The 72,089-nt window shown below is 37.2% G+C and overlaps 1 long non-coding RNA gene across 2 annotated transcripts; it reads left to right on the plus strand.

Moving 5' to 3' along the window:
* Positions 1–24,356: 24,356 nt before the first annotated feature.
* LOC129058046 (uncharacterized) lies at positions 24,357–44,565 on the plus strand. 2 transcript variants are annotated; one of them, XR_008522868.1, is made up of 8 exons: positions 24,357–24,858; positions 37,249–37,996; positions 38,753–38,942; positions 41,067–41,146; positions 42,022–42,138; positions 42,593–42,689; positions 43,228–43,393; positions 44,369–44,565. It is a non-coding gene; the product is annotated as an uncharacterized LOC129058046 (long non-coding RNA). The 2 variants fall into 2 exon arrangements; XR_008522869.1 differs by lacking the exons at positions 37,249–37,996; positions 38,753–38,942 and having other exon boundaries at positions 44,369–44,532.
* Positions 44,566–72,089: the final 27,524 nt, after the last annotated feature.

Genomic DNA, 72,089 nt, shown 5'->3' on the forward strand with positions numbered 1-72,089 from the left:
TCTCTTTTTTTGTTGTGTCTCTGCCAGGCTTTGGTATCAGGATGATGCTGGCCTCATAAAATGAGTTAGGGAGGATTCCCTCTTTTTCTATTGATTGGAATACTTTCAGAAGGAATGGTACCAGCTCCTCCTTGTACCTCTGGTAGAATTCGGCTGTGAATCCATCTGGACCTGGACTTTTTTTGGTTGGTAAGCTATTGATTATTGCCACAATTTCAGCTCCTGTTATTGGTCTATTCAGAGATTCAACTTCTTCCTGGTTTAGTCTTGGGAGGGTGTATGTGTTGAGGAATTTATCCATTTCTTCTAGATTTTCTAGTTTATTTGCATAGAGGTGTTTGTAATATTCTCTGATGGTAGTTTGTATTTCTGTGGGATCGGTGGTGATTTCCCCTTTATCATTTTTTATTGCATCTATTTGATTCTTCTCTCTTTTTTTCTTTATTAATCTTGCTAGCGGTCTATCAATTTTGTTGATCCTTTCAAAAAACCAGCTCCTGGATTCATTTATTTTTTGAAGGGTTTTTTGTGTCTCTATTTCCTTCAGTTCTGCTCTGATTTTAGTTATTTCTTGCCTTCTGCTAGCTTTTGAATGTGTTTGCTCTTGCTTTTCTAGTTCTTTTAATTGTGATGTTAGGGTGTCAATTTTGGATCTTTCCTGCTTTCTCTTGTGGGCATTTAGTGCTATAAATTTCCCTCTACACACTGCTTTGAATGCATCCCAGAGATTCTGGTATGTTGTGTCTTGGTTCTCGTTGGTTTCAAAGAACATCTTTATTTCTGCCTTCATTTCGTTATGTACCCAGTAGTCGTTCAGCAGCAGGTTGTTCAGTTTCCACGTAGTTGAGCGGTTTTGAGTGAGATTCTTAATCCTGAGTTCTAGCTTGATTGCACTGTGATCTGAGAGACAGTTTGTTACAATTTCTGTTCTTTTACATTTATTGAGGAGAGCTTTACTTCCAAGTATATGGTCAATTTTGGAATAGGTGTGGTGTGGTGCTGAAAAAAATGTATATTCTGTTGATTTGGGGTGGAGAGTTCTGTAGATGTCTACTAGGTCCGCTTGGTGCAGAGCTAAGTTCAATTCCTGGGTATCCTTGTTGACTTTCTGTCTCGTTGATCTGTCTAATGTTGATAGTGGGGTGTTAAAGTCTCCCATTATTAATGTGTGGGAGTCTAAGTCTCTTTGTAGGTCACTCAGGACTTGCTTTATGAATCTGGGTGCTCCTGTATTGGGTGCATATATATTTAGGATAGTTAGCTCTTCTTGTTGAATTAATCCCTTTACCATTATGTAATGGCCTTCTTTGTCTCTTTTGATCTTTGTTGGTTTAAAGTCTGTTTTATCAGAGACTAGGATTGCAACCCCTGCCTTTTTGTGTTTTCCATTTGCTTGGTAGATCTTCCTCCATCCTTTTATTTTGAGCCTATGTGTGTCTCTGCACGTGAGATGGGTTTCCTGAATACAGCACACTGATGGGTCTTGAGTCTTAATCCAGTTTGCCAGTCTGTGTCTTTTAATTGGAGCATTTAGTCCATTTACATTTAAAGTTAATATTGTTATGTGTGAATTTGATCCTGTCATTATGATGTTAGCTGGATATTTTGCTCGTTAGTTGATGCAGTCTCTTCCTAGTCTCGATGTTCTTTACATTTCGGTATGATTTTGCAGTGGCTGGTACCGGTTGTGCCTTTCCATGTTTAGCGCTTCCTTCAGGAGCTCTTTTAGGGCAGGCCTGGTGGTGACAAAATCTCTCAGCATTTGCTTGTCTGTAAAGTATTTTATTTCTCCTTCACTTATGAAGCTTAGTTTGGCAGGATATGAAATTCTGGGTTGAAAATTCTTTTCTTTAAGAATGTTGAATATTGGCCCCCACTCTCTTCTGGCTTGTAGGGTTTCTGCCGAGAGATCCGCTGTGAGTCTGATGGGCTTCCCTTTGATGGTAACCCGACCTTTCTCTCTGGCTGCCCTTAACATTTTTTCCTTCATTTCAACTTTGGTGAATCTGACAATTATGTGTCTTGGAGTTGCTCTTCTCGAGGAGTATCTTTGTGGCGTTCTCTGTATTTCCTGAATCTGAATGTTGGCCTGCCTTGCTAGATTGGGGAAGTTCTCCTGGATAATATCCTGCAGAGTGTTTTCCAACTTGGTTCCATTCTCCCCGTCACTTTCAGGTACACCAATCAGACGTAGATTTGGTCTTTTCACATAGTCCCACATTTCTTGGAGGCTTTGCTCGTTTCTTTTTATTCTTTTTTCTCTAAACTTCCCTTCTCGCTTCATTTCATTCATTTCATCTTCCAGGGCTGATACCCTTTCTTCCATTTGATCGCATCGGCTCCTGAGGCTTCTGCATTCTTCACGTAGTTCTCGAGCCTTGGTTTTCAGCTCCATCAGCTCCTTTAAGCACTTCTCTGTATTGGTTATTCTAGTTATACATTCTTCTAAATTTTTTTCAAAGTTTTCAACTTCTTTGCCTTTGGTTTGAATATCCTCCCGTAGCTCGGAGTAATTTGATCGTCTGAAGCCTTCTTCTCTCAGCTCGTCAAAGTCATTCTCCGTCCAGCTTTGTTCCGTTGCTGGTGAGGAACTGCGTTCCTTTGGAGGAGGAGAGGTACTCTGGTTTTTAGAGTTTCCAGTTTTTCTGCTCTGTTTTTTCCCCATCTTTGTGGTTTTATCTACTTTTGGTCTTTGATGATGGTGATGTACAGATGGGTTTTTGGTGTGGATGTCCTTTCTGTTAGTTTTCTTTCTAACAGACAGAACCCTCAGCTGCAGGTCTGTTGGAGTACCTGGCCGGCCGTGTGAGGTGTCAGTCTGCCCCTGCTGTGGGGTGCCTCCCAGTTAGGCTGCTCGGGGGTCAGGGGTCAGGGACCCACTAGAGGAGGCAGTCAGCCCGTTCTCAGATCTCCAGCTGCGTGCTGGGAGAACCACTGCTCTCCTCACAGCTGTCAGACAGGGACATTTAAGTCTGCAGAGGTTACTGCTGTCTTTTTGTTTGTCTGTGTCCTGCCCCCAGAGGTGGAGCCTACAGAGGCAGGCAGGCCTCCTTGAGCTGTGGTGGGCTCCACCCAGTTCAAGCTTCCAGGCTGCTTTGTTTACCTAAGCGAGCCTGTGCAATGGCGGGCGCCCCTCCCCCAGCCTCGCTGCCGACTTGCTGTTTGATCTCAGACTGCTGTGCTAGCAATCAGCGAGACTCCGTGGGCGTAGGACCCTCTGAGCCAGGTGCGGGCTATACTCTCCTGGGGCACCGTTTCCTAAGCCCGTCGGAAAAGCACAGTATTCGGGTGGGAGTGGCCCGATTTTCCAGGTGCCGTCTGTCACCCCTGGAAGGGGAACTCCCTGACCCCTTGTGCTTCCCGAGTGAGGCAATGCCTCGCCCCTGCTTCGGCTGGTGCACGGTGCACTCACCCACTGACCTGCGCCCACTGTCTGGCACTCCCTAGTGAGATGAACACGGTACCTCAGATGGAAATGCAGAAATCACCCGTCTTCTGCGTCGCTCGCGCTGGGAGCTGTAGACCGGAGCTGTTCCTATTCGGCCATCTTGGCTCCTCCCCCAAATCAACAACTATTAGTGATTTTCAAAAGGGGAGGGAGTGTATGAATAGAGTGTGGGTCACAGAGATCACGTGCTTCACAAGGTAATAGCATATCACAAGGCAAATGGAGGCAGGGCGAGATCACAGGACCACAGGACTGGGGCAAAAGTAAAATTGCTAATGAAGTTTCAGGTACGCATTGTCATTGATAACATCTTATCAGGAGACAGGGTTTGAGAGCAGACAACTGGTCTGACCAAAATTTATTAGGCTGGAATTTCCTCATCGTAATAAGCCTGGGAGCGCTACGGGAGACTGGGGCTTATTTCATCCCTACAGCTGCGACCGTAAAAGACAGCCACCCCTGAAGTGGCCATTTCAGAGGCCTACCCTCAGGGATGCGTTCTCTTTCTCAGGGATGTTCCTTGCTGAGAAAAAGAATTCAGCGATATTTCTCCCATTTGCTTTTGAAAGAAGAGAAATATGGCTCTGTCCCTCCCGGCTCACCGGCAGTCAGGGTTTAAGGTTCTCTCTTGTTCCCTGAACATTGCTGTTATCCTGTTCTTTTTTCAAGGTGCCCAGATTTCATATTGTTCAAACACACATGCTCTACAAACTGTTTGTGCAGTTAACACAATCATCACAGGGTCCTGAGGCGACGTACATCCTCCTCAATTTACGAAGATGATGGGATTAAGAGATTAAAGTAAAGACAGGCATAGGAAATCACAAAGGTATTGATTAGGAAGTGATAAGTGTCCATGAAATCTTCACAATTTATGTTCAGAGATTGTAGTAAAGACAGACGTAAGAAATTATAAAAGTATTAATTTCAGGAACTAATAAATATCCATGAAAGCTTCACAATCTATGTTCTTCTGCCATGGCTTCAGCCGGTCCCTCCATTTGGGGTCCTTGACTTCCTGCAACATCTGTGCAGAAGCTTTTTGGTTTAATTAAGTCCCATCTATTTATCTTTGTTTTTGTTGTATTTACTTTTGGGTTCTTGACTTTGGGGACTTGGGGGAAAGGGTGGGGGGTGGAGAGGGATAAAAGACTGCACATTGGGTACAGTGTACATTGCTCAGGTGATGGGTGCACCAAAATCTCAGAATGACCACTAAGGAACTTACTCATGTAACCAAACACCACCTGTTCCCCAAAAATCTATTGAAATAAAAAAATTTAAAAAATGAACCAATCAAAAATAACTGCAACAACTTTTCAAGACATAGACAACACAATAAGATAGATAAATTTAAAAAATTAAGTATTGAACGTCATACCACCTTTTCTGCATCTTCTCCAGAATGCACAAACCTGGGTGAGAACTCATATATAGGCTATATAGTGATGAGTTATCCCTAAATATTTTACATTTTTGATGCTATTATAGATAGGTGGTGTTACAAATTTCAATTTCCATTTGTTTGTTTCTAGTATATAGAAATATAACTTATATGTTGCTCTCGTATCCTGCCCTCTTGGTAAACTTACTTATTCTAGTATTACTAGACCAGTTATAGTATAACTATAGCTTTTTTGTAGATTCAATCAAATTTTCTACCTACATGATAATGTCTGCAAACAAAAAATTTTACTTGTTTCTTTTCAATTTGACTGATTTTATTTATTTGTTTTTCCCCTAGAACCTCTAGTACAACATCAACAGAACTGGTGAGAGGGTACATCCTTGCCTTGTTACTAATCTTATGGGGGAAACATTCACCCTTTCTACTTTTGTAATATAGACATTTAATGCTGTAAGTAATTTTCTGTAAGTACAGCTTTAGCAAATATCCCACAAATTTTCGTATATTGTGTTTCAGTTTGGTATATTGTGTTTCAGGTATATTTCATTAAGTTCAAAATACTTTCTAATTTCACTTTTGATTTCTTCTTTGAACCCCATGTTATTCAGGAGTGTATTATTTAGTTTCCAAATATTTGGAGATTTTTCTGTCTTTTTTTTTTTTTGCTGTTGAGTTGCTTTGATTTCCTCGTATATTCTGGATATTAGTCTCTTGGTGGATGAACAGTTTGCAAATATTTTTTTTCCAATCTACAGGTTGTCTCTTCATTCTCTTGATTGTTTCTTTTGCTGAAGGGAAAGTAAACTGATTGTTACTGATTTGTAATTTAATTTCATTGTCAAAGAATAGTCTTAGTATAACATGAATAGTTTTACACTTGAGACTTTTTTTGTGGCCCAGAATATGGTCAATCTTATTAAATGTTCCATGTGCAATAGAAAAGAAAGTTTATTTTGCTGTTGTTGCATGGAATATTCTATCAATATCAATTAGTGAAAGTGTTGGATGATATCAAGTTGGTTGATAATGTAGCTGATTTTTCTGCCTACATGTTCTGTCAAGTATTGACACAGGGATATTAAAATGTCTGACTATACTGGTGGGTTTGTCTGTTTCTCCTTGCTGTTCTATCAGTTTTTGCTTCATGTATTTTGAAGCTCTCATATTAGGAGCATAGATATTTAGGATTGTTCTTTCCTCTTGATTAGCTGACCTCTTTATCATTATGAAAAGACATTTTTTTCCATAAAAGTCTTTGTTCTGAAATGTACTTTAATAGCATAAATCCTCTAGCTTTCTTTGAATTAGTAGTAGTGTGATATATCTTTGTCCATTCTTTTACATGTAACCTATTTGCATCTTTATATTTCACAGTGAGTTTCTTAGAAGCAGCAAGTAGTTGAGTCTTTATATACAATCTGACAATGTCTGCCTTTTAATTGGAGTGTTTAGACCATTTACACCTAATGTGATTATTGATATAATGAAATTTGAATATACTTTCTTGCTCTGTTTTCTGTTTGCCCCATCTGTTTCTGTTTCCTTTTCTGTTTTTCTGCCTGCTTTTGTTTTAAATGTTTATTTTTTATCTTAACATTTCTGTTGGTTCACTACCTATAACTCTTCATTTTGTTATTTAGTGATTGTTTTAGGACAAGCTTGTCTAACCCATTGTCTGTGGGCCGCATATGGCCCAGGATGGCTTTGAATGTGGCCCAACATAAATTTGTAAACTTTCTTAAAACATTATGATTTTTTTTGCAACTTTTTTTTTTTTGTTTAGCTCATTAGCTATAGTTAGTGTATTTTATGTGTGGCCCACAACATTTCTTCTTCCAATGTGGCACAGGAAAGCCAAAAGATTGCACACCCCTGTTTTAGGGTTTCTAGTATATATCTATAACTTATAATGGCCTACCGTCAAGTGATACTATACCATTTCACATAATAAGAAGTTTACAGAAGTATATTTTTATTTCTCTCCTTTCAGTTTTTGTGCTATTATTTTACTCCTACTTATGTTATATCCTCTACAATACATTGCTATTTTTGTTTAAATGGTCAATTATTTTGTAAAGATATCCTTTATTTCTTTGTATAGATACATATTTACATCTGGTAAAATTTTTCTTCGGTCGGAAGGACTTTCTTAATCATTTTTTTGTAGTATGGGTTTACCGGTGATGAATACTTTTGTATATTTGAAAAAGTATTTCACTTTCACTTTTGAAAGATATTTAAGTATCAAATTCTAGGTTGACAGTTTTTTTTTTCCCCCTTTCAGCAGTTTAAGCCATCTGCTCTACTGCCTTTTCTCTTCCATTACTTCTGATGAGAAAACATCATCCTTATCTTGGTTTCTCTGTATGTAACATTTTTTCCTCTCTAGATGCTTTTACAATTTTTTCTGTATCCCTGGATTTGAGCAATATGATTGTGATGTAGTTTAGTGAATTTTTTCTCATGTGATTAGGGTTTGTTGATCTTGGACTTCTGGATTTACACTGTTCACTAATTTTGGAAAAATTTCAGCCAGTATTTCTTTAAATATTTTTTTCTGATCTCCTCTCCCCTCCTTCAGAGACTCACATTAGACATGTATTAAACCATTTGGAATTGCCTCACAGTTCATTGATAATGTATTTTTGTTGTTACTGTTTTCCTCCTCCTCCTTCTAGTCCTTTTTCCCTTTTGTGTTTTAGTTTGGATAATTTCTATTGCTATGTCACTAAGTTCACCTTTCTTTTCTTCTGCAGTGTCTCATCTGTTATTAACCTCATTTTGTATATTCTTCATCTCAGACATTGTATCTAGAAATTTTTCGAGAACTTTTGTATCTCTAAAATGTTCTTTCCTCTCACGTTTTAAACATTTGGATATAGTTGTAACAACAGTTTTATTGTCCTTGTGTGCTTATTCTAACATTTGTGTTGGTTCTGGATTGGTTTCTATTGATTGATTTTTCTCCTTATTACAAGTTTTCCCTGCTTATTTACATGCCTGATAATTTTTTATTTTATGCCAGATATTGTGATTTTTTTTTCTTCTTGTGGGGGCTGTATATTTTTCTATTCCTACAAATATTGTTTAACTTTGTGTTGAAATGCAGTTAAGTTTCTAGAAAACACTTTAATCCTTTTGGGTCTTTTAAAATATGTTAGGAGCCGAACAATATTTAGTCTAGAGCTAATTATTTTCTCTTTTGAGACAAGACCCTTTTAAACACAGATGCTCCTTGATGTAGTTATTGGCATGTAACCCTGTCCTAAATTGAGGAATATAGCGAATGAGTATCACTTTTATACCATCCTAAAGTTGAAAAATCTTAAATTGAACCATACTAAAATGGGGACCTTCTGTATTCTATTTAACACCTTGTGAATTAAGAAATTTCTCAATCTCACTAGTGCAAACAAGTACCATTCTTGGCCTTGTGTGATCTCTCAGTATTGCTCCCTTTAATCCTTTTAGGTGTCCTTTTCCTGGCCTCAGATAGTTTTCTCATATTCATGCAGTGATAGTCCTGATTCCCAGGGGGCACCAACTGACGATCTATGGAGTTCATCCTCACTACTCTGCCCTGCAAACTCTAGCTGACTTTGTCTTGCTGGACTTTCCCCTCTACTTCTTCAACTTAGAGGGAGTCTACCAGGCCCTACTTGGGTTCCCTTCCCCTATGCCCTGTCCTGGTGTGATGTTAGTTAACTTTTTGTGTCAATTTGAGTGGGTTAAGGGATACTACATAGCCGATAAGACATTATTTCTGGGTGTGTCTGTGACAGCATGACCAGAAGATATTTGTATTGGATTCAGTAACAAAGAAGATCCACCCTCACCCATGTAGGTGGGCATCATCCAACCTACCTAGGGCCTGGATAGAACAAAAAGTAGGGACAAAGTAAATTAAGTCTCCCTTCTGGAGCTGATGCATCCGTTTTCTCCTGCCCTTAGACATCAGAGTTCCAGGTTCTCAGGCCTTTGGACTGGGTCACTTAACTAGTCCCTATCCAAAACTACCCAAACTAATACACAAAAAGGAAAGAAAGACTAGAAGAAAGGGAGGAGAACACCACTACCAACAATAAATCTTCAGTGTCGACGAACTGTGAGACAATCTCAACCCTCTAGGCCTTCAGACTCAGGCTGAGTTGCAATACTGACTTTCCTGGTTATCTAGTTTGCAGGTAGCATATCATGGGACTTTCCAGCCTCCATTTCTTGAAACCATTGTTCCATGTATTTTGTCTGGATTTTTAAGTATTTCAGGTGGGCTAGAATCAAATACTAATAGAATACTAATATCTAGTCACCTGAAATACCTAAAAATACCCAGTCCCTACGACTCTGTCTTAGCTGAAACTGAAATTCCAATAACATTTTAAGTTTCCAAGATTTCTATTTATTTTCTGTTTCATGTGTACAGGACACCCAGGAATCTCTGAAGATATTATTTAAATTTATTTTTGGTTGTATAATTGACTCTATTTTTGATGATAATTTGTTGAGTTTGGGGTCTTTCTCTCATGGGCTTGATTTTCTTTACATGTTGGACAGTTCTTAGTTGTCTGCTTATGTTTCTTTGCATTTGAGAATTAGTGTACATTTCTCTGGGGATACTAGTTACATTACTTACTCTGCTTCTTCTCATTGTCTATGATGAGCATCTAAATAGAGTTTGGTGGCAGTCTGTCTTCTGGGTGTGATGTTCCTTGTCCTTCTAGAGGTTAGTTGTTACTTGGGCACTCCCGACAGCATCCTGACAGCAAATACTGCCATTGGCCCCTTGCTCCTAAGCAAAAGCTGGGGATTGAGGAAGTGTCCCATCAGCCTGGTTGCTCTGAATTAATTTTCACCTGAATGCCTGGGATCCCCTCATGTACTTTGTATAAGATGCCACTGACTTCTGGAGTTGGACTCTATTGCCATTTTTTTTTTTTTGAGACGGAGTCTTGCTCTGTTGCCCAGGCTGGAGTGCAGTGGCATGATCTCGGCTCACTGCAAACTCCGCCTCCCAGGTTCACGCCATTCTCCTGCCTCAGCCTCTTGAGTAGCTGGGGCTACAGGCACCCGCCACCACGCCTGGCTAATTTTTCGTATTTTTAGTGGAGACAGGGTTTCACCATGTTAGCCAGGATGATCTCGATCTCCTGACCTCGTAATCCACCCGCCTCGGCCTCCCAAAGTGCTGGGCTGGGATTACGGGCATAAGCCACCACGCCCGGCCTCTATTGCCATTTTTATGATAAGTTTCTGCTGCTACTTGGTTTCCTCTAAGCTTATTTGTATGTAGATCTGTGTGCTTTTTTAAAATCGAGAGTTTGTCACAATTTCTGCCCCTCTGTTAGCACTTTTATTTGTTTGTTTTCCATTGTTACTATGGACATATTCTTTCAAAAATGTTTGTCTTTTCTGACATGGGTATAAGGAGATGTAGACACATGTTCAATTATATAGTGTTTCATTATATGATGATACACTCTAACTCATTAACCAGCCATTATTAATAAAATATTTAGGTGGTGTACAGTGTGTATAAGGAATGATGAACATTCTTGAACATATATTTTTAAATAATTATGTAAATGTTAATGTGTAATGCTCTAAAACATAGTTTATTTGATTTGTTTACATTCCATTTAAACACTAAAGACATATAATTTTCACTTTATTCTCACATACATACTGATGAGGGTGTATTGGAGGAAAAAGTATTATTGATTTCATTTTGAAAAATAGTGTTTTTTCCCCCTGACTCCTACCTTCACTCCCCGTTAGTGAAGAATAGTCAAAGACAATACCTTAAAAAAACAAACAACAACAACAAAAAAACAAAGAAACCAACAAAACCTTCGAATGTACTAAGTAATTTGAAAACTTTACCAAATATGTCAAATTACTAAGATATTAACTTAGGCGATGGATTAATTTATACTGAATATTTAGAGCAATGTCCTAAGTTTGGTGTAATATCCTGAGTACATTATTCAGTACTTTTCTGGTTTTCACGCCCAAATATTTAATATGTGAAATTTCAATGATTATAGAGTAGAAATGTGTGGGTTCCAGAGGGGAGAGCATACTTATATCTCTCTGCTCCCAAATAACATGTGTAGTTTGTTAATGTTGAACACATTATTTTATTTTGGTTTAATCATACATTCAAAGAAAATACCATTCACAGTTGTTTCTGGAGGATTAGCTCCTTGTTGTTTTCTCATTACCTAAAGTTTAAAACTAAACTTAACAAAAGTAGTTTTAAAAATAATGTGTAAAAAAAAAAACCCTCAATATAAGTTAAACCAGAAAACTAATTTTATAGTGATTTTTTTCTTTAATTCAAAAATGTTGACTTACCAAGTTTAATGTAATATACTTTCATCAGTGCAATGTTTCACTCCTATAAAATTAGAGATAATTAAAAATAAGACGTTGAGGTTTTTTTTTTTAACTTTTTGTTATACACATTTAGTTTGAATTCCTTGTCCTAATTACTTGTTTCTGTTGAACAAGTAAGTAATGTACTCAAGGATGCTATTGGGATCTTGTACAACAAACAGAGAATCTGAAAGACAAGATGGAAATGTCATCTAGAAAAAACATGTGAGAGAATCTCTTTATTGACCACACATGTAATCTCAAAGTGAAAGTTAATGCAATTTAGGCAATTAATGCATTTTTTTTAATGTATAGGCTTTTAAATGGAAAAAATTACTCCGTCTAGATGTTTATCATGATAAATACTTGATGTTTTCAGTAGACTGGAAAATTAGTTAACAACCTATGATATATTCCAGAATAAAAGGCCATCATTGTGTAAACACTAACGCATATTCATATAATGTAAGTCTACTGAATCATTCATTGGCAGTCATTTGACATGATGTTAATAGTTTTTTCTAACTGAGTAGGTTTCCATTATTTGTTCCCTTGGAGAATTTAGAAGTGCTGAATTTTCACTGGACAGCATAGGAAGCATTATTTTAGCAAGTTCTTCAATACTCATGGTAGTCTTTATTTCTCAGTATCATAGTCTTATTTCATTGCTAGAATAATACTCTTGACAGTTAAGTTCTAATCAGGTTTCATGTTTACATTCTCCAAAGTGCTTATTTTCATTCATTCAGTAAACACCATTTATTTTCCAGGGACTGTGCCAGGTAAGTACTCTGGATAAAGAGCTGCTGACTAGTTCACTGCCCGGTATCTGCAGGAGCCTACTTGTTGAGCATATGGTAAATGCTTGACCAATAGTTATTGAGTGAACTTAGGTCATGGAAAAATCCCCAAATATTGTGAAGTTAAACAACACACTTCAAAATAGTCCAGGGTCAAAGACAAAAATCACAAAATAAATTAGAAAATATTTTGAATTTAGAAGTAATGAAAATACAATACAGTTGACCCTTGAACAGCATGGGATTGTTCAGTGTATAGTCAAAAATCTACATATAACTTTGTACTCCCCTAAAACTTAACTACTAATAGACTGCTGTTGACTAGAAGCCTTACCAATAATGTAAACAGTAGATTAACATGTATCCTGCATGTTATGTGTATTACATACTGTATTCTTACAGTAAAGTAAGTTAGGGAAAAGAAAATGGTATTAAGAAAATCGTAAGGAAGAAAAAATATATTTACTATTCATTATGAGGAAGTGGATCATCATAATGATCTTCATCCTTGTCTTCATGTTGAGTAGGCTGAGGAGGAAGGAAATGAGGGTTTGGTTTTGGTGTCTCAGGGGTGGCAGAGGCAGAAGAAAATCCATACGTAACTGGGCCTGTGATGTTCAAACCCATGTTGTTCAAGGGTCAACTGTATATCCAAATTTGTGGGATTCAACTAAAGCAAAACCTACAGAGAAAATTACAGTGTTAAATGCTTATATTAGAAAAGAACAGTCTATAGTCAATGATCTCAGCTTCTACTTTTATAATCTGGAAAAAGAGCAATTAAACTTTAAGTACTGTGAAGGAAATAATAAAAAAGTGGAAATCAATAAAATGGGAAATTGATAAGCAAGAGAGAAAATAAGTAAAACCCCAAATGGCATAGAAAAGAGGGACACAATAGAGAAAATTAATAAAATTCTAGATAATTCCAAGGTAGAGGATGGTGGGAGATAAACAGGCTTTTAGGCAGATGGTTATGGAACAACATCATTGTGGAAAAAATCAACTTTAACTCTTAGCTATACACAAAAATTAAAATGTATTATAGACCTAAATGCAAAAGTTAAAACTCTAAAGCTTCTAAAAGAAAACATTGGGGCCAGGCACAGTGGCTCATGCCTGTAATCCCAGTACTTTGGGAGGCTGAGGTGGGCAGATCACCTGAGGTCGGGAGTTTGAGACCAGCCTGACCAACATGGAGAAACCCCATCTCTACTAAAAATACAAAATTAGTCGGGCGCGGTGGTGCATGCCTGTAATCCCAGCTACTCGGGAGGCTGAGGCAGGAGAATTGTTTGAACCTGGGAGGTGGAGGTTGTGGTGAGTCGAGATTGTGCCATTGCCCTCCAGCCTGGGCAACAAGAGCAAAACTCCATCTCAAAAAAAAAAAAAAAAAAAAAAAAAAAAAGAAAATATTGGGAAGAAACTTTTTATGACCTTGGAGTAGGAAAAGGTTTTCTGTGTAGGATACAAAAATATTTACGAAAAACTTTGAAAATTGGACTTAATCAAAATTTAAAACTTTTGCTCTTCCAAAGACAATAAATTAAAAAAGGCTTACCATAGGGGAAAAGTTTTGCAGTAATAAAGCTGATAAAGGTTTTGTATCCAGAACAACAAAGAACTCAGAAATTAATAAAAAGCCAACTAAAAATATAAGGTTAAAAGATGATCAAAAGACTTAGGCATTTTACAAAAAAAATGCATGAATGACCAATAAATGCATGAAAAAAAGCTTAATGATATTAGTCATCAGGGAAATGTAAATTAAATCACAATGAAATGTCATCACACACCTATTGAAATGACTAAAATCGAAAAGTTTGATAATATGTGTTGAGAAGGACATGAAACAATTGAAATTCTCATTCACTGCTAGTGGGAGTGTGAATTGGTGCAAGCACTTTAGGAAACTGGCTGTTTCTTAAAAATATATTTACTATATGATTCAGTAATCCTACAGCTAAGTACCCCAGAGGAATGAAGCCATGTCCATGCAAAGATTAATGCCTGGGTTTTCACAGTAGCTTAATTCATAGTATCCCACAATTAGAAAATAGTCCAAAAGTCCATTTACAGGTGAATAGATAAATTATGGTAGCTTTAAACAATAGGACACTACTCAATAAAAAAAGTAACGAACAACTGTTACTTGCAACAATCTGGGTGAATCCCTAAACCATTACATATGCTGCAGGTAAGAGGGCAGACATGAAAGTACATTCTCTATGCATATATAAATTTTACAATACACAAAGTTAATCTATAATGACAGCAGATCAAGGGTTATCTGAGGTCAGATTTTTGTTATTGTTGGTTTTCTTTTTGTATTGAATGTATAAGGCACTTGGGGGGTAATGGAGGAATTCTATATATTGGTTTTGATGTTTATAAGATGTACACATTTGTCAAAACTCACCAAACTGCATTTTATTTTATGTAATTATACCATAATAAAGTTGATTTAAAGAAATGAATTGGGTGACACTTTCTTCTGTTCCCTGAAATTTATATAAGATAAACATTGCAAGCCAAGTTATTTTTTTACTTTTTTGGTTTTTTTGGTTGTTATTGTTTAGTACCTCTCCATTCAGCCAGGGATCACAAACTCAGTTCAGAAGCCAGATATGTAATGAATAGAATGAGACCAACTAGGTATTAGACAAAAGGCATAGCAGGGGCTGTGCCAAAGTGAATACTGCATCCCTGTACCTTAAGGCATTAAAGTAAAAGAATTAAAACAACTTGCCTGTCAAACCAAAATGTCTGTAGGCAATATTCAACTGGTTGACCATCATTATGCATCCATTGTCTTTTGACTTAAAATATATACCACCATTTAAAGCAGTTTCTCAATGAGGAGGCAAGGAATATCTTGGGAAGCTTTTTCAAATAATACGCAGTCCCTTTACCATCTGCCTAATTGAGGACCACTGGTATACTATGTTGGTATCTAGAGCTAAATAATAATGATCATGTTGATGGCACCATGTGGCTTTAGTTACTGGCCATTGCTAACAGTTTTCTTTTTGCCAACAGAGAATGTTAATTTTGCTATGGATTTTAGCAAAACTACACTTGTGCACAATTGCTTTATTAGAGAAATGACAAGAGATAACCACATGTAGCTCTCAAATGACCCACATTATAATGTCTAGTACATGGGCGAAAATTCTGTTTTCTCATTTATTATTCATTTATTCGTCCATTCAATAAATATTTAAATGCATGCAAAAATGAGTTCATGATTTCTTTTCTCTGAAGATACTTAAAACTTAGTATTGGGAGGGAGAAAAGCTAGCACTGGTGTTCAGATGGCGAATGTTGCTGAGATGGGCTTAATGAAGCCTCTTAGGATCCGTTGGAATTCTAGCAAATGCTTCATTTCCTGTGGATTTCTTCCCTCACAAGCTGAGCAGAGCTTCAACAGTTCTCACAACAATTATCACCCACTTGTCCTGTAGGTCTCAAGATTTTTTGCATTCGTCAGGTTGAAGGATTCATGGTATTAATCACAACTGAAGTTGTTATTTATCACCTGCTGGGTGAGAAATAATAATTTTTGCACGAGTGGGGCAGCAGGCCAGAGGTACCAAATTAAGTAAAACATCTAAACACTAGCAAGGATCATTTCTCTGATTAATGAATTGTTACAAAGAAAAAGTGCTATTCATTATCTGGTCTTACCAATACAAAGTGGGGCATGCAGGAAGAAAAGTCCCAGCTTGCTCAGGCCAATTTTTCTGTTTATTTCATTCCTTTCTTTCTTTCTTTCTCTTTTTGACTGTGCACAGATTTGTGTTGCAGTCATATGATTTTTTGTTTTGTTACCAAATAGAAATGAAGAAATAACTTATGTTTTACATCAGAAAATATTTCTGATTATTGAAACAATGTTTTTAGTGACTTCTAAGAATTTAAAGTAATTTTGAAATAGGACAGGTAGGTTACCTTTAATTTGTTGAATTACCTTCTCATATGTATATAAATTAAAATTTTTACTCTAAAAAGTCAATGTATTTTTCTTTTTCTACTTTGAATTGGATACTATTGCCAAAGGGCTTGTTTTAGAGAGGGTAAATTTTCATTTCTTTTTTTTTTGTTGTTCTTTGGCAACTCTGAATAAGAAAAGCTCATTTTCACTCTGACCCTTAGAGCAATTTTTGCCTTTCACAATGCTATCCAAGAACTTCTACTTATAGTCATGATGGAGAGGAACAAGGACTGGATGTATCCTCTTGCCTTAAACAATTGTAGAAATCAGACCAAATATATAAAACAATGGTTTAAGACATGAAACAATAGTCAGTTTAGGACAGTGATGCCTGCATGAAAAGAAACAAAATAAGCCCTTCAATTACCCAGCTTCTGCTTAGAAGGCATTTCTAGGCTGCCTCACAGGAAAGAGGAGAACCCAAGCAGAACCCAGCAGTCTCCCTGAGTTGAGAATACAAGAGTTCCAGGGCAAGAACGCCACAGTAGCTAGAATTCACAAAGTAGAGTACTGAAGAGAAGAAAACTGCATATATAGAGAGAACTCTGGAAATCTGTATAAGGTTCTAGTCTTCAACTGAGTATTGATCATCACATGCTTATGAAGAAACTTTACTAAGGCTGGGAAAGAACTATTGGAAAAGAGCAAGCCGAGCAAGCCTTAGAGTTCAGAGAGGGCTGAAAATAGTTTGTATTCTCCCTAGAGTGAGAAGACCATCTAATACATGTGGCATTGAAGTTCTCAGAAGGGTATTCCCTCAGTACTGGGGCCCAATTAGACCTAGACTAATGGTTGTCTAGACCTACCTAACAAAGCTTAAAAGCAAGCATCAAAATCAACATGGTGAAACCTTGTCTCTACTAAAAATACAAAAATTAGCCAGGCATGGTGGTGCATGCATGTAGTCCCACCTACTCTGGAGGATGAGACGGGAGAATTGCTTGAACCCAGGAGGGAGAAGTTGCAGTGAGCTAAGATGGCTGGCACCACTGCACTCCAGCCTGGGCAACAGAGTGAGACTCTGTCTCAATCAATCAATCAATAGAATTAATTCCAAGACTGCATTCCAGAACAAGGCCTTAAAACAGTTAAGGAACACAAAAATCTCCAGCACCTATTAATGTAAAATTCACAATGTCTGGGACCCATGATAACATTACCAGGTGTGCAAAAAGCAGGAAGAGAAAAATCAATCAGTAGAAATAGACCCAGAAATGACACAGATGACACAGATTAGTAGACAAGGATGTTAAAACAGCTATTATATAATATACTTTATATGTTCAAGAAGGTAGACAAGGGAATGCTATCTAAAGAGTTATTCTAGGTATATTGATATTACTAGAAATTTGAAAATGTGCTAAGGACTGAATAAATGCAAACAAGCCAGGATTAGTGTGATTAACTTTTCAGAACATGCATTTCAATAAGTATACAAAGGCTTGGGAAAAAATTTGTCATTGTATTTTCAAAAAATAGGAAAAGGGAATTATCCTGAATTAAAAATGCTAAATATATTTATGCTGTGCTAGAAATTATCTTAAGGTGATTTATATTTATGTATGTATATGTATAAAGGAAAAAACAAAGCATAGGTCTATATTCTTTTCATTTAGTATGCTGTCAAAGCTTCATAATATCTTTAATAATTACTATTGATTAATAAGACATTTCTGTTTCAAGTGGTTTTCTTATAGGAGTTAGTGAGCATCATCTCTGTATACACCTAATCAGAAAATAATGTGCCAAATGAAAACCTGAGTTCTAAAATAGTCCAAGAGAAAAAGTTACTTTAAACTCGTCCTTTGACAAATAATATATAGCATTTAAAGTGAGTTAAAAATTTGTTAAATAATACATATCAAATTATATTAAGATCACCCAATTGAGGGTAGTCAGGATATTTGTATATGGTCTTCTATTATAAGGCCAGAATGAAAATTTCAAATATAAAAGCCATCCACTAACAAAACTCAATCAAAATGAATTCATTGCAAACAAATATTTACTGAATATCTTTTATACTGCATTTGTTAGATTCTGAAAGGCATGCAAAGATAGATAAAGCCGCTACTCTCAAGAAGTCACAATATATAATGGGTAGATAGCCAAAAATGTGTAAATATTTCAATGAGAGTGCAATAAAACAATTTAAGAAGGAACATAGGCCATATAAAAAATGATGCTGAGTTTAAACATGTGAAAAATTACTGACATTTAATGAAATGGTTGTAGAAATCTTCATGGAGAAGGTAAACAATTGCATTTAAAAGGTAGATAGGTAGACTGAACAGGGAAAGGCTTTTAGAGGTCACTCTATGAGTTAAAATTGCCTAGCAAGTTAATGGACAGCAGGTAAATCAATGTGATTGGATCAGAAGGTTTCTGTAGAATGGCCATGAAAGATAAAGTTTTAAATACAAATTTGAACTATATTACAAAGGGTTTTGAGGGCTCATCAGTAATTTGGACATTTAGGCAACATGCAGTTATCATAGATGGAATGTTGCAACAAAAACTGCTCTGGGCTTGGACTCCTGACTGCAGTTTGTGGCTGTGTACATGGTCTCAGGCAAGTCAGCTCCTCTCCAAATCTGAGCTTCCTCATTTACAAAATGGAAATGTTATTACCTGTTCTGCTCACCTCACAGGCTTGCTGTGAAGAGCAAACAAGTTAATTAATGTGAAAGTGCTTTGCAGATTATGAAGCATTCCACAAACCCGATGTGTTATTTTCACTGGAGAGAAGAATATGATACGATTAAATTGGCTGTTGAGCAATTGATCAGGAAGTGATGTGTAGTATGCCTCCTGTAGCTAGGAGTAAAAAATGGAAGGTCATTTCATTAATTTAAGTTTATGTAATGAGTATCTGGATTAGGAAGGTCACAAAGAGGAAATAGAGGGGCAGATCTGAGAAAAATTTGCAAGGAAAAGCTAACGAGTGAGAGCAGATGGGGTGTGGTGAATGAAAAGGTAGGGTCCAAGATCTTGAGCCTCAACAGCTGAAAGGTATAGTTGGAAGGAAAAGGAAATTGATGAGGGGTTGACAATGTGGAGGCCGGTTTTGGACATATTGAGTTGGACATCCAAATGGAAGTGTCCATTAGACCAGGGGTCCCCAACAGACCCAGTACTGGTCCGTGGCCTATTAGGAACCAGGCCACACAGCAGGAGGTTAGCAGAAGACAAGTGATTGAAGCTTCATTTGTATTTACAGCCACTCCCCATTGCTCGTATTACCATCTGATCTCCATCTCCTGTCAGATCAGCAGTGGCATTAGATTGTCATAGGAGCATGAACTCTATTGTGAACTGCACATGTGAGGAATCTAGGTTGTGTGCTTCTTATGAAAATCTAATGCCTGATGATCTGTCACTGTCTCCCATCACTCCCAGAAGGGACCATCTAGTTGTAGGAAAACAAATCAGGGCTCCCACTGATTCTACATTATGGTAAGTTGTATAATTATTTCATAATATCTTTAATGTAATAATAATAGAAATAAAGTGCACAATAAATGTAATGCACTTGAATCATCCCAAACCATCCCTCTCTAACCACCCCTGCATCCCTCCTATGGAAAAATTGTCTTCCATGAAACCAGTCCCTCATGCCAAAAAGGTTGGGGACCTGTGCCATAGACAGTTTTAAAAGGCGTGAATTTTCACAATCTAATTTAACAAATCTCCCAAATAAATCTTCTGTGATATAAGAGAGATCTTTAATAACCATGTTTTTGTATTTTTAGGGTATAAGAGAACAAAAAGCCTGGAAATTGGGGAGGGATAAACTGAGTGTAATTTAGCTCTGCCAACCTTGACAATGCTCATTTAAAAACATGTAAATTAAACTTGTCAGGATAAGCTCCTATGGGGCTGCTGGCCACATCTTAGAAACTCTCCAACTATAAATTCACAAAATCCATCATGTTTGTTTTTCTGTAATTTTATTATTAACATATGTATATTTCCATTTTATTTCCTCTTTTCATTAATAGAATTACAGGTAATCAGAAGTGGCGAATATTTACGGAAATTCTGTTAACTGCCTGTTATTTTCAATTGAGGGTATTCAATTTCTGGAAATCATGCTGAGTCACTACCAAGATGGGCTTGATAGGTTCAGTTTTGCTTATTCCCATAAGCATTAACTGGGCCTAAATGGAACATATTTTCATTTTGGTAAGTTCATACACTTTTGTTTTATAAAGTAATTTTGAGGAATTATTCAAAATTCACACATTGCTTTTTATTCAAAATAGGTAACTTTTGTCAGATTTTCATAGTCCATGTTTGGAGGAGGTTTTGTTTCTGTCTGAAGATGGCAAATGGTAGAGGACAAGAACTCAACATCACATGTCTTCTTTGAGGCCTCCAACCCACTCATAGTTTAAAAAGGGAGGTTGGGGAGATATTTTTATGTCCATGTGAATTTTATAGGAAAACAAACCCGTATGTTTCTGATGAATTTACACTTAACTCATCAAAATGTGGGGCTTTATAAAAGCTATTTGATGTCTAAAAAGATCCCTTTGGGACAATCTTTAAACGTAGTTATCCTCCTCTATTGCTCCCTCTCCTTTAATAATAAGAGTGCATTATAATGTACTCTGCTTGAACCAAATGTCTAGATTTTGGAGAGCTCTTAAAAACAAACAAACAAACAAATGCTATCTCAGTAGTTTAGAAATGATGTTTTAGGATCTCCCTCTTCTCTCCTACGAGTGTGTATGCATGTGTGTGCACGCATGTGTGCATACATATATATATAAAAGAAAAATCCAATTTAAGTGTTCCTAAAACTTCAGATCTAGAGAAGAACTGCCTTGTAATGTCATTTTGCAGGGATGACAGTTCCCTGGTCTGTATTAATGGCAAATCCCTAAAACTAATTACACCTAGTTGCAGGTGTAACCTTTTCTGTTTACAACTGGTGACGACAAATATGCCTTACACTACGTTCTCTTCCAAAGGAACAAAACGCCGGTCATTTCTAAGGCATTTGGCACAGCAGTCAACCAGGGACAGCAAGGGTGCCCTTTGCTTTACCCTTTATCAAAATATATTCATTCCAGTTTTCAAATTGCTGTTTTTGAGTCCTAAATCTCTACCCACACTAATTTCTGTGGGTCAGACTTTGACCCTGATTGGAACAAAATCTGGAGTCAGATATTCACACCGGAACGCCTCAACCTCCCTGCGTGTCAGAAGCCATATTGCTGCAAATGCTTCACACACCTTAGAGTGCGGCTTGTGGAACTGATGAGGTGAGAGCGCAGCACAGTGGCGCGGGCCTGGTAATCACGGGACTGAGGAAACACATACATCATCTGCCACACAGGTTGGCATTTCAAGTAAAAAACCTTCACACCGTGTAAGATGTTGGACAAATGATGGCCATATGCATGTCTGTCTGGGTGCAGATGGCTCTGCGTTCTCAGAGAGGAGAAAGCTGAGCTTGGCTCTTTTTGCAGACAGTTTAATATTGGTGACACAGTTTATGTCCTCTGCAAAAACAATAATGGAGGAGAAGGTGACATAAATTATTTGCAAATCGTTTGACATATGCAGGGCATTGTCCTTGCAATAATCACCATCTGTCTGTCAGTTTAAGATATGAACCGTGCCACCGCCATTTTATATCACTGTGTTAAGCTTTCACATGTTGTAATTTTACAGATTTGTTCACTGGAGAACTGCTGCAACACAAATCAAATTGGATTATGTTTAGTCATATACTCTATCATGCACATTGCTTAGATAAAAATAAAAAAGTACATTCCATGGGGTGGAAGATCTTGAGGCAGTCTTCCATTTCATATCTTTGTGAGACAGTAGTTAAACCAAACTCCCCATCTATACCATCACTCAACTTTAGTTCACTTTTCGAGTTAGTGAGGTCATTTCTGAGAATCTTAATTTGCTTTCTCATTATAAAGCCATATAGAATGTGTATAAGATGAAAATGATCTATGATAAGGATTTTTCTTAAGTATATTTTCTAATAAATTTAAGAAGTTAATGTGCAATGTTCAATGATATAGACACTTTAAAAATTTATATATGGTATTATTGGATTTCTTTCTCAATTCCCCCAGATAATGACTGTAAATGGCGATTAAATAGCAGACGGTGTTGTCCCTGTTTCTAGTGTATGAACTTAATGCCATATGGTATATTTTACTTATCGAGCTCTTGATGCCAATTGATGTTGAAAGCTGTGTTTTACAGTTTAACCATACATAGCAAATGCTGTAAATGCTTCTGAGTCATTGCTGTATCGCATATATTTGGACGAATTGATAAATGGACTTTAGAGACAGTTTCTCTATTTCCCAGAGTTTCTAAGAAAACTATAAATTCTAAAACAGGGCATTTAGAAATTGAGTACAAAAATTTCAAAAGAGAAATATGATCTGTTTTCATTTGGAAAAGTTACTTCCATTCAGTTCTATCAACAGAGCTGCATCTGCCTTCTGTCATTATGTAGTCCTTAAAACAAAGATTTATTACATTTCCATCTTTGAAATAACATCTTTTCTCACTGAAGGTGGCCATTATCACAATGCAATTTTATATCTATAATGATAAGTGCAGTGAGGCAAGCATTTACAAATAGATTGTTTTCATCTATCTTAAATTATGCACTTAAATGGTACATCAGAGATTTGACATTAGGTGCAGATGATTTCAGAAAATCCTTATAGTAGCATTAAATACATATATTCTTTACTTAGCACCGAAGAAAAAGTTAAATAAATAAAAAGTTAAATTTGATGAAGATGCTGATAAAATCAAATATTGTATTTATAGGACTAAAATGTAAAGATGGCAATAATTTTTTTACTGTCTTCCAACAAACTTAACTAGTCATTTTATTTTGGGAGTTGTTGCCTACATGCCGATATGAGCTCATACCTCTATGTCTAACCTCCTATGGAATCTATTTAACTGGATGTCTCAGAGGTACCTCAAATTCTACCAGTCTTTTCTAAACTACTGCTCTTCAAGTACTTTCCCCAACTCTGTTAAAACCACCATCTAATCAGTTGCTCCTTTGTCTATATTCCCCTACAACTTTCATGCTAATTTCTGTTATAAAAAACTTGCATATATTATAGTTAATTGTTTTAATTATCTCTGCAATGAAACTGTTGAGTCTTTGAGACTCTGTAGGCACACAGATGCTCAGTAAATTTCTGGTGAATTAAATTGAATCATCTTTGGCTCTCTTTTCCTCTTCATCCGCATCTCATCATATACTGTCAATTGTTCTCATGAGTCATCTCTAGAATTCATCTCCTCATCTTCATTCTGTTGCTGTTTCCCTAGTTTCAGACCATCAACATTCTTCTCATATTTTACTTAATGTTCCCTCCAAACTGAGGTCTCCTGTTTCTGCCCTCTGCTCTAGCTGGGTGCATGTTTCCTCATGGCCCATGAGCTGCTTTCTTCTTCCTGCTCCAGGGACCTCCTGGTCTTCTTATATTCCTATTATTTATTTATTCATTTATTTCTTACCAAAGAGGACTTATCAAATATTATCTTATTGCTAACCTCAGTAGGGCTTTTGTTTTTTGCATAGATGGAGTTTTTGAATGTAGTTATTTTCATTGAGTTGTGGCTTTCACCAACTCTGATCTCTCTTATACATGCATCTACTTTTAGCTCACATGTCTACATCTAGACTTCTTTAGTTTTCTTTCAACTATTTACATACAGCACTTTAAAAACCTTTTTATTATGAAAATTTTTAAATATACAAAAATCTAGAAAGAATAGTATAATGAACTCCCCTGTATCCATTGCCCAGCTTCAACAATAATGACCTCACAGACAATCTTTTTTTTTTTTTAGACGGAATCTCACTCTGTCACCCAGGCTACAGGGCAGTGGCATGATCATATTTCACTGCAACCTTGAACTCCTGGACTCAAGGGATCCTCTTGCTCAGCCTTCTGAGTAGCTGGGACTATGGGCACACACCACCATGCCTGGCTAATTTTTTGATTTTTAGTAGAGACAGGGTCTCACTTTGTTGCCCAGGCTAGTCTCGAATTCCTGGGCTCAAAGTGATCCTTCCACCACAGTCTCCTAAAGTGCTGGGATTACAGGCATGAGCCACTACAGCTTTCTTTCTTTCTTTTTCTTTCTTTCTTCTTTCTTTTTTTCTTTCTTTCTTTCTTTCTTTTTCTTTCTTTCTTTCTTTCTTTCTTTCTTTCTTTCTTTCTTTCTTTCTTTCTTTCTTTCTTTCTTTCTTTCTTTCTTTCCTTTCTTTCTTTCTCTCTCTCTCTCTTTCTTTCTCTTTCTTTCTCTCTCTCTCTCTTTCTTTCTCTTTCTTTCTCTCTCTCTCTCTTTCTTTCTTTCTCTTTTCTTTTCCTTTTTCTTTTTCTTTTTCTGCCCCCTCTTGGAATTTAGTTGTTGAAAAAGATAGTTGTGTTTCCTATTTCCTTTTCTGTAGTCTGGATTTGCTGATCATGTCTTCTTTCCCTTTATTCACCAGCTTTCAAATTAATGGTTACCTAACATCTTCAAAGATGACTAATGAGTGTCTTTTTTCTTAGTATCATTATGAATGCATGAATTTTTTAAAAATTGAGAAAAGAAATCAGTATATTGAAGCGATATCTCTCATGTTTATTGCAGCACTATTCACAGTAGCCAAGATTTGGAAGCAACCTAATTGTCCATGAACAGATGAATGGATGAAGACAATGTGGCACATATATACAATGGAGTACTATTCAGCCATAAAAAGAATGAGATTCTGTCATTCTGTCATTTGCAACAACATGGATGGAACTGGAGGACATTAAGTGAAATAAGCTAGGTACAGAAAGGCAAACTTCACATGTTCTCACACATTTGTGGGAGCTAAAAATTAAAATAATTGAACTCATAGAGATAGAGAGTAGAGGGATGGTTACCAGAGGCTGGGAAGGGTAGTGGCAGGGGATGGGGGATGCCCGGGGGAGAGTGAGGATGGTTAATGGGCATGAAAATGTAGTTATAGTATTTGATGGCACAAGAGGGTGATTACAGTCAATGATAATTTATTGTACATTTTAAAATAACTAAAATGGTATTAATATACTGGAAATGTTTGTAACGCAAAGAAGTGATAAATGCTTGAGGTGATGGATACCTCTCAAAATTTTTCAGTTATGTAATAAAGATTAAATCTGACATTCAGATGTTGGTTTGAAGAGCATTAATAGAAAAGCATTGAAAATTTTAACATGTAAGTGAATTAATCACATCCAAATCTAGCATCTTCATTTTCCCTTTATTTTACTTACATTGTATAAAATAGAGTTGTATATATAATATATACGTGACATGTTTTACATATATATGTACATATACTACATGTTTATGTTAAAAATGTTATGATGACCAAAAAATTGTCAATGTAATCCATGTATTTATCTTTATAAATATGCCCATTTGTCCTATCTTCAGCCAGTGGGAGTTTCTTCAGTTTGGCTTCTGAGTCCTTTTGACTGGGATAATATTTGGTAGCTTTTATTATGACCCGTCTCACACATTTCCTTCTTCAGACTTGGAACCAGCTATATCTCTTAAGAGCTCTGGATCTTTTTAGTGGGAAGTGGTACTTAGAGGCCATAATAGAGATGCTCATTGCTACTGCAGTTGATCATTGTTTCTAAGCATATAAATATATTCATGTATATAAACGAAACAAAGCATATTCAGAGAAGTCTAGCTTGTATCCCTGTCCAGAATATACCATATTCCTTATGGGTTTATTTTCCCATTCTTCCTTCTATTGCAGAACAATGCACCAATGAAAAGTTGCATGTATATTTTTTCCCATATTTTTGTTAATATACCTTTGGAATAGATCCTTAGAAGTGAGGTATTCAAATTAAAGGGTAAATGTATATGTCATGTTGCTAGCTATTGTCAAATTCCCTATAGGTAACTCAATTTTGCATTGTTACTAGTAACATGAGAGTCCCTTCCCCTCACAGCCTCAACAATGTTTTCTAAGTCTTTGGTTTTTACTAATATGATAGGTAAGAAATAGCATCTCAGTCTAGTTTTGAAAATCAACTTTATTGAGATATTATTTACATACAGGAAGTATACATTTTAAGTATATAGTATTTAGGTTTTAAAGGAATGTATACAACTATGTAACTATCATCAAAATCAACATGCAGAGAATTTCTGCCATCCCCCAAAGTTCTTTATGACCCTTTGCCATCAATCCTCAATGCCTACCCCATTCCCAGCTTGAAATAGCCACTAATTTGCTTTCTATTACTATAGATTAATTTCCCTATTATAGAATTACATAGAAATGGAATCATATTGGATGCACTCTTTTGTGTCTGACTTCCTTCAGTCAATGTTGTTTTAGGGAATTATCCATGTTGTCACATGTATCAGTTCATTTCTTTTATTAATGTCATCCATTTTATAAATTGTATGGATATACTACAGTTTGTTTATCCATTTGCCTGTTGATAGACATTTGTGTTCTTTCAAGTTTTTGGCTATTTTGAGCAAAGCTGTTATGAACATTCATGTATAAGTTTTTGTGTGGACATAGGTTTTCATTTGCGTAAAAACCGAGGAGAAGAATTGCTCAGTCATATTCTAAGTCTATGTTTAAAATGGTTGCACTATATGGCATTCCTACAAAAATATTTGAGCTTTTCAGTTGCTGCACAACCTTGCTATTATTTAGTATTGGCAGTCATTAAAATTTAGCCATTTGCGCACATGAGTAGTGATATATCTCATTGTGATTTTATTTTGCATTTTCTTGTTGACAGTGATATTGGGCATCTATTATAGGCTTATTGACTAATCATGTCTTCTTTTGTGAAGTATCTACTTAAATCTTTTGCCCAGTTTTAATTTGATTCCAAGAGTTTATTTTTTAATATTTTGGACAAAAGTTTTTTGTCCATATTATGAATGTATTCTCCCAGATTGTGGCTTGCCTGTTCATTTTATGAAGAATGTCTCTGAAATAGAAAACTCTGTACATTTTGAAGAAATTCAATTTATTATTTTTTTATTTCTAGGTTTGTGCTGTGTTCCATTTAAAAAAATCTTCCCCTACCCCAGGGTCACAAAGATATTCTACTATTTTTAAGTTTTAGAGTCTTAACTTTTACATTTATTTTTGTGTACAGTGTGGTCATATATATTTTTAAAATATTTATTTTCAGTTATTGAAGTGCCATTTGTTGAAAAGACATTTTTTCCCACATTGAATTACTTTGGCACCTTTGTGGAAAACTAATTGATCACATATTAATCAGTTTGTTTCTAGATACTTTGTTCTGTTCCATTAATCTATATATTTCTTCTTATGCCAGGAAGAATAATCTATGTGGATTGCAGTAGTTTTATAGTTAGTCTTGAAATCAGGCAAATTCCTCCTGTATTATCCTTCTTTAACAAAGTATTTTTGGCTATTGTAGGTTCTTTATATTTCTATATAAATTTTACTTGCCAATTTTTACCAAAAAGCTTGCTGGGAATTTTTTTTTTTTTTTTTTTTTTAGTACAACTTAGAAAGAATCAATAGGGAAAATTTAGGGAGAATCAGTACCTCAACAGTATTGTTTCCTCTATTTGATTATCATATATTTCTTTAGGTCTTCTTTAATTTTTCTTAGCAATGTTCTGTAGTTTTCAGTATATAGTTCTTTCACATAATTTGTTAAATTTAATCCCTAAGTAGTCCATGTTTTTGATACTATTGTAATTGGTATTGTTTTAAAATTTTATTTTCCAATTATTCATTATTAGTATACAGACATTTAATTAAGTTTTATATGTTGTGTTTGTGTACTACAACTTTGCTAAGTTCATTTATAAGTACTAGTAGCCTTTTTGTAGATTATTCCAAGATAGTCTCCATAGTCATCTTTATTATTTCCTTCCCTTTACTCACTTCAGGTTTAATTTATTCTTATTTTTTTACGTTCTTAAGGTGCAAGCACAGATAGTTTTAGGCATCTTTTTGCTAATATAAAAATACTAAGCTATGAATTTCTTTTGTGACACTGCTTTATCTTTATGTCATCTTTTCTGTAGCCTTCAGTTCAAAATATCTTGTAATTTCCTTTGTAATTTCTTATATCAATGTGTTATTTAGAAGTGTATTATTTTAAAATATTTGAGGGTTTTCTAGATATGTTTTTGTTACTGGTTCTAATTTAAGTCCATTATGGTCAGAGAACATGCTCTGTATAATTTTATTACTTTTACATTTATCAGGACTTGTTTCATGGTCTAGCATAAGGTCTATCTTGGTGAATGTTGTGTGTGCCCTTGAAAAAAATGTGCATTCTACTGTTCCTGTCTTTAGTGTTCTATAAGTGTCAGGTCAAGTTGGTTACAGTGTTGTTCAAGTCTTTAATATTCTTAATGATTTTCTATCTAATCATTCTATCGATTACTAGGAGATGGGTGTTAAAATCTCCAACCATAATTATAGATTGTGTATTCACCTTTCACATCTGCTAATTCTTGCTTTCTGTATTTTGAAGCTTTATTAGTAAGTGAATGCACATTTAAAATTGTTAAATTTTCTTGATACATTCACCTTTTTCATTTTGTCATTATAAAATGTTTCTCTTAGGCCAGGCACGGTGGCTCACACCTGTAATCCCAGCACTTTGGGAGGCTGAGGTGGATGGATCATGAGGTCAGGAGTTCAAGACCAGCCTGACCAAGATGGTGAAATGCTATCTCTACTAAAAATACAAAAAACTAGCCAGGCGCAGTGACAGGCACCTGTAATCCCAGCTACTCGGGAGGCTGAGGCAGAAGAATTGCTTGAACCCGGGGGGCAGAGGTTGCAGTGAGCCGAAGTCACGCCACTGCACTCCAGCCTGGGCGACAGAGTAAGACTCTGTCTCAAAAAAAAAGAAACAAAAAAAGTTTCTCTTTACTCTTGGTTATACTCCTTGTTCTGATGTCTGATATTAATGTAGCCACTACAGTTTTCTTATAATTACTGTTTGCATGGTATATTGTTCCCCATCCTTTTACTTTTTAACTTAATGCATATTTTTAAAAATAGCATATAGTTGGATATTACTTTTTAAATAATTCAATGTGAAAATCTCTGACTTTTAATTGGAGTCTTTATTCCATTTACATTTAATGTGATCATTGATGTGTTTGGGTTTAAGTCTACCATATTCCTTTTTGTTTTCTATTAATCATATCTGTTCTTTGCTCCTTTTTTCTTTATCCCTGCCTCATTTGGGATTAAGTGAATTTTTTTTGTATTTCAATTGAATATTACTATTGGTTTTTTAGTTATGTGTCTTTTATTATTGTTATATTTTTAGTGGTTGATATAGGCTTTGCAATAAGCATCTTTATCTTGTCACAATCTAACTTTAAATAATAATATACCACTTCCTGAATAATCTAAGGACCTTACAATGGTATATTTTCCTTTTCCCCCTCCAATCTTTTGGCTCTTATTGTCATTAATTTTATTGATACATATATTATAAACCTCACAATACACTGTTATTATTTTTGCTTTGAAGAGTCAGTTATCTTTTAATGAAATTAATAAATGAGCAAAAAATCTTTCATATATATCCACATATTTATTATTTCAAGCTTTTCATTCTTTGAGGAACTTCCTTTAAACCCTTCTTGCAGGGCAGGTGTGTTGATGACAAATTATATTAGATTTTATTTGTCTCTAAAAGTATCAACATGCTTCCATTTTAAATACTGTTTTCTTAGGTGTAGAATTTTAACTTGGCAATTCTTTCCTTAAACATTTTAAGGATACTGTTTTACCATCGTGTTAAATGGTTTTGGATGTTAAATCTGTGCTCATTCTTTTGTTGTTGTTGTTGTTTCTATTTTTGTAATGTCTTTTTTTCCTCTGGCTGTATAAGATTTTCTATTTTTGCCTAGCTTTCAGCAATTTGATCATAATGTGCCTTGTGGATTGTGTTGTGTGTGTGTGTGTGTGTGCATGTGTGCACATGTGTATGTGTTCTTATTCTTGCTGGGTTTGTTAAACTGGAATCTCTGGAGTTGTTTTTTTCAAGTTTGGAAAATGTGTAGCCATTGTTTTTCTTCAAATACTATTTTCTGTTTTTCCTCTCTTTTTATTCCTGGAAATACAAATACGTGTATGTCGGACTGCTTGTTGTCGTCCCAGATGTCAACAAGACCCTGTGTTAAACTTTTATTTAATCATTTTTTTTCTTTCCATACTTCCATTTGGATATCTTCTATTGCCACGTCTTTAAGTTCATTGATGTTTTTAGTGTTTAATTTCCTACTTATCCCATCTTATGAATTAATTTTTCACTTCAGGTATTGTATTTTTAAGCTTTAGATATTTACCTGGCTCTTTTTTTAAAAAAATATTTTTTATTTTCTTCCTCATTATTTTAATGGTTTCCTTTAAATTTTTGTGATATTTATAAGAGGTGCTTTAAAGTCTTTTTGCTAATTCCACCATTTCTGTTATTTAATGATCTGTTTCTAGTGGTTGATTTTTCTTTTAGTTACGGGCCAGATTTTCCTGATTCTTTCTACCTCCTTTAAATTTTGATAAAATGTTGAATGTTTTGAATATTACATTGCTAAGTGTCTGGATTTTGTTGTCTACCTTTAAGGAGTATTAAAATTTGATTTTGCAGTGAACTAAGTTACTTCAAGATCAGCTTGATCCTTTTGAGGCTTGTTTTTAAGCTTTCTTAGGGTAGTTCTAGAGATAGTCTTTACTCTATGGCTAGTTTAGACTTACTCTTAAAGCGTGATCCTTTGGGGTTTTTACTGAACAACCTGAAATTTCAACAAGGTTTTAAATTCTGTTGGTCAGATTTTGAATCTCTTAGCCCTTTTGAAATTCTAGCATGTATCTAGCTTACAGTTTTCTATTAGTTTTTTGCTTGGATATTTTACCCTCCTCATGTGTACTTAGCATATAGCCAAAGACTCAAGGAAACCCATGTGCAAATTTTGAAACTTTCTCTGCAGAGTTCTCTCCTTCATAGCACTATACGCCACAAATTTTTGCCACCTTATCCTTTCTGACCTTCAGTTTTTGTCTTAACCTGGTGAGACCACTCTGCTTTGCTTGGTTTCCCCCTTCCTATAATATGGTCCACTAGGTGCCCTCAGGCAAAACACTGTGTGATTGCAGGGCTTATCTTATTATCTCCCTTCTATCTATGATCACATTCATGTGCTGCTTGTTGGCCAATGTCTGAAAACAGTGGTTTCATATATTTTATTCAGTTTTCTAGTTGTTTACAGTGGGAAGATACATCTGGTACCAGTTCGTCTCTTATGGTCAGGAGCAAGAAGTCCTTCCCTTATTGTACTTTTAATTTTTATTTCTCTTATTATGAGTGAGATTTGATACTTTTTCATGTGGTTAAGGGTAATTTGCTTTTGGGTGTTTTTTTAACTAGCTCATTTAAAAATTATATATTTGAACATTTCTCTCTCTCTCTCTACTTTTTTCCACTTTGTCATTTGTATCTTTATTTTTGGATGGTATTGCTTGCCATGTGAACAAACATGAAAATGTTTGTTCAAATATATATACATTTATATAAAATAAAATTTTACCATCAAACCCATCCACATTATGGAGGAATTCATCCATGTTTTCCTCTAGTACTTGGGTAGCTTCGATTTTTACATGTAAAATCTATTTACCTGGAAATTGTTCTGATGTGTAGCATGAGGAATACATCCACTTCATCCACATTTATTTTTTTACATAGAACTCTCTAGTTATTCCAATGCTACTTGCTAAAAAGTCCATCTTTTTCTTCACTGACTTGACATGCTGCCTTTATCATATACTAGATTTCCATGTGCAATTGGGTCTGCTTCAGGGTCTTACATTTTGTTTGATTGTTCTGTGTATTAAGCACTTTGTGGTAGTTGAGGCACTGTGGTATGTGTTATACCTGGCAGGACTAGACTCTTCACTGTTGCTCTTTGATTTCCTGGGTATTTTGGTTTATTTGTTCTCTCAAAATGAACTTTATAATCAACTTGCTTAACTCCAGAAAGGAGTGGAAGATGAGTGGGAGGTACTTATTATTCAGAGGATAAAAGTCTATAGAGAAAGTTCCATTTCAGGAGCATTTTGAAGATTAAGTTTTCTGAAGCAGGTGTGGCAGGGAGGAGTAATTGGGATAAAGCCATTTGGGAAGTTGGAACCAGACAGAGACATTGATGTTTTAGGAAACTACTTAGAAAAAACACGGAGAACAGAAATCCAAAATAACAATGAAAGAAATAATAATATATCTTATTATTTTTGTGTTAACCTGATTTTATGTGCCCCATTGCAATTTTTAGAGTTGATTTTTCCTAACTTTGGCATTTCTCATCACACAAAAGGATAGGATTGTCTGATGCCCTTTCATATAGGAAAAGACCCACCTGATCCAGTCTTAGTCAGATATGTGCACTGGACTGAGTAGCCCCTAGCAGTGATGGCCTGCTGTAAGCCATCTGCCTTTGGTGTAGTGGGTGGGGCAGGGGATGGAGGTGGATCACAATACCTTAGCAAAAGCTCAGCCTTTGAAATTAATCAGATCTGGGCTCAAATCTCAGCACCACTACTTCCTAGTCATATGACTTGGGGAAGTCAGTTTCCTCATTTGTAAAAAGAACATACTAATGTTTATCTCAGAGATGCTAAGCTGGTTAAGTGTAACAAAAACAGTAGTAGTCTCTTCTCTCATTATTGTCTATTTTTCTTTGGTCTTTAATGCCAATTGACACATCCAGGAATCACAGAAATGATCTTGGCTTTTTTTTTTTTTTTTTTTTTTTTTTGAGATGGGTCTCGTTGTGTTGCCCAGGCTGAGTGCAGTGGCACAATCTCGGCTCACTGCAACCTCCACCTCCCAGGTTCAAGTGATTCTCCTGCCTCAGCCTCCCAAGTAGCTGGAACTACAGGCACCTGCCACCATGCCCGGCTAATTTAACACAGCTTTCTGAGTACCTATTGTGTGAGTCAGGCACTGCCAGGCTGTAGGGACATAAAAACCAATTCCAGTGAAGTTCTTGTGGTTGTGTGATTTCTAGATAATTAGTGGGAGACTAGAAGTTAAATCTCAATTTTATTTTGAAATCAGTTTCTGATTTCCTGATGAGAAATAATAGGATTCAAGGTACACTAAAACCCCTCAGAATGTCCAAGAAATACAGTAGGTAGCCAAATAATTTCCTTAGCTGCAAAGATATTCCATGATTTGGAAATGAATTATACATGATAATTTTTGATTAATTCCTCTTGGCATTTTTACTATAAATTAATTTCTTAATTTAAACAAATGCTTAATCAGAGGTGTTCTGTGCTCTTCTCAGGTACTGATATATAAAAAGATATATACATATTCTGCATTCCCCCAATTATTTATAATTTTATTGTTTTAATTGATGGCTTTAAAAAATAATTTGTTCAGATCAGTGCAATATTCTGCACCTTTCTGAGATTTACTCTATTGTAAGGAGTAAAACCCTCAAACGTACATGTAAACAGAAACGCTTAACACCAAACACCACACAGCAAATAAACCCATTCAAAATTTTCCATCTCTAAGTATAAGCGCCTTATTGACAATCTCTTCTTTCCCTATGTTAAATATAAGTGAGGTGTGTACTTAGCCCCTTGTCATTGTAGTCTTGTTAGAAATGCATCTAGACTCCCATAGAGGTGACTTTCTTCCTGTTTCACACAAGTGACTATAAAATGTGAAGTATCATGGTTTTGCATTATATTGACTCAAGGGAATTTAACAAAAATAAAAGCATCAACTCACATGCAATGTCTTTCTACTTTAGGCAAGAGCAAGATTATCATTGCGCTTTTCCCACTGTATCAGATCTACTGCTCTCTGCCTAAGCACTAATGGTCTCAGTGACATTGAACAGATGAATTATTTCAAATTTAGTTTCTTATCTGTAGATTCAATTGTGGTCTCCTTTTATGATTTGAGCTGGTAGAGTTACCAGATAAAATATAAGATGCCCAGTTAAATTTGAATTTTAGATAGAAGATGAATATATTTTTAGTATAAGTATATCCCAAGTATTGCATGAGGCATACTTATACTAAAAAAATTCAGTCTTTATCTGAAATTCAAATTTAACTGATGTTCTGTATTTTTTAATTGTAACTAAAAAAATTATATTGTAAATTATAAGTTAAAATTTTGTAATTAAATTGTAAATTATAAATTAAAAATTGTATTGTAAATTGACAAGTTATAACCATATATATTTATGGGGTAAAAGTGATATTATGATATATGCATAAAAGGTAGAATAATTAAATCAAGCTAATTAACATACCCATCACCTTACTTATCATTTTTTGTGGTGAGAACATTTGACATTTACTCTCTTATTAATTTTGAGATATACAACAAACAATTAATAACTGTAGTCATCATGCTGTGAAATAGACCTAAAAAAAAAAAAACCCTTATTTCTCCTGTCTAACTGAAGATGTTCTATATTTTTATTTCCTAAATCTAGCAACCCTAGTTGTTAGACTTCTTGGAAAGAGAACATTCTCACAATATTTGTACATACCTATGATGTTTAGTACAGAAGTAAGTCTAATCTGTACCAACCTGTGTGTTTGCTTTAGGACAAGTGTTTTAGGACATCAGTGCGTAAACTCTGACTGGAGGCCTTCGTACATCCTATGTGTTCAGCATTAGAACCTTTGGAATAATGAAATAGGAGAAACTACTCTGGGAATGAAAACACCCCCAGGCTGCTTTCCTTTCTGTCACCCCCAGTCCATAGGGAGTCAGTCACTCTGAGCTGGATTACAGGGCCACTTTCTGTTGTCTGGCTCAGCATGAGACTGGGTGTTTCCATTTCACCTCCAACAGGTCACAATAGGAACAAAGTTGCAAGTCCAAGTTCAATATTTGGCTTCTGTTAAATATTTTACAACTACTGATTTTTCATGCCCAGAGTTTCCTTTTATTGAATTTTGATGTCTGATTCTGTCTCTTCCATAAGAATTAAATACACTCACACAAAGGTTCAATCTGAAACTTGTTGTGAGGAATTCTCCCCCTTAAGTCTGGGTATCCAGGGCCACCAACAACGGTATTGTTCTCCTATGTTGCTCCCATTGTAATGAGCTTACAATCCGAATCTTTAGATCTACTGCAAGTTTAATTGAAAGAAGCATTTCAGCACTAAGATCTATTATCCAGTGAATTGAAGAGGAAGTAAGAAACTAACACTGATGTGTGTCTAGGGTCCACAAACATGCCCGATGAACAAGTATGTTAGCTTATAATTTATTTTGAAAAGAGGCTTGAAATACAAAATGTTAAATAATGCAAAGAGGTTGATATCTGTAAAGAAGTCTGACATGTCCTCTAGAGCATGAGCCCTTTTCCAAATAAGGGTCCACATCTGCAAGTGATCAGTCCTTAATTACACGGGGAAACAGAAGTGATAGAGTGAACATATCCCATTCTTGGGCCAGCATCTGAGTAAGAGAATTACCACTATCAAAGGCCTACACATTTATCACATGAAGGCAATATGTGTTTTTAAAGTGGCAGGTTGTGCACAGGAGTGCCTCTGCTTAGTGGTGGCTTCTTACTGGTCTGTGAAATTCATATAATTGTTCTAAGAGGTCACTTGGCTATAATAGGCTGATTTTGGTCTTGACCAAACTGCTGGTCACCTTTACCAAATTGCAAACATGATTTCTACAATTGTTGCCCTTGTTTAGCACATGAAAAATTTTTGTCCAGAAGAAACTTCTTTTAGTCTTCTATATCATCCAGAAAGAGGTCCTTCCACATCCAGATGTTTCAGACAGGGGACTACATAGGAAATCAACATCTGTTATTGATTGATTTGTGATCTTTCCTCTGCCTTTTGTTGAAGGTTTTAGCAAGCAGCAAAATGACCAAAAAGCAAGGGATCAAATTTGACTCAGACTAATAAAAATCTGACCCTTGTCCTAAGCCTCTGGAGTTTTGATTGAGGTTGTGAAACAGTTGTGTTTATGAATCTAGTTAATTGAGCTCTTACTTAGAATGCTTTCACTTATTACAAACTATTGAAATGCAAGTGCATTTTAGAAGCATCTGTGTACTATATTCATTAAGCTGCATGTGTCTTCCACATGCCAGTGACTTTTGCAAATCCAGGAAAGGCATTCTCCTTCCCAGAACTTGTAGTGGTTCCTAGGATGCTGAAGTCCCATAATTTTATTGATTCTGACATTAAGTATTTCAAATGCCATCAAGTTAAAATTTGGCAAAACAATTTATATTCTAGATATATTTTTAAAAACTCTCTGTTTGATGTGCTTGGGATGCTATCTAAAATGAGTCAGGAATGTGAGAATCCATTTCTGTGACAAGCAGGCGAAGACCATGCCTTTTTAGGGGGTTGTCTTGTATCAGCAAAGTCCTGGGTAAGTTAAAGACAGAAATGGGAACGTAGTGCAAGTTTCCATCCCTTCCTCCAGCTATTTATGGTCATAAGGGCTGAAGGAAGGAAGAGGGTTCAGAGAAGGGAATTTGGAGGGAGAGAGGAAGAGGACACAGGGGGACAGCAGGAGCTGCAGCCACCATGTGGTGACTCCCTTGAATGGCTGCTAGTTGCCAGCTTCTGGCATGATTCTTGAGTGAAAGACCTTGAACAAACTTGTTTCTAGTGGCAGAAGTTGAGGAGACAGCAGGCGACAATCTGAAGGAGGCTGCAGGTGGGCATAGGCCCTTGGAATACTAAGCTGGCCACAATCAAATAGTAATGTTGGCCGGATATGGTGGCTCACACCTGTAATCCCAGCACTTTGGGAGGGCAAGGTGGGAGGATCACTTGAGCCCAGGAGTTTGAGACCAGCCTGGGCAGCATGGCAAAGCCCCATCTCTACAAAAAATACAAACATTAGCCAGGCGTGGTGGTGCCTGCCTGTGGTCCCGGCTACTCGGGAGGCTGAGGTGGGGAAATCGCTTGAGCCTGGGAGGTGGAGGTTACAGGGAGCCATGATTGCACCACTGCACTCCAGCCTGGGCGACGGAGCAAGACTCTCTCTCTCTCTCTGTATATATATATATATCTCATCTATCTGTCTGTCTATCTATCTATCTATCTATCTATCTATCTATCTATCTATCTGTCTATCTACCTATATAAAATGTTACTTAAACCCTTTTGGTCTCCATAGGCTGGTGAGGCCAGTGGTCTGAGATGAGTAATGTAACTTGCAAATAGCCCTGGACATCATGAGACATCCCAATTTATTGAACGTCTTCTGTACTTTTCATCCATATCACCCTTCAAAGGTATCCAAGCTATCTGGGGAACTGATAATAGGTATGTGCAAGACACACTGCTGGCCAGGTGCACCTTTTTGTAAGAATACTATTGACTATAAGAGTTTCAGCCTATCCTTTTAGAACAGTGTTTCCCAAATTTTTTCCAAAGCATAAGAACCTTCTGAGTCATTTGTTAACATACAAATTCCCAGGCCTGTCTCTTGGAGATTCTGATTCAGGAGGTTGGTAGGAGAGTGAAGCAGGGTGGCGAGTGGTGGGATGAGGTCTGAGAATCTGTATTTTTAACAAGCACCTCAGGGGATCTTTATGATCATCAAATTTAGGAGATGTTTACTTTAGATGGGATTAATGTATAAAATGACCTGGTTGGCTGGATTTTGCCCAGAATTTGATGTCTGGGATTTAATGAATAAGTACATCATGTTACCTTATTTATTACTTTTCTTAATTTCATAGATTTTGGTACATTTCCCTTTTAGCCCTTATGAGGTGGGAGTTCAAATCTTTTAAGTCTTTCTTCCGTGAAAACTGCTGCACCCACATGTTTCCAGCCATATCTGGATATTGAGTGCGAGGACCAGAATTGCATGCAGTTTTTCAGATGTTGATGTATTAATTACCATTGTGTTCAGGAGGGTAAGAACAAGTCTTCACCTTTATCCCTTCACCATTTCCAGACTGCATCTCTTCATCTCTGCATTCCAACCACATAGAACAGCCTCTTTAGCACTCCATGGCCTGCCCATCGGTCTTTTTTCTTCCTTTGTGGAACACCAAATCCTTTCAACCTATCTACATCTACCAAACTCCCACCACTTTTGTTTGTTTGTTTTTGTTTTTGAGACGGAGTCTTGCTCTGTCTTCTAGGCTGGGGTACGGTGGTGCGATCTTGGCTCACTGCAACCTTGGCCTCCTGGGTTCAAGCAACTCTCCTACTTCAGCCTCCTGACTAGCTGCAATTACAGGCACGCATCACCACATCCAGCTAATTTTTGTATTTTTAGTAGAGATGGGGTTTCATCATGTTGGCCAGGCTGGTCTTGAACTCCTGACCTCAAGTGATCTGCTCACCTCGGCCTCCAAAAGTGCTGGGACTATAGGTGTGAGCCATTGCACTTGGCCCTCCCAGCACTTCTTTTAGCTTACTTGAGCCCAGTCATCTGGGTATGTGTTCTTTTTCCATGTAGCATCATGTGGTTATGTCTAGAAGAGCATTTGCCACATTCCATCAGTTTATTTGTCACCCTGTTAAACTATAAGCTTTGTATTTCCAACAGCAAGCACAGTGCATGGCACATAGTCTGTGCTCAGTACACATTTGTTGAAAGAATGAATGTTTATTTGTTACATTTTCTGATGTCATCCAACATTCATGTGCTTCTTTGTCTGCAGGAACATGGCAGGGGTAGTGTCTGCAGAAAAAGCCCTTGAAGTCTAGCACAACTGAAAGCCCAGATGCTGCAGTTTCACAGGAACATTTTGTATGGCATCTCCTAAATGTTGACACTCATCTTCCAACTTCTATCAAATCACAGTTGTGAGAGACCTTTGCCCTGTTCTGTCCCTTTGAGCGTTTCACATAGTGAGTGTCTTGGCATCATCTGTTTTCTGGGAGCTCTCTCTCTGTTCTCTTGTAGAATACTTATAAAACATCAGATGGCCCCAATTCTGATCTCTATGGAAACCCATTTTTTTTTTTTTTTTTTTTTTTTTACCCAGAAAGATGTTTATTTCTATTTTCTTTTTCTTTTTAGCTCTTATACTTCTCTTTCTTTGATAAAACAACAGGCTTTTAAGAATAGAGCTCTTAAGCTCATTAAAAGCCATTTGGATATGAATGGTTACAAATAGGACATATTTTGTTGGACTGGAATGGGAGAAGAGTCTATAAAAACATATGGACTGGGACTCATACCAAATAACATTATTTTGGGAACCATATTTTATTTTATTTTAATTAAATTAATCAATTAAATTTATTTATTGAAACAGAGTCTTGCTCTGTCGCCCAGGCTGGAGTGCAGTGGCATGATTTCAGCTCACTGCAACCTCTGCCTCCCAGGTTCAAGCGATTCTCATGCCTCAGCCTCCTGAGTAGCTGGGATTACAGGTGTGTACCACCATGCCCGGCTAATTTTTGTATTTTTTAGTAGAGACAGGGTTTCACCATGTTGGCCAGGTTGGTTTCTAACTCCTGGCCTCAAGTGATCCACCCGCCTCAGTCTGCCAAAGTGCTGGGATTACAGGCGTGAGTCACTGCACCCAGCCGAGAACCATATTTTTAAAAGAAATGGATACTTTCACAATGTGCATGAAAATATCTACTAAGAGTACATGTCAGCCAACTCAACTCAAAGTCCTTCTAAAGTCCTATTAGGTCCTATGTGGTCTGACCCTTGCTACTTCTCTGAACACACCTCCCACCAAATTCCTCTCGTCCACTTGGCTCTAGCCAAATGAGCCTCTGTGCTTTCCTGTTCACTCAGCCTGAATAACTTTCCCACCTGTTTTCCTTCAATCTCTGCTGAAATATCACCTTCTCAGTGAGTTTTCCTTTGGATACGCTATATAAAAATCCACCTCCCCCATCCTGTCTGGCAGTATTTAGCTCCCTCTCAGGCTTTATTTTGCTCTAAAGCAGTCATCACCTTCTGAGGTATATTCCATGTATTTGTGATTGTTTTGTCTGTCTCCCCTGCTTGAAGGTAAACTCCAGAAAGGCTGAGGCTTGTCTGTCTTGTTCACTGCTGTATCTTCAGGACTTAGTCCAGTATCTGGCAACAGACTATGAGATCAATGAATATTTGTCATTCAATATGGAATTTAATTTCTATCATATAGTATTTGTAAAATCTGTATTATTACAAAAAATGAAATTGTACTTAAGGAAAAGTAAAAAGTTACAGAATAATTACCTCCTAAACTATTGAGTTCTAGACAATTTTGCTATTGAGATTTTAAAGTTTTTCATGGACTATTTCAGTGCTATTAAGATCTTTTATAAGATAAGGAAAATATTCATCACAATTTATTATGGTGAAAAGTGGAAGCAATACAGGTGTCCAACAATTAAGATTTGCTTAATAAGCTAATATATATCCATAAATTGTAGCCTTATACAGTCATGAAAAATAATCTTACTATAAGAAAATGCTTCTGAGGTACTAAGTGTATAAATAAGATATAAATATGCAAAAAAAGATTTCAAGTTTGTTGTGGAGGATTGGAAATAAACAAGTTGAAATAATAATGAAACAGAGAGCAGACAGATGGTTTCAGTGAACTGCCCAAGACCACACTGTTGGTGGTGAAGGAGCTGAGGGTCAAATCTCAACCAACTGCTCTGCCTTAGCATTGTCCACACTGTGCCTACTGCCTCTGCCTGCACAGTGCTGTGCCCATCAGTCTCACCAGCACCACTTCGTCCATCTCCTGTGCATCTCAGGGCAGGGGCTGGTGTCTATAACCCCTGCACCTGCACATGTGCCAGCTCACCATGCAGTTTTAGATTTGAGTTACAGTTTAATAGAACTTTGGGTCTTATACATCTTCTCCCTGAGATAATAGGTTTAGATCTCAGCAGGCGTAAATCAGTCCTTTAGTTTGACCAGAAAAATAATAGCAAATAGTAAATACTCTGCAGTGCTTTCAGTAATGACAATGAAAGAAGCCTACCAAGGTTGAGTTGATTTTTTTTCTTTTCCAGAACTGGGACTGCTGTTGACTAATGTGGAAACAATTTAGCTAAAATGCTGGTCTATTAAAAATAGTCCCAACTGTTAAATTGTAAGTATATCAGTTAATACCTTGGGCAACTCTTAGATTATGGCATCGGTTCATTTGAGGGCAAGCTCAGATATAAAACTTCTTCCAAAGAATTATCACTGGAAAAGTTTATTTGGGTATTTAACCTACATACCGTGTTAGTAAATACAGCCCTAGAGTTTATAATCTCAGGAAAGTAGCTTACAAGATGGTCACCATTTATTCTTCTGTTTCCTTAAGCAGCTATCTTGATATCCAAGATGTCCTGCTTATAAACAGTCATCTAAGAGGCCAGGGAGCAAAGAGAGCTGTGTGATGGATCACCCTCAGCGGGCTCACTCTGTCTGTCGTTCTCACTGGCTCTAATTAAAAGACTCCTAAGTCAGAGGTCTGAGGCAGGGATGACAATAGGACAGCAGTCCCAAAAATAGCAGCAAAGGAAAATGGATGCCTTTGGGTGATTGCATGATGTCTGAATTAATGGCCAGGAAATGAGCGATTATTGCATACTTACGGCTAGGCTGTTTTATAAAGCTGTGGCATGCTCAAAGCCATATACTTGAACTTGGGGAAATTTAAGAGAGGAATTTGTTCAGTTATTGCTTGGCTGAATATAATGCATATCCAAGCAGTGCTTAAACTAAGGAGAAAAACACTTTCTGTTACTGCTGTTTTAGTATTGATGTTTCTAAAATAAGCATAGTCTTATGAAACCCATTTTGTAGACACACGTAGTCTCTAGCCAGTTGTTGACTTAGAGAAACAGTTTTATTGCTACTGCTTCTGTTCCTGACTTATAATAATACTAGTAGGTATTTAAATAGCTGTCTTACTGTGGAAGCAAAGCTTCTAAAATCTTTCTCTTCTTCTTTTTTCTAAAAAAAATATTCCCACAGCACTTCTATTTGGCAAATCGGTGACAAGCATCCTTATTTTACTGTGGCTTATTAGTTCAGTAGGTTAAAGCATCACACAGAAGAGGCCACAGTCCAGCGTTGGATCCCCTTGTGGAGGTGAGCTCCCCCAGACTGCACTCCTCACCCTGTCACCATTTTGTAATGGTGTCCATTCATCACATGCGGAAACGGGTGAAAGGGTGAGGGTGGATTAGAGCAAATCCATCACGACTACTGGAAACCCAACTGATTATGCCAGCCTCACAGACTGAGGGCTGGGAGGGGTCCAGGGAGTAATATTATGCAAACAACAGCATGGTATGCAAATGAGGAAACTGAGGTATGGGTACATTATATTGCTGGATTTTTGTTTTAAAGATCCTTTTAATGAACTTTAAATCTATGTGATTTTTCCTACTTTTTGGTCAGTTTGAATTTTTTAGACATAATCATTAGAACGGACACCTAATTATTTCTTAAACTATCATGTGTTGTAAAAATAACCATCTCAAATTTAATAGTTCCAAAACAGATGTCAAATGAAACCTTGCTCACATATATCCTCTCACAGAGTATGGCCTACCTTAGAGGAGCCTATAGGGAATAAAGAAGAAAAAAAAAGACTGGAACATAACACTGACTTCAAAAGGAGGATGATTTTGGTTGAGGTAGGAGATGTTATATTTGGCCTGGTTTTGTTTTGCAGGACTGTTATTCTTAGAGTGGCTGACCTTCCTCCTGTGGACTTCTTTTATCTTGGCTAAACTCCTCTGTTTTCTCCTCATTTATTTATTTATGCTCCCACTGGTGGTGCCTCTGAGAGGCCCTGCTGCTTTCAGTCTTGCAGACTGTGCCATCAGACGCCCTCAAGGGGCCCTTGGTGCTGAGGTTGCCACCAAACGTCTCAAGTCTACCAACCCACAACCAAGTTAAATGGAATGGTTTTGTAGGGATGAGAAAAGTCCATCTCGTTTCCTGACTTCACTCAGTGGCATGCTACTCTTTTCTCATAGCGTGTCTTTGGTGAAAAGTAACTGAGGAGAAAGGAAAGGCAGCCAAGGTCTGTAAATGCTATTTATATGCTTCCCTGACAAGAGCGATTTGGCTTCATTTTCCAAAGTGCTATATCCACAGATAACCAGAGTGTGCTCTTACCAGTACAGGCAGCCTGCAACCTACATTTCTGGCTTATTTCCTATTTTTGAGTGGCCTCTGGACCTGGCGTTACTTCTGTGGACACCAGCATTATCTGTTCCCATCTGTGTCCTGGTCAGGAAGTACCTGATTTTGACTGTCTGAAGTCACTCTTCATGGGGACCTGCCTTCGCTGACTCCTCTGTTCCAGCTTCAGCCCCTCTGCTTCACTGGAAAGGTAACATCTGGGTTTATCCCCAGCACTTTTCCCACCCACACTCTCCATATCTTCTGATAGGAACGACAGCTTACTAATTATTTTGGGGGTTAGAAGGCTGGAGAGGAGGCTTCTTATCTCAGACTTTAAGGAGGTTGTCTGAGTCATAATTAAGGCCACAGACCCTGGGACAAGACTGCTTAGGTCAAATCCCAACTCTGTTGCTTTTAGCTGTGTGATGTTAGATAAGTTACTTGACCTCTATGGCCTCCACTTTTTCATCTTTCAATGGGAATATGGTATCTACCTCACAGGTTTGCAGTGAGGGTTTGTAAATTAATTATTATTTGTAATAATAATACAAATATTAATAATATTTACAAAAATTAATAATAATTATACAAAAATTAATAATTACAAATATTAATATTTGTAAAGCACTTAGAGCAGGCCAGGTAGAGTAAGTGCCTTGTAAGTGTTACTCAAATAATGAGAAATCACTCCCCTTCAACTGCCTTGCCAGGAACTAAGCATCAGCTGCCTGCAGTTCCCAGCTCCTGGCAAAGGTGTAACTGCAGGGTTAGTACATTTTCCCTCCATGAGCCCTTGTAAAGCCTTGGCCCTGAAGTCTCACTGTGAACTTTGGGTCTAGGTCTACCCAGCATAGGGCCCTGCTAGCTATGGGAGCTGTGAGGTGTGTGGGGGCTGAGTGCCTGTGCATGGTCTGTGAGGTATGGGGTATGGTGTTAAACTGGAATCTCTCTGGGATAAAACATATTTTGTATTCAAGACAGAGATGTTTTTAGAATGAGAGAAAGCAACTCAAGGGAACTAGAGAGAAACTGGAAAACAATGTGTGAAAGACAGGAAGACTCAATAAATAAAGAGAAAATTGGTTTTGAAGGTAATTTAGAAACCTTAGTGAAGCTTCTCAGTATTAGCAACAGGTACTCACTATATTTGTGACCCAAACATTTCCCTCTCTTGACTAATAAGCTTAAAGCAGTCTTTAAAGACGTGTGTGTCAGGGAGAGAGAAGGGCCAGCACCACCAGCTCCTGCTGGGCTCTGCAGTGTCCCAGCATCCCCTCCAGAGCCTGCTCAGACCTTCTTGGAACTCTTCATGTTCCTAATTAAATCTGCTCTTTGCAAGTGCCAACAATGAAGAACAAATAAATGTGCTTTTCCTAATCCATCTTATTGTCGTCTGTCACTTTTGTTTGGTGACTAGTTATGGGATGCATGAGGAAACTACTGTGTATATGTTTTTAAAACATTTTGAAATGGTCCATATACTTAAATATAATTCCTGAATTCTGAAAGACCAAGATGATTCTTCAATAGCCACAGGTCTTGGACCCTGTTTCTCTTAATAACTATAACTATAGAACTTGCTCAGTGCCTTACTCTTAGGAGAGGCTTAAGAAATATTTATTGCATGCAATTACTGAATATATGGCACATGTAACATCTGTTGTATCAACAGATGTTGATACAAATGGAGCTGTTTTTTTCTCCATTGGGCTTCAGGTACATAGAAATGGATTGATAATTTTTGGTTTATGACACACTCTCATAGTTTTGTTTTTTTGTTTACTTGTTTATTAATATAATTTTATGAAGTAATATATAATGATGAACCCACCATTCAGCAGAAAAGCTCAGATTTAAAAAATAACCTACATCTAACTTACAGTTCCTCTCATTCTTTCACCCTGGCTCCACCCCCTGAAGAGGTAATCATCTAGAACCCTAAAATCTTTTCCCTGGGATGGGAGACGAGAAGAAAAAACATTCCCATGTTCCAAAAAACTGGCCCAGGAATTTCTGAAACAAATCCTGTGCAAATTGGAGACCGTCTCTACAGACAGTCTGAGTTGTTCAGGCCAATGGAGTATCTAGTCTGATCTCATTCATCTTTGCATAGAGGACTTTGCAGGCCTGTGTTGAAAGAGGTAGGGTGGGAGGAATTTCTTTGCCTTTTGATATTAAATGTTTAACAAGGACATACGAATCGACTTTTTAAAGTATAGAATTCAAGCATTTTGTACTAGATTATCAGAACTGATATTCATCTGTAAGCAAAAGCTATTAATAGAAAAATCATCTGTGAAGAGAGATTCTCTCATTCACTATGTAAGGAAGCTTTGCACCTTATCCTTCAACTACTCCGAACTCTTCCAGTTGTTTCTTCTGGTATGACTTCCATATTCCCAATTAAACGTATGCGACTCTTGAGCCATCAGTTTTACTGACAACCTATTGCATAGCCACTGTGGCTAAGAGGACGTAGCTCTCCTATGCCACTCTCCAGACTTTCCCCCATTATTTTTGGTTAAATCAGCATTTCAGAGTTAATAAAATTGTGACTATCGATATGGTTGTCTGAGCCAGGCAGTATCCCACGATTACCTTTCCTCTACCCATGGCACTTTCACTTTCCTTGGAATGACTCATTCCCTTGAGTTTCATTGGATTTGTTTGCTTTGTGCCCATTAATATGTCTTTGCATAATTCCTAATTGTCTCCCAGTACCATTTCCCTCATGGCAACCCATCTGATGTTCTATCAGTCTCCCTCTCTGCCTGTCCCCCTGGCTTTTTTCTCCCTGGAAGCCTCTCTGGATCCTGGGTCTTCCTGCTCCACTCAGACCCAGCTGCCCTGGAGGCTCACAGTCCTAGTTTCTTTCCTTGCCCCTTTCCTATATTTACCTCTTATTTTCTTGAAGCATCTATCTTCCTTTCTTGTTTCACTATCTTATTTTGTGAGAAAAAAAAAAAAGCACTCCTGAGAAAAAAGGGCAGGGGAGGTAATTATTTTAGTATTCTGCGTCTCTTAAAATATCTTTATTCTTCCCTCACATTGAAAGGATAGTTTGGTTACAGGATTCAAAATTGAAAATGATCTTAATTGTCTTCTAGGTCCCAATGTAGCTTCTGAGAAGTCTAATGCCATTCTTATTCCTGATCCTTCATATGTACCATGTCTTCCACTCTCCCATTTAAAAGTTATTACAATTTCTCTTTCTCCGCAGCGTTCTAAAATTTCCCGATGTGGACATTTTTCATTAATTATGCTAGCCTCTCACAGGGACTTTCATTCTGCAGAAATACATATTTCTGTTCTGGGAATCTTTCTTATATTATTTATTTGATAATTTTCTCCCAACCATTTTCTCCTTTCCTTTTTTTTTTTTTTGTCAGTTCTATTTATCAGCTATTCCATACCCTGGATTGATACTCTAATTTTCATTTTTGAGGGGTTTCTTTTGACTCTTTATTTTTCTTTCATTGTCTATTTCCTTAAGAGATTTTCTTAGATCCTTTTATTGCAATTCTTTTTTTTTTTTTTTGGCTATCAAATTTTTCTTCTTGGAACTCTTCATGTTCCTTATTAAATCTGCTCTTTACAAGTGCCAGCAATGAAGATCAAATAAATTTTGATCAATGAAGATCAAATAAATTTGCTTGTTCCCTTTTTAGAGCTTCTTCTTATTTTATGCAATATCTTCTTTTATCCTGCTGAGAATAGTAATTGTTGTTTGAGGGATGTTTTCTTCTGCCTTTTGCATTGTTTCTCTTCCCTCTAAGATCCTTTCCTCCCTCCACCAAGTTTCTTGGTTTAGATTTCTGTCCTTTATATTACAGAAGTTCCTCAGATGTCTGGTACTTCTGTGCTATAAGATTATAATTAAGAAAAAGGTCACATTATTTGTAATATCTGTAACATTTTATTTTTTAAGCAGAAATTATCTTTGGTTTTCTGATATGTTTGATAAAATATTTAACAAAATGGAGGAATCAAAGTTTCCTCAGAATTCTACCTCCTACAGAAAACCACTATTAAAGAAAATCTGTCACATTTTAATGCATATGTAAACATACATTTACATATATAGAATTACAACATACAGTGTTTGAAAACTGCCCTTTTCCACTATTGCTAGGCCATTAATATCTTTCCATTTCAATACATATACTATATCTTTTTTATTTTTTAGTTTTATGTTTTGAAATAGAGTCTTGCTGTGTCACCCAGGCTGGAGTGCAGTGACACTATCTTGTCTCACTGCAGCCTTAACTTCCCGGGCTCAAGTGATCCTCGTGCCCTAGTCTCTCAAAGTGCTGGGATGACAGGCATGAGCCACTCAAATTCTTAAATGGCAGTTTGTGTTACTTTTTCTTCCTTTAAACATCCTGAAGCTTAGACACAGAATCTATATTTCTCAAAGACCACTACAGCCTCCTTTCACTGAACAACCATTCAGGTAACATACACTCAAAAGAGGAAACACTGATACTTAATTAACAAGTGAAAGTTGACTTGATATCCTGTTTGCACAGAGACAAAAATCAGTCTTAAAAAATAGCAGATTGAAGTTGATGTTAAAAATATACACCTTGACAGTGAGCACTTCTGTATCTCTATGCATGGGATTACCTATGCTATTATAGTAAATAGAGCGTCGAATGGGACATGATTAGGTTCAAGTTGCTGTGATTTGCCGTAACACAAATATGCATATTTTATAGTGAGAGATGACAATAAAGATTCAAACAGGACCAAGCTATCTGTACTTTTGTTATAGTCCCATCGTTACTAATGCATAGTTGCACTTAAAAAATGAAAAACAAAAGAAAAAAGAGCAGGACACAATCACAGAAAGTCCAGCTGGGTAGAACTACTGTTGATCAGATTCTCTAGGCTGGGGGAGGGGTGTCTGTGCCTGCAGCAACCAAGGGATTCCTTTATGGACTAAGAGTTAGAACAACTTCCAGTTTCAGTGCCCTCTCATCTCGCCAGGCAGTCTAGGCTGTGACGCAGGTATAGTGCCCAGAGAAGTTGTCTCTGGATTTCCATGATTAAATACCCCAACATAAGTACATTCATTTATTTAGGGGATGTATATACACTATTACTTTATGTTACATGTACATTACATAAACCAAACAGAAAATTAACAATGATCTAAATAGTACCCATAAATAAAAAATTTAAATTTTCTATCTGTACCCAAGTATATCATTCCTATTTTGGAGTCCACTGGTCTGGAAAGAAGGTACCATTTTCATCCATGAAATGGAAGGTCCTAGAATTTGCCTTTACAGCAAGTGAAGCACTTGGTGAGAATAATGAGTCTGGAGAAGCTTATGTAAATTATCTTCTTTCCTTCTCAACACCCATCGAGACCCGTCTGTATTATAGGTCATCCTTCACTGATGGAAAATTCCTTTAACTAGACACTGGGATAGAAACACAGCTTCCAGAAATGTGTTTCTCCCCGATGTGATTTGAAAGTATTATGCTGGCTATTTTTATGTTCTCAAAGTTCAGGATCAAAGAAGGAATTTTCAGATTAGTTGCAGGTTCTCCCTTCCTTCTCCCCATCCCACTTTTGTAACTGGATGTGCTTTAATTCAAAAGGAAACTTTTCAGGCCATTAAGCTTCAATACAGTTTAATGCCTTTGGGCTTAGAGGCTTGAAATCATAGAGATGCCTGAATAAATGTTTTAAAATAAAATCTGGAACAAAAAGCACACGCTTTAAATTTGTTTTAAGTTTGATTTTCTGCCTCGTTCAAATAAAAAATCTTGCTGATGTCCATGCTGCAAAAGCCCCAAAGAATGATGGCCCAGCCCAGCTTTGGAGTGGATGGGCCAAGTCTGAGGAGATTGGGCTTATCTTAGAGGGAGGAGGGCCTCCTCTGGCTTGTATTTTTAAAATAGTCCCAAATGACCAGTTTGCATTCTAGGCCGTAGTAACTCTTTTGCAGGGTGAATAATATTTTCTTAAGCACTTTTAAGTTGTCATTCACAGCCTATTTTAAAAATGACTTAATGAGTAAAAATATGCTATTTATAAGTCCCTATGTGCATATTTTTTTAGAATGGCTAAAACAGTAGTTTTGTTTGCACACATTTACTGCAGTGGCCAAGAGAGATGCGATTGTGGTCAGACTCCCTCACAGTGATTCATGAAGGACAGTGCTATCTGCCTAGTCATCTTTTTTAGGATCAAATTGGATTTTAGCAATTGATTCACTTGAACTTGCACAGATCTTCAGCCCCACTTTTCAAATAGGAAAATTAAGGTTTGCATATGTGCAAATGACTTGCTCCAGTGTAAGCCAAAGGCAGTGGGGCAATGAGGAACACAGGTCACTTGAAAAGCTAGCCACTGTGTTGCCTATAAACTATAGTGAAATCTTCTTAGAAGAGCTCTGGTCAGCAAGAGAAGAAGTGGGCTCTTACTTCTAGACTGGGAAGGATTTGCCAAGCAAATTAATAATCCACAAAGAAAGAAAGTTTAGTGTATATGCCATTTTAAGTCCAGGAAAGCAACCAGTCATGTATAATTGGCATGCTAATTATGAATCATTTCTCTATTTGTTAACCAGATCCCTACATTATCTGTTACAAGCAGTGCCTTGCTAGCTGTATGAGTTATGTATGGTTTACAGAAATGAAACTACATTGATTTAAAACACTCTCTAATTCAGATTAGACTGAAGGAAGTTCATGTAGCAAGAACTCTTTGCTTCTTGTCCTAATTTTAAAAATTAGCTTTATTCATAAATTTGCTGTCATTTAATATTTGTGGGGTTTGGAATACTTTTATTATTTAAAATTAACAATCATTCTGACTTTAAGTAGGAAACTGCTTTTTAAAAAACAATTTTCCACCAAGAGGAAGATTTAACTTTATTTTTTAAACTGTATCTCCATGAGCCACGTCGTTAGGAGCAGCCCAGGCAAAGAAAATTTAACTGAAAAGTAAATTTTCTTCTAGGAATGGGTTGTATCAAATCTTTAAGGGACAGTTTTAACATCTTACATCCTTTTTAGTTAGATATTCCAGGAATAATCCAAAACCCTTGAAAAAAACTTTAAAAATATGTCCTTTGTTGCTTTTTAAATCAGTGTGATGCTTTAGGAGTTTCAGGTAAAATGACAGAGACCACCTCAATATTTCTCAGTAAAAAGGAGGATCCAGTGATATTATACTTTATCATAATACCCTCAAATAAAAATGGAAAAATAACTAGGGACTATATACCCATACAATCCTGCAAATGCAGAGTCACTAATTGACTTGAATTGTTTTAACAAATCTTCTGATCCAAATTAATTCATGTTAATCAGATCTAGGCCACCAAAGACTGTCTAGAAGGATTTAGGAGATGTACTGCTCAGGCCAGTCATGAGAGAATCAGAATTCTTTTAAAGAGCTAAAGTTTTAAATTGTGAAGTGTTGAAAGTGGGAAAACTCATTTTTTTTTTTTTTATTGGAAAACTGAAGTCAATCTAGAGCATGTCTTCTCAGCAGAGAGTAACGTTGATTTGGGGGTTGGGAGTTCTTGATGATTGGTTTTCAAATAAGGATGCCATTCTCTGCAATTCTGAATCATGCCTGGTTTCATCTTCACCTTGAAAACTAGTTATTTTCATCCAGCAAAAAGCATTTCCTATGCAGTGGTAATATCACAATGAAATTTTATCAAATGCCTCAGTAATATATAGTCATCAATGAATCTAACAAGGATACATTTTATAAGAAAACCAATAAAAGAAAATGATTGTATTGGTTACTACAGCCAGCATCCAGAAATGAAAAATAGAAAGGAAAATATCACTTTGCATCGGACAGCATTTCAGTATATATAATATGTTGGGATCTTCTCTTCAAAGTTATTAGGTATCTAGCGGAACAACAGGCAGCAAAGGGATAAAAATACTTCAGCCCTTTTAAAATGTCAAAAACAACGTGAAAACCACTGTTTCATCCCTAATCTGTTGTCTGAATAAAGTGCAGTTTTCTGTCCCACTGAAATGTTTATGTGTTTAAGTCAAAATGTGCTGTGAGCCACTGTTTGGAGATGCATCTACACGTGGGAAAAACTATTCAAATAGTGAAGTGAAAAAAAATCAGTGAAGGATTCTACCAGACAGACATCTGGAAAACATGAGAAATGAATTTTTTTAACCTCTGAGCATTGGGGGTCTTGTACTTATATGTCATCTGCCCAGTGTTGTTTTCAGATGCAAGAATGAACTTGGTAAAGAATGATACATGTTATAAAGAAGAATAGAAAATACTTCAGATTGTAGGCACATCATAATAATTTGATATTTTCTTCAAAAAAGTATATTAGTTTGAAATTGTAAAACCTGAAATATTGTTTAATAAATTTGTCAGAGCAAAAGAACTTGAATGTTTAATAAGTTTTATCATTAAATTTGGAATATGCATTAGCTATCATAACTGTAGCTGATTCTAAAATATGGATTTATTTTGATATATTGATTCTATTAATTTTTTGTCTCTTTATCTAAAAAATTTTTATAAATTGCCTTGTACAATTTACAAGGCAAATCATTTTAAAGGGTTAAAATTAATAACAATAGCCTCTGACTCAAACTTCCCCTCCTCTGATTCCTTTTCAATGGAAACCACTTTTAGCTCTTCCAGCTTGTTCTTCTAGTATTTGTGATCATTATTTTGAGAAACATCCTTACACCACTATTAAAAATCCTTCTTTTCAGCTTTAGGTATTATCTATTAGTTTCCTACTTGTGATGATGAGGGTCAGTTTTCTTCCACATCCTTCCTTCCTCCATCTTCATTTTGCTTAGACCAATATTCAAAGTTTATGACTATGTAAATATTTTTCACAGCTGAGCCATATAATATGATACTATTTCCTTTATTGCATACTATATTGTTCTCTCTGGAATTGGTAACTCTCCTTCTCTTTTTCATTTGCTTAGTTTTCTGTTTTTGTTGTAGCTTATCCCCAAGTCTTGGACAGAGTGGTACATTTTTCTCTGATTTCAGTTAAACAAACCAGGTAACTTTTTTCTTAGGTACATCCCTCCAGAATCTCTTTTCGCTTTGCTCTAGTCTCGACTAAGCTGTGTGCTGTTTATTGTCCTAGAAGCTTCTTTTACTATCATCTTGTAGATTCCATTTGCCTTTCTCTGCATTGGAATCTTTGTTTCCTGGATCCCATACAGTTCAGGTTCTTGTTTTTCCATCCTTTTGGATAGTAAGCCTCTATTCTATTAGCTTTCTAAATAAACAAAATGCAGAGAAGATACCTTTTTTTGTCTTTGCATTTACAAAAATGATGTTATGCTATTCTAATATTTGATCAATAGTTTGGCTGAGAATATAATTCTACTATGTAAGTAATTTTCCCTCAATATTTTGAAAGCATTGCTCCATTGTCTTCTTCCAGTTTCTGATTTTGTCGTTAAGATTTCCTATGCCTTCCTTTGTATGTGCCTGTTACAAAGCTTCCTGGATTTCCTCTTTGTTTCCAGAGTTTTGAAATTTCATGATCATGAGCTTTGATATTAGACTTTTTTCATTTGCTGTGCTGGGTACTTGAGCCCTCTTAATACATGAACGCATGTCGTTTTCTTCTGAGTGTTCTTTTCTGGTGTTATTTCTTTGATGATTTCCTCTCCACCTCCTGCCCTAGTCTTCCTTTGTAAAGGTACTATCATTCAGAAGCTGGACTTCCTAAACAGATTACTTAAATTCTTCATCTTATTTCTCTCATGTTCATATATTTATCATTTTTATTTGGTTTCTGGGATTTTTTTCTCAACTTTATATTCCAAACAGTGAATTTTTTTCTGTGATCATAATTTCCAAGAACTCTTTACTCTTCTTTGAATATTTTAAAATAACATAATTTTGAAAATCTTATTTTTAATTTTCTTTTCTGATCATACATTGTTTATGTTCTCTCCAAGTCTGATCTTCCCTCCCTCCCTCCCCTCCTTCCTCCTTCTTCCTTCCTGCCTTCCCTTCCCTCCCTTCCGTTTCTTCCTTCCCCCTCCCTCCCTCCCTTCCCTTTCTTCCTTCCCCCTCCCTCCCTCCCTTCCCTTTCTTCCTTCCCCCTCCCTCCCTCCCTTCCCTTTCTTCCTTCCCCCTCCCTCCCTCCCTTCCCTTTCTTCCTTCCCCCTCCCTCCCTCCCTTCCCTTTCTTCCTTCCCCCTCCCTCCCTCCCTTCCCGTTCTGCCTTCCTCCCTCCCTCCCTTTCTTCCTTCCTTCCTTTTTTCTTTCCCTCCCTCCCTCCTTCCCTTTCCTTCCTTCCTTCTTTCCCTCCCTCCCTCCTTCCCCTTCCCTCCTTCCTTCTTCCTTCCTTCCTTTCTTCCATTTTTATATGTTAGAAGCATTTCTCACATGTCTAATGATCCTTGGCTGTCTGTCCGTTTGTGGGAATGAGCCTCTGTTATGTGATCTGGAAGCTGTGTGCAGGTGCACGTGTGTGCCCAAATTCCCACTAGGCTTCACTCTTAGGTGACCCGACAGTATTCTTCTATTAGGGGAATGTCCAAGCTATTTGTATGTATTGGTCTTTTCTTTAGCTTGGTCAGTTGTTCTCAGAGAGAAATACTGCCTGGGAGCCATTAGCCAGGCCCCCAGCATTCTTGCATTCAATTGGGGAAGGTACTGTTCTGTGCGTAGACTTTCACTTAGTCCTTCTGTTTCCCGTAAGGAAATCCTATGCTCAGCTGTGACTTGTGTTCTTGTGACCAAAGTCACTCGAATTCAACTTTCCAGAGAATAAATCTCTAGAATTCTACCAGCTTAGTTGGTGATAGTATATTGCCTAACCATGGTGGCTGGAGGAGATCTGTTGTATATAACTGCCATAGAATACACTGTGTATAAAATTTTAACCAATCCATTTGTTTTCAGTTCCCCCACAACCCCACCTCCAGAGGTATCAACTGCTCCATTTCCTAAGCCTTTTAGGGTTCTGTACTGCAACTATATTTGTTCCCAGACTTTCCCCCACTGCTGGCTTCAGTTTCTGTTTTCTGACTCTGCCTAGAGAGTTATAACTTCTCTACTTGCTTCCAAGTAGAGAATTCCAAGATATTACTGTTATCTCCTCACTTATTCTCTTAATCCTTGTGAGTGAATACTTTTTTTTTTTTTTTGAGATGGAGTCTCACTCTGTTGCCCAGGTGTTAGTGAATACTTTTTAAAAAATTATTTAATTACCACTGAAGGGGTGATTTGGAGAGAATAAATGCATCAGTGACAGCATCTGTTACATCTACCATGTTTAAATAGAAACGTCCTTTTTCCTAACTCTTCGGTTGTCCTTTTTACATTAGGCTTGCTCATTCTTGTTTCTTTTCAGGTTTTCAAAGGAGACTTCCTTAAAGCTCAGCCCTTTGTACTTCCTTCTCTTTGGTGTCTACTTTGAAGACCTCATAAATACAATAATCTTTCTTATGCTGCTTCTTTAAAGACTGTATCCTCAATCTTATTTATCATCTAACCTCAAGTTCCGTATTTCCATCTGCCCCGTAGTGCAGGGACTAGGCGGAAAGAATTGTGGTCCCAGGTGCAAAGTTTAAGGAGGCCCTCACTCTCAGGGCTGTGCTCCCTGAGACCTTGAGAGTCACCACCTTCTTGAGTTTGGCATCCTGGGCTTCTTACCCTCCCCACCCTAATCCCAGTCCTGCTGCCTCCTACATAGCCACATTTTGGCTATCACAGTGTCACCTCCCACTCATTATGTCTGTATCAGTCCATTCTTGCATTGCTATGAAGAAATACCTAAGACTGGGTAATTTGAAGAAAAGAGGCTAAATTGTTTCATGGTTCTGTGGGCTATATAAGAAGCATAGCGGCATCTGCTTGACTTCTGGAGAAGCCTCAGAAAACTTACAATAATGGCAGAAGGTGAAAGGGGAGTGGTCATTTGACATGGCAGGAGCAGGAGCAGGTGAGAGTGAGGAGGTGCCACAGACTTTTAAACAACAAGATCTCGTGAGAATTCACTGACTATTATGAGAACAGCACCAAGAGGATGGTGCTAAACCACTCATGTAGGATCCACTCCCATGATCCAATCACCTCCCACCAGACCCCACCTCCAACACTGGGGATTACAGTTCGACATGAGATTTGGCGGGGATACAGATCCAAACCGTGTCAATGTCTAAAACCAACTTCACCATTTTTCTATTCACAGTTCTTCCTTTTTTCCCTACCTCTATTTCTGGTTGTTTTCAGTAGCACTACCATTCTCCCTGTCAGATTCATTTATCTCCTTTTCCAGTGTCCTGATATTCCAATTCTAACTTTTACATATTTTCCCTTTAAAGTATGTCTTGGTTGGGCGCGGTGGCACATGCCTGTAATCCCAGCACTTTGGGAGGCTGAGGTGGGCAGATCACTCAATGTCAGGAGTTTGAGAGCAGCCTAGCCAAAATGGTGAAATCCCATCTCTACAAAAACCATAAAAATTAGCCACATGTGATAGCGCATGCCTGTAGTCCCAGCTACTCAGGAGGCTGAGGTGGGAGAATCGCTGGAACCCAGGAGGCCGAGGTTGCAGCAAGCTGAGGTCGTGCCACTGCAATCTAGCCTGGGCAACAGAGTGAGACCCTGTCTCAAAGAAAAAAAAAGTGTGTCTTTTATTTGTTCTATCCTTTTCATGTTTTTTTCTAATTACTTCCAACAGAGATTTTAACTCTGGAAGCCTTGAACAGAAACTATCTCTGCTTCAAAATTTCCTACACACTGTTTTCATCACCCCCCTCCTAGAAACCTCAGTGTCTACTTCCTCCCCATTCAAATCTACCATGCCTACTAGACTTTCAAAGCCCTCTATTACCCGACTCTACTTCACCTTGAACAAATTCATCTTTCTTTAAGGTTCAATACAAGTCATAACTCCTTCGTGAAGCTTTCAGTCACTATTCATTCCTTCACTGACTAGTCTGTTTACTTTCCTCCTTTCAGTTCCTCTGGTACTAATTGTTCATTTCACACTTAATTTTACGCTGACTTGTGCTATTCCATGCCTCACTGCCATCTTCCACTCACTGGGCCAGAGCCAAGTCAATCATCTTCCCACTCACAACTCACTTCTCCTTTTCTCACCTATCATTCTAGTTTCTGTCAGGGACACTTCTAATCTCTAAGCCAGATTCATGGATCTCCTTTACCTGCCCCCTGATACTCTGATTTAAAGTTCGATCAATTTTTCCTGTAAAATATGTCTCATGTTTGTATGTCTGCCTCCTCCCCTAGAGAGTAAGCACCTGAAAGGCAGGATGCACATGTGAATATGGCTTCTTGCAGAGTTTTAAGCAAATAGCAGGTTTCCAAATTCTCCTTAACAAGTAAGAAAACCTCCTCCGATATTTTACATGATAGTTATCCATGAGAAAGAAGAACTGATTTATCTTCTTATCAAAATATGTCATTTCCAAAGAAGAGGATGTTGCAGGGTTACCCCAGTCCCATGTGGGAATTATCATTCAGCATGTATTTTTAAAATATTTGTACAATTAGATAAAATGTTTAAAACTGAGTGCCAAAACTGTCTGTAACACTTAAACTTTAGTTATTCAAAATATGTCTCTGGTTACTATGATTTTTAAAAGGCTGTGTTTTCCATAAAGGCTTATATAATGTAAGACACCAAGAAACTTTCTAAACATTGCCAAGCTCAACGTTATAGAATGTACTGACCCCAATAAAGTCTCGATATCCCGTTACTACTTCCCATCTTCTTTCCCTCCTCCTTCCCTTTTTCCTTGGTGAATGCCTACGGTTTCATCACTAAAAACAAGAAGTTTAAAAACCAAGGAAGAACAAGCAACAATCATAATTTGCTAATACATTTTCAGTCTTCCCAGAATTCCTGAACAAGTAATTTGTTCAGTTATTCCAACAACAATAAACCTCTGCAAACTATCAAACTACCAGTTATTTGGGAAATGAGAAATTCAATTAGGAAATGGCAAATGGGGTTGAATTAGCACTTCTCTGGGAATATATGATATCTGAATTTAGAGCAGAGTCTCAGAGCTTTCTGGCCTTCGTGGACATTTGATGGGGAAGAGTCAACAGATGATGGCTGTTTTCCTAATGTGGAAGAGTCAACAGATTTTCCTAATGGGGAAACAGATTTTCCTAGTGGGGAATCAGGAAACAGATTTTCCTGATGGGGAAGAGTCAACAGATTATGGCTGTTTTCCTAATTGTTCAGGCCTGGACTCCACACTATTTAATTATCCATCCTGGTCTTGCAGTGTTTGTGGTGGTTACCCAGTCGTCATGAGATACCATCTCTACATTCACTCTTTTCTCAGCAGCTTCCTGACTATAATTAACAGGTATATGCTACTTTTGTCCTTATAGCAAGGCTGCTCCAATTTTATGTGCTTAGGAATCACTGGGATTTTGTAAACATGCAGATTCTGATTGGGTGGTTCTGGGTGGATCTGGAAGGGTGGTTCTGGTTCTGGGTGGGTCTAGAAAGTTGCATTTTGCAAAAGCTCCCACATGAGGCCAATGCTGCTTATCTAAGGAACACACTGGGAATAGTAAGGACTTTGGAATATTCAGAAAAATGTATTCATGTTTCAAAGTATTCTTTTTAAGAATAAAGTGAGGCAGGTTGCCAAGTTTCTGTATGTTGAGTTGTATTTTTTTTTTTTTTTTTTTTTTTTTGAGACAGAGCCTGGCTCTGTCGCCTAGGCTGGAGGGCAGTGGCATGATATTGGCTCACTGCAATCTCTGCCTCCTGGGTTCAAGCAATTTTCCTGCCTCCTGAGTAGCTGGGATTACAGGTGCCCACCACCACGCCTGGCTAATTTTTTTGTATTTTTAGTAGAGACGGGGTTTCACCATGTTGGCCAGGCTGGTCTCGAACTCCTGACCTCAAGTGATCCACCCCCACCCCCTCAGCCTCTCAAAGTGCTGGGATTACAGACGTGAGCCACTGCACTGGCCTGAATTGTCTCGATCTCTTACTGGTAATTATAGGCCCATGATTTTGCCCTTTATTTCCAACTTCTAGTGGTCTGGAGGGTGCCTTGTCTCATATTGGAGAAGGCTAGCATTGCAGACAGGCAAGTTTTCTTTGAACTCACTGGGTCAGCAGCTGATCAGGGCTCTCAGGAAGCCAAGGGAGTGATTCTCAGCCCCTTCAGATCCTGCTCATTTGGGGATTTGGGGTATTTCTAATGCCATCCACCTCTGAGTAATTGGATCTTTATTTTTAAGAGTGCTGCTCTGAAGTACTTGGCTTTGAAGAATATTCAAGGGTCCCACTACTGGCCAGGAAGGCTGCATGTGGACTGCAGGACTCTCTGATTTATGGGGCTTCTCTTCTCCCTGTTCAGCAGGGGGTCACTTGCCAGATACTCAAACAGAAATATGACTCTTGGTGGTGATAAACATTCAGAGAAGAGGGCATGAAATGTGACTGAGCAAGGAACTGAAAAAGAAAGTAACATTTTATTCATTGCACTACAGACAGCCTCTATCTCCATGAGATTGTATGGGGGCCCTTCTTTTGGGTGGTAGATAGAAAAATATGAAGCTCTGCATCACCAAGCACTGGTCAAGCAGGAGATTTTCACAATGGCTGCTTTTTGCCTGCTGTTTCAGAAGGGTTGATTCATTGTAAGATACAGACAAGATGGAGATATCTCCCTTTACAAGAGAATTTTATTTTATTTTGTTCTTTCTTTTTCTAGGACCAGGTTGAGTAGGCTTGTGCTGGAGTTGAAAGACATTTTATCTGAACTGATATTTGTCTATATCAAAAAGGATATAGACAAACTTCTCTATTTTTAGTTTGCTAAATTTTTGTCACAAATGGGTATTGAATTTTGTCGAATGCTTTTTTTTTTTAGCATAAATTGATAAGATCATGTGGTTTTTCTTCTTCAGCTGGTCAATTTGTTGGATTGCATTCTTTGATTTTTGAATAATGAACTAGCCTTATATACTTGGACTAAATCTCACCTCGTTGTGATACATAATTTAAAAAATATATTGCTGGATTCAATTTGCTAAAATTTTGTTGATTTTATGTCTAAGTTCATGAGAGATTTTTATCCATAGGTTGCTTTTTTTTGTGCTATTTGTCTGCTTTTGGTATTAGGGTAATGTTTGTCTCATAAAATGAGGTGTTCTATTCTCTGAAAAAGATGATATAAAATTAATGCTAATTTTTAAAATGTAAGGTAGAATTCTCCAATGAAACTATCCAGGCCCAGGAATTTCTTTTCTGGAAACTCTTAAATTACATGTGCAATTTCTTTAATGGTTATAGGACAATTCAGATTTTTATTTCATCTTGGTTGAGATTTGGTAGTTTGTTATTTTCCAGGATTTGGTCTATTTCTTCCAAGTTGTCAAATTATGAATGTAAAGTTGTTTGTAGTATCCCCTTTTTATCTGTATTGAAACCCTCTGCAGGAACTGTACTGAAATCTCTTATTTTATTCCCGAGATAGGTGATTTGTGTCTTCTCTTTGTCCTTGTTAGTCTTGCTAGAAGTTAATCAACTTTATTGCTTTTTTTTAAAAAAAAAAGAAACAGCTGTTTGTTTATTGATTTGCTCTATTGTTTTCCTGTTTTCAATTTCATTGGTTTCTTGTCTTTTCTTTATTGTTTCCTTCCTTCTGCATGGTTTGGGTTTATTTTGACCCTTTTCTGTGTTTTGTTTTGTTTTAGGCTAGTCAAGTGGAGCAGTGGGAGTGGAGAACTTTTTCTGTTTTTTTAAGGTAGGAACTTAGATTGTTGATTCGAGACTTTTCTATTTTCTAATATAAACATGTTTCCTTCTCAGCACTGCTTTATTTGCATTCCACAAATTTATTATGTCATATTTTCACTTTCAATTTAGTTCTATGAATTTTTAAAAATTCTTTTGAGATTTTTCTCTTACACTATAGATTATTTGGACTGTGTTGTCTTATTCTCAAGTGTTTGGAGATTTAGCTATTGTCTTTCTATTGTTAGTTTCCAATTTGATTTCATGATTGTCATAGAACATATATCATTTCAATTTTTACGAATTTGTTGAGGTTTGTGTTATGACCCAGCATATGGTCCACCTTGGCCTATGTTCCACAGCCTTCTGAAAAGAATGTGTTCCTGCTGCTGTTGATAGAAATATCATTTAGATCCTTTTGGTTCATAATGTTCTTCTGTTCTCCTATATCTTCGCTGATTTTCTGTCTAGTGATTCTATCAGTCACTGAGGGGGTGATGAAGTCTCTAACTGTAATTGTGGCAATATGTGTTCGAACAAGACTTCCAGATGGTTTTGATTATGCTGAAGTTTGGGAACAAGTGCCTTTAACTATTTGCAAATTTCAACTTTATGAAAGGAATCCACTTGAATATTGAGAAAACATGACTTTTTTGGTGAAGTTGAAACTCCCTAGCTCAGGTTCTTTTCTTGCAATTCATCCTTCTGATCATTAGGTACCTTTAATAAAGAAAATTCCAATTATATCACTCCCAGGGACACATTTAATGACTCTCTGCTGCCCTCGAGTTAAGCCTAACTATCTTAGCTTGAGTGGTCTAGCCTCCTCTCCAGTACTGGAATTCGCTACCATCCTGTATGGGTTCTGCTCTCTATCAGACGGACAAGTCATAATGTCTCACATCCACACCATGCCTTCTTTCCCCTGGGTTTTCTTCATGCATTTTGTTTTTACTGAAATGTCTTCCCTCCATATGTATTTTTTCCTGTCTTTCTATTTCAAATAATACCTTCTGATCAGGAGTTTTCTTAATATCTGAACAATATAGAATTTCTCCGTTCTCTGAGTCTCCATGGCAGTTTCTGTCTTTCTTTCCCATTTCTTTTTTACGTGTTTCTTCTTTAGAGTTATTTGGGATTTTATCTTCTCTCTCCTGCTAGATTTAAATTTTATTGAAGCCAAGGACTCCATCTTTGTATTTCCAGCAGCATATCACATGGTTTCTTAAAAATATTTTAAAATATTTGTTGAATTAAATTTTCTGGACAATTAATGATACTTAATGTGCCATTGCTTTGTTCCTATAAAATTAAAGAAGATTTCTAAAGTGAGTAAAGAGAGTTTCCCCTTTTAAGGATCCTGGAAGTAAACTATTTTTCTTCTTTAATGAAAGAGCATTCATTAGGAATTTACGGTGTTTCTAAAGTGGCCTTTACATATATTTTAAGCCCTTTTTAAAGTAATGGTACTGCAGTAAAATACATAGCAATATAAATGTAATTGCCAATGCTCATAGTGATTCTAATGTCTAAGTGTAAATGATCTCTACCCTCCTCTTTTTCATCCCCTCTACCACTCTCAGGGGCTGTGTCTTGGTCCATTTGTGCCACTATAACAGAAAACCTAAGACTGAGTAATTTATAAAGAATAGAGGTTATTTCTTACAGTTCTGGAGGCTGGATAGTCCAAGATTAAGTGACTCACACCTGGTGAGGGTCTTTTTTCTCATCATTCCATGATGAAAGGTGGAAGACAAAGGGGAGGGGAAGGAGGAGGAGAGAGAAGGAGCCTGAACTCATATTTTTATCAGGAATCCACTCCTGCAAAAACTAATCCACTCCTCATAAGTGGGCATTAATCCATTCATAAGGACAGAGCCCTTATGACCCAATCACCTCTTGAAGGTTCTACCTTTCAACACCATTGCATTGAAGACTAAGTTTCCAACACATGAACTTTGGGGGACACATTCACATTATAGCAAGTTGGTTCCAATAATCTATTCCTTGGACTATTGCCATGATTCTTAAACCTGCCTGGTTATAAGGATAGCCTAGAGAGCTCACTAAAATACAGATTCCTTGGCCCCATCCAAGATCTCCAAAGAAAAATCTGGGAATTTATATTTTTAGCAAGCATCCCCTGTGATTCCAGTTTTCAGGCCATGCCTTCTAATAGTTTCAATTTCTCACCTCTCCAATCCATGATTTGTCTGTCATGTTACTTAACCATCAATTTTATTGCAAACTACTTTCATCAAGTATTTGTAATTTGTAATTGAGATGACAGTGTCTCTGAATGCTTGATTTTCTAAATGAAAGGGACTTTCATGGTGGTCTTGTTATTTATGAATCATAGAATGCTTAGTTTCCTCAATAGAAGCAAAAAATATATTATTATTTTCCCCTAACCAGAATGCAATGTTGGATATTACAAGAACAAAAGAAAAAATATTTTCACAGTATAATATGGAAACATTGCAGAAAGCAATATGAAACCATCTTACCTGTGCTTTAGGGCAAACTATGTTACGCTGTGTATATCTTAGCTTGAGTGGTATAGCCTCTGAAGTATAATACCACAGGTATTATACTGAAGAACTGATACAAAAGTATTTCAGGATGTCCTGAGAATGTGATGGATAGAATAACTCCATCCATTTGGTGCTCTATAGTATAAAAAACTAGGTAATTGCAAATGGGATGAAGTAAATTTACTCCTAAGGTGATATAACGTCTATTAATGTTGCCATGCAATTGCCAGGTAGCAACTTTGAGTGTCATAAAATAGAAGAGCAACATTGCTATCTTGGCTTTAGAGTCAAAAGGGATTTTAGAAAGTATATCATTTAATCCTATTGGTTATAGACAATAAAATGGTGGATATTTGAACAATTATATCAGGACAGACACTGTTGTAAATGTTTTACATATACAGCATCATTTCATCTCACTGCCTCTGAGTTAGGTTACTATTGTTGTTTACATATAGGAAAACAGAGCAACAGAGAGGTTAAGTCGCTTGCCCCAAAGCACACAGCTAATGAGCAGTAGATTGGAGTCAAGGTAGTCCTACTCCAATCTGCTCTCTTAATTGCTATTCTCTTCTGAGGAAATAAGCCACAAATGTACTAAGACAAGTCCTTTTCCCTCAATAAGGGCAAAGCACAGCTTTCTTGGCTGTGACCAGTGTTCTTTCTACCTCACCAGGCTAAGTAAAAACATATCAGACAAATTGCCATTTCTTTGAGACCCCTTACTGTCATCAGTTGGAATATGCTGCATCTCATAGCTACAGCTATGTAAATACTGGAAGGTAAATACTTTCACTAATAGTAACAGCAAAATTTTCTAAAGTTTGCCTTAATTTCAAATCTACAATTTTTCCATTCATAGACAGATAATTATCTTAACTGCCACCATTACATTAATTAAAATGTAAGAACATTATAAATAACCAAAACAAATATTACCACTTAAGAGTTACTTTGTTTTTCATATGCATGTGTTATGGGCTAAATTGGGTCTTCTCCCAAATTCCAACATTGAAGTCCTAACCCTCACTACCTCAGAATGTGACTGTATTTGGACACAGGGTGTTTACAGAAGTAATTAAGGTAAAATGAAGTCCTATGGGTGTGTCCTAATCCAATACGACTGGCATCTAATACAAAGAGATTAAAATACAAATAACACAGACAGAGACTATGTCAGGACACAACAAGAAGGTGGCCGTCTGCAAGCCAAGGAAAGAGACCTCAGAAGAAATCAACTTTGTCTATACCTTGATCTTGGACTTCCAGCCTCCAGATGTGAGATGATATATTTCTGTTTCAGCCACCCAGTCTGTGGTATTTTGTTATGGCAGCCCTAATAAACTAATACAGCATAATTGTCAGAGCTTATATAATCTTGGGAATATTGATACTTGAGAAAGCACTTTGGTCATTAAGGGGATTCTTTTTTTTTTAATTAAATTAAATTAAGTTCTGGGATACATGTGCAAGACATGCAGATTTGTTACATAGGTAAACGTGTACCACGGTGGTTTGCTGCACCTATCAACCTATCACCTAGGTATTATGCCCCGCATGCATTAGCTATGTATCCTGATGCTTTCCCTTCCCTGCCCAAGGGGATTCTTTATTTACTTTGCATAGAGCAATCAACAAATTAAATATTTGCTTTGCATAGAGCAATTAACAAAAAGAATTGTCTAGTTCAGGATATGTTGCCCCTCTCTGTGAACATATTTTCCTTCATCGGTAAGTTTAATTTGAATTTCTTCGTAAGGGCCCCAGAAATAATTCCTCATTTTTGCTCATCCCTTCAATCAGCAACTTTCTCAAATCCAGCAACACTGACCATTCTCCTGGCTTTCCATGTCTTTAGCCAAGTCTCTAGATTGAGGTAGACAGCCTGGTAACTAAGTAGGGCAGAGAGTTCTGGCTTAGCAATTGTTCTGTGGCTTGGTCAGTAGTTAAGCCATTTTAGTAGCTGGCCATCTTGGGGAAAATTTCTGTTCTTCAATACCTGGTGAAGATTAAAAAAAGAGAGACAAATATGCTTTTGGAAAGTAGGGCTTTGGAAAGTAAGTTCTGGCAATTATAAGGAGCATTAAGGAAATTGTACTTATTTCCCCCAGGCTCCCACAGGAAGGACTATGGCAAAAGTTCTTGGGGAAAAAAGATGTGTAGAAAGGTCATCTTTCTGTCTGGAGCTTTCAAACTTAAGATGTTATTAGCACGTACACATTATTTGCTAGTTTATTTGAAAAGTATTCAATATAAGTCCTTATACCTCTTCCTCCAAACTCAAAGGAACGTTAAAACCTTTTACATGCTGTTTCTTTTGTTTAGGTCTTTTGCAAAACAGCATGAGAAAGAATATTCTTTTTCTTCTGGAATGAAATGTCTGTATGGGTGAAAGGAAGGAGTTTGGATACCCTAAACTTTTCTCAGTTTTGTCATAAATATCAGTACATAAGATAAAACCAATGCCATCAAACACACACCACCAGAGCATTCCTCAAGCAGAGTTAGAATGGGGCAAAACACTCACTGTAAATTTTGATAGCACATAAAAGACTTTAATGTCTCTAGGTCCACAAAGCACCAAGAAGTGGCAAAAATGACAATTGTAATGAAAAAAGAAAAACACAATTCTGTCATGTTCCAGAATTTTAAATTATGTCAGGTTTTAGATGCATTTTGGTAGCTTTGAATCCATAAAGTTCTAGGAAGTAGTAAAAACAAGAACAGTTTTTAAAAATTCTGACATGTTCCAGAAAGTTCTAATTGTGTCAGATTTTAAATAATTTATTTTCTTTCACAGATAACATATTTCACAAACATACACATGATTCACTAGATATTTATGATCCTATGTTGGTGGGATGGAGGCCTGAGAAGCAAATCACATGAATATCTTTAATCATATTACTGTAGTTACCAACTTCTGGGAACATGAACTGAGGTATTACTCATGATGCAAAAGTAACATGACTTTCCTGTTTTTGCTTCTAGTTTCCTATTAAGCAAATGCTGCTGGCAGCCATAATAATGTTGTGAACATAAAGCTTTCTTTGTCTAACATTCCTGACAAATGCTTGATTGTCCAGAAAAAGCTGTCTGTATGTATCTGAAATCTTGTAGGATGCTATGTGTCACTATTTTTTCATAAAGAAATGTCTGCCTTGGGGTGTAGGTGTTCTCTAATGCATTTCTTTAAGTGTTGATTTCTTTATAGCCAGTCACAAGCAAATGCCCCAAATGAGTAAACCAGCATTGAATCCTTGAACCACCAGTCCTATTAGCCATGGGGTGGATGAGCTTCAAAGTACAAAGGAGAGGGCAAAAGTGGGCTCCTTTCTTCCTCAGACTCAATAATTCTCTTGAAGTGGTGGTTTAACGGTGGAAAATGATGTGAAACTTTAAGAACAACAAGTCAAATGCATGGCGAGCCTCCAGGGATTTGTAAAGGGATATGGATGTTTCTAGTGCAGATTACCAGGTCATCAGTTCAAATGCAGCTGTGCTTAGCTATCACTAAACATGGTTATGCATGATGACTGCCTGGGTCTGATGTGAAGTGGGGTGGTGCTCTTGGTTCCCTTGTAGACAGCTGGGGAGCTGAAAACCCAGCTAAGAGGACCACCATTTCAATTGGCACTCACGGAAATTTGAACTCACCAGGAGACCCAGGCTTGCTGAACCCTCAACTCTCTACCTTCTTAAAGCATCTCCTGGGCTCCGCATGCCCAGGACTTGTGCTGTAATAAAGCACATCCTGTGGCTGTGTGAATGGCATTAATTCTGTCAGCCCAGAGAAAATCTTTCATGCATGTATCCAGCTAGCTGGTAATCGAGCTGGTGAATAGAGGACTTGGCTTCCCAGTTTGACTTCTTGTCTCTGAAAAAGTCATGCAGTTCTGAGTTTCCTCCAGGCCCCTGTCTCACCCCAAAGTGCCAAGAGGTGTCCCAGGAGCTACCTCCAAGAGTGTCATGGTGCAGTCCTTGGATGTGGCTCCGTTGCGGTAGGATTTGTGTAAATGTATATACCATGTTCACAGAATCTCCAATTCTATGACACATTTTTTAGGACTATAACTGTGTTGGAACCCAGTAGCCAGGGCTCAGCTTCCCATGAAATAAAGAACAGTTTTTGAAAGACAGGAACGTAATCACATCTTTGGTAGTCAGGTTAGGATTATGCTATTCAAGCCAGCTCTGCGCAGAGAAAATAGCAGCTGCTGGGTTCCCTGTAGTTGGAGAAACAGACAAGTGGAATGCTGTCTTTCTATGACCCCCATGCCTGCTCTGACATCTATCCCAGACCAAAAAGTCTAGGGGCTGGCAGGAGGCAGCTGTGGCTAGGCAGAAAGAGCAACAGTTTGGAGTTTTAGAACATTGAGTTATAGTCTTTGATCTGCCAAGAATAATGCTGGCTAGTCCCATAGCCTGTTTAGAACCTCAGTTCCCCCATCTATAGCCTTTCTGTTGCACTAGAAAGGCTTCTGATGTGGTTTCCAACGTGCTATTTTAAAAACAATTTGAATCCTTCAGAAGACAGGGCTATGAAAATAGAAGTAATTATGACCTAAGCCACCAATAGTAATTAAATTATATAGGCTCATAGTGAATGAACAAAAATTTATTTGTTGTGTAGAAACCTGAGGATGTGTTTATAAAGTTTGAAAAGCAAAACCCATACTGGCATTTAAATAAAGATTGCTCTGTAAAATGTGTGCGTGTGACAAAGACTCTGCACAGAAAACGGTGAAAGTGGCCGTGTGAGCAGGAGAAACACAGGTGTGGTTTTTATTTTATAGAAATTTGTTCTAACATTTTATTTATTGCACCCATTATTTTTTTCAACAACTAAAAACAAACTTCCAAAGCACTTTTATCTTTAAATTTACTTTATGGAGGTAGTCACACTGCCTTTAGAAAACCTTTATTAGACTGCACTTACTACATTATCTAGAAAATAACACATTTATATGCCTATAGATTCATCTGCCCTCTCAAACCACACAAAACAAAAAATATAGATGTCTGGTTTTGTCTTTCTCTATAAATAAAAGGAGGCAGAGACAGTAAATATAGAAAGGTGGCATGTTACATTACCATAACACACCAGAAACCCAAGGTGAGGATAAAAGTGCTATTTATCAACCCACTGAGAGCTATGATTCTGTGGATTTTCATGTCTTCAGTGTTACTGGAGCTTAGATAATTCCAGAATTTTATTCTTTATCTTAGAACTTCATCTTTGGAAAGCTTTTTAGTAAAACTAGGAGGTAGAGTAAAGAAGGTATGAGCCTGATGGGGAACAAAGATAAATGAGTGAAACATGTGGAGTATCCACACTCCAAATAGAAACAGAAGGCAGGGGAAATTTCAAATTCAAAGGGAATCCTAAGTGTCAAGATACTCATCACTTCCACATTCATGTACTTGTTTGCAACCCTAGCTCGGGCAACACCACTTGATTTCTCTTTAGTATCTTTCCAAAAACACCATTCCAGGTCAGGAATTCATTTGTCTCATTTTAAAATAGAAATTTAGTAGAAAATAAAATAGAAGTAGACAATATTTATATTATATTTCTTTTCATCTTAAAAGAGTATATTTCTTATTCTCTCTGTGTTTCTGTTACCTTTTCAATACATATCCATGTATTTATTATTAGGTATCTGTCTTTGTAGATAACAACAAAGTTTTGTTAGCATTAAAGTAAATTGGATATTATTGAGGGTGAAGAATACAGCATTTCTCTCTTTTAATTCAAAAATTTTCAAAAAACAATCTGGGTTTCTAAGAGAAGTATGACGAACATTTTCTGACACTTAGCCTATTCTAGGCTCTGAGCTATGTGCTTTAAATGTTTTATCCCATTACCCCTCATACCAACTATCGGAGATAGAGGTTGTTCTCAGTTTACAGGTGAGATGACTTGCTCAAGTTCTTGGAGCTGGAGTTAAGCTACACCTGACATGGGAAACAGGTTAAAATTTTATACTGTACAGTTTGTGAGAAAAGAGTAGCTTTCTTTGTTTGTTTGTTTTTTCTTTTTTTATTACACTTTTTTCTATTTTTTATTATACTTTAAGTTCTGGGATACATGTGTGGAACATGCAGGTTTGTTACATAGGTATACACATGCCATGGTGGTTTGCTGCACCCATCAACCCATCATCTATGTTAGGTATTTAACCTAATGCTATCCCTCCCCTAACCCCCCACCCCCTGACAGGCCTTGGTGTGTGGTGTTCCCCTCCCTGTGTCCATGTGTTCTCATTGTTCAACTCCCACTTATGAGTGAGAACAAGCGGTGTTTGGTTTTCTGTTCTTGTGTTAGTTTGCTGAGAATGATGGTTTCCAGCTTCATCCACGTCCCTGCAAAGGACATGAACTCAATCTTTTTTATGGCTGCATAGTATTCCATGGTGTATGTGTGCCACATTTTCTTTATCCCGTCTATCATCAGTGGGCATTTGGGTTGGTTCCAAGTCTTTGCTATTGTGAACAGTGCAGCAATAAACATATGTGTGCATGTGTCTCCATAGTAGGATGATTTATAATCCTTTGGGTATATACCCAGTAATGGGATTGCTGGGTCAAATGGTATTTCTGGATCGAGATCCTTGAGGAATTGCCACACCGTCTTCCACAATGGTTGAACTAATTTACACTCCCACCAACAGTGTAAAAGCATTCTTATTTCACCACATCCTCTCCAGCATCTGTTGTTTCCTGACTTTGAGTGAACAGGCAACCTACAGAACGGGAAAAAATTTTGGCAATGTATCCATATGACAAACGGCGAATATCCAGAATCTATAAGGAACTTAAACAAATTTACAGGAAAAAACAAACAACCCCATCAAAAAGTGGGCAAAGGATATGAACAGACACTTCTCAAAAGAAGACATTTATGCTGCCAACAAACACATGACCAGTAATGATGAGCTTTTTGCGAATCAAAACCACAATGAGATACCATCTCACCCAGTTAGAATGGCTTTCTTTGTTTTTTAAAAAAGATCTTGCCCTTAAGACACCACTCCACTGATGCTGGAAGGAAAATGCATATTTGTCAATTAAGGAAATGTGAAAGAGAATGAGTTAGACTGGAAAAGAGGCCTTGAAATGCAGAGATAAATGTATCTCAGCACATCAGACTTACGCATAACAAAGTAGGTTATAGGTTTTGCACATCTGAGTCCTAGTGTATGAATTCTGGCTTGGCACGCAGGAAATTGTGGGTGGATATTATGATGGGGCTTCTGTGGAGAGAATGTCCCTACTCTCCTCTACCCACCCAGCTTCAGCCTGGGTTGCCTCCTCAATGTCAGAGACTCCCGTAGCACCCTGTGCTTCTCGTTTGCAGAACCCCTTGCCCTTCCGATTACTTTTTTTACATCCATCTCCCCAGCCAGGTCAGAGGCTCTAGGCGTGCTGTGACCATCTCCGCTCATCACCATGGAACACCTGGCATACGGGGCCTCAGGCAAAGCTGCCAGTGGAGGCCTTGGGCCACCCCCTTTTCTCTTCCCACACTGGACACCCCAGTTTCATACTCAAGCTCCGTCCTCCTCCACTTAACCACAGCTGGTCCTGTGCTGCCTCCTTGAAGCCATTTGGACAGGGAATTCTGGGGTCTTGGGTACCTGGAGCAGGGCCTAGAAATGGAGGAATGTGACCAGGACAAACAGTGTATATTGTGGGGCCCAGGGCAGAGGCCCTGATTGCCTGAGTCTACAGGCAACATTGTCAGCATTCCAGAAGCACTGTTGTGCACGTGACGAACATTAATAAACTGTAGCACTGCTACAGAGAAATAACATGAAGCTAACTCAGAGGGCCCTGAACAGTAGGAAGTTGTGTAAGTCTTTGCTGGAAGAGAGTGCAGGTCTGAGGGGCAGCAATGGTAGAGCCTGGATGAAACACTCGCTGTAGCTTACCATACTCTAGCTATTATTTTTCCATTACTTTTCTATAACTTTTAAGGGCAGAGAATGTTCCTTTTCATTGCAGAGGAAGTTCCATTTACTTGGATGTTTACTAAAGGATAATCTCAAGCTTCCCAGTAATGACTCAAACAAATAGAATTTGGACATTCTGAGAATAACCTAGACCCTCAGGTTTTTTCCCAATCTGTCACTAGTAGTTTGTACATCCACACAGCATGCCTAACACATTTCTGATAATGTATTTAAGGTTCAGATTATTAAGTGAAATTTCAAAGCAAGGTAAATTCTTGTTTATACAGCAGTGCCTATAGGGTAGAGATCAATGAAATGGGGACATCCGAATGAAACAAATATAAAACCCAAACAGAAATTTTTACTGTATGAAAACAAAACCATCTTTTCTGTAGCTAGACCAATGCTATATGTCAGGCTGATTTTGAAGTTAAAGTTTAGGGCTAACAGGAAGTGAGAGCATGAGGTGCTGAGAGAATTCTTGTGAAGCAGTAGAGAAAGTTCCTGGGAATGAACCAGAATACCATTTGTTTTCCTCCATTGTTTTATTTTAAGAATAATTCTGAGAGATTCAGAATGTGCTTCATTTATAGAAGGAGAAAAAACAAGGGAATACATATTCAGTAGATAGGAACTCCATTTAAAAAAGAATTGACAATTACTTAGAAGTCAGGAAGCCAATTTTCAAATCAATACCTTGCTTGAGAAGGATAACGTGATGTAGTGTCAAAGTAGAAGCATTACCAAAGCTGCATTTACTTTGCATCAGTTTTTAAGCAGTCCCGGTCAATGCGGAAACATCTGAGAAAGGAAGGTCAGACAAAAAGGAGTTACAATCTGAACTAAATCTTTACGCTGTCTTAGCCAAACCTTACCATACAGGACAAAACCAAAAATCAAGTTTGAGTTGCGTTTATAACTCACATTTGCTTGGTTTTAGCCTAACTGCCAAAGAACATCTCCATCCAAGCCTTACCCCTGCCACTGGAATAAACAGCATAACTATAAACAGGAACAGCCACAGAACTGGGTCCCTTGTGTCCCACTCAGATTCTTGGTGGCATTGCAAAATGCAATTTGAATATTATTAAAGGGGACATAGACAACAAAAGGAGGTTTAAAGTAAATTACATGAAATGAGTTTTTATCATCTCTGCTTTATTTGGTATGTGAGAAATTCAATGCCATCTACATATGTACATCACTGAAGAAGAATTTCAGTGTAACCAGCTGAAGGAGCAGAAATATATTTAATTTGTGGAATGATTAATCGTGATTTGCATATCATTATCAAATCAAGAAAGTGCTCAGTAAAGTGCACTCTAAGACGAAGTAAAGACATAGACTGCTGGAACGGAATGACGAAGGAACCAAATTTGTTTTTTCAATATTTGGCACAAAGCCTTTTCCCATTCATTTTAAATTACTAGGAAAAGTAAACATTTTGGTAAATGCTTCAGAGAGATTTATAGGGCACCCTAAATGCAGTCTACTTGGTGACTGACTCAATTTTAATTCCTTTGGTTCTTGGTTGCAGAAAGGGCAACATTGTTACCACTTGCCTGGTCAGAGGTTACACTTCCTGCCCTCCATCAACCTGGCTGGGACATGTGAGTGTTTTTAGATACTACTCAGGTCACCTTCCAAGGGGAATCACTCAGGCTAACCATCTGATTA

This window comes from Pongo abelii, chromosome 11 (assembly GCF_028885655.2).
Source record: "Pongo abelii isolate AG06213 chromosome 11, NHGRI_mPonAbe1-v2.0_pri, whole genome shotgun sequence".
Classification (NCBI taxonomy): domain Eukaryota; kingdom Metazoa; phylum Chordata; class Mammalia; order Primates; family Hominidae; genus Pongo; species Pongo abelii.